This window comes from Amphiprion ocellaris, chromosome 9, assembly GCF_022539595.1.
Source record: "Amphiprion ocellaris isolate individual 3 ecotype Okinawa chromosome 9, ASM2253959v1, whole genome shotgun sequence".
NCBI lineage: Eukaryota > Metazoa > Chordata > Actinopteri > Pomacentridae > Amphiprion > Amphiprion ocellaris.
The window spans coordinates 12113625-12185713 of NC_072774.1; the positions used below are offsets into that span (position 1 = coordinate 12113625).

General features: G+C 37.3%; 1 protein-coding gene across 2 annotated transcripts; it reads left to right on the top strand.

The window, feature by feature from the left end:
- Window positions 1–1073: 1073 nt before the first annotated feature.
- si:dkey-199f5.8 (beta-1,4-galactosyltransferase 3) lies at window positions 1074–33637 on the top strand. 2 transcript variants are annotated; one of them, XR_008602728.1, is made up of 8 exons: window positions 1074–1388; window positions 17460–18683; window positions 23164–23399; window positions 26725–26912; window positions 26993–27115; window positions 27473–27577; window positions 30496–31213; window positions 32973–33637. XR_008602728.1 is itself a non-coding variant. In XM_055013549.1 (7 exons), exons 2-7 carry the CDS (start codon window positions 18410–18412, stop codon window positions 30764–30766), a joined length of 1197 nt encoding a protein of 398 aa, XP_054869524.1. In that variant the 5' UTR covers window positions 1074–1388; window positions 17460–18409; the 3' UTR covers window positions 30767–33637. The 2 variants fall into 2 exon arrangements, 1 of the variants encoding a protein (XP_054869524.1); XM_055013549.1 differs by having other exon boundaries at window positions 30496–33637.
- The last annotated feature ends 38452 nt before the right edge of the window (window positions 33638–72089 follow it).

A 72089-nucleotide genomic window follows, 5' to 3' on the forward strand; every position in this document is an offset into this window, starting at 1 on the left:
TGCATTTCTCTGACTGAATTGTCTAAAATGACAAAACAATGCCCCATAACACTCAAAATGAATTCAAGGTGGTTCAAATATCGTCCAAAATAACTCAGAATTTGTCCGCAGTGACGAAGAACTTGTCCAGAATAAATCAAGAATTGTATAAAAGGACGAGCATTTTCTAAACGTCTCAAATGTCCTAACATTTGTCCAAAATTAAATAGCCAAAATCAAATGGCTCTGACAGTCTAAAATGACAAGATGTCCACAGTTACTTAAAAGTTGAAAATTTCCTAAAAGTAAATTAAATTTGTCCAAAATTGTTTTAAAACTGTCAAAAATTACCCAAAATGGTCTAAAATGAAACTTTCCAAATATGTCTCAAATGCCCAAAAATGTGTCAAAATGATGTAAATTTGGCAAAAATAACTTAAAATATCCAAAACACCTCAAAAGTTATCAGAAATGACTTGAAATTTGCACAGCGATTCAAAAATTGGACAAATTACACACACTTGTCCAAAACAACAAAACAAACACACAAACAAATTACTAAATTGAGTCCAAAATATTCAGCGTATCTCAAAATGTGTTCCAAACATGTCTCAAACGTCCTAATATTTATTTAAAATAAGTCAAGCTGCCTAATTAACTCAAACGTTAAATCACTCGAAACCTATCTTACATTAAATTTGTCCTAAAAATCATCAAAAACGGCCCAATGGTTTAAAATGACATTCACTAAAATGACTCAAACTGATCCAAGATAGTTTCAAAATTGGCTAAAATGACATTTGTGTAAAATATGTCTCAAATGCCCTAAAATTTGTCCAAAATGATCTAAATTGGCTAAAATGACTTAAACTATCCAAAAAGAATCTAAAGTTATGGGAAATTACTTGAAATTTGCCCAGAGTGATTCAAAACGTGGCCAAGTTGACACACAGTTGTCCAAAGTAACAAAAACGTGGCCAAAACGACTAAAGTTAGTGTAAAATAACGTGAATATTGTCCAGTCTGGAGGAGGGTCCCACTCCACGGAGAACCGAAACCGACGCCCAGTCCCTAAACTTCACCCAGAGTTACCTCAGACCTGGTAGCTACACCGCAGACATACAGCCGAGCTGCTGCTACAACAGAATTAATCATTAAAGTGTCATTATTAGCACTGTGATAACTGCTGTGAGAGTAAAAAGACAGACTGTTTTTTTTTTCTACGCAGTTCGGTGTGACTCCAGTGAAGGGGAGGAGGAGCGCTGCTGCTCATTCGCTCTCCGAGGCTCTCCGCCGCACAGCAGCAACTTCAAAACACGGAGGAAACCCGGCAGAGAGGACGTGTTGGTGGGAAAGCGACCACCGACGGACACCTCACCTGCCCAGGGACATATCAAACACACCGACAGGTAAGAAGAGAGAGGGAAATTTTATTGTGACCGCAGCGAACGCAGCTCCGTGTGCGACCGTTAGCTAGCTAGCCAGCCAGCCGGCTAACTAACTAGTTCCCCGCAGCGGTTAGCTGGGCTCGGCTCGGCTTTACCGTCACAGCTGGCGGGGATCAGCGAATCGGAGTTTGGCCGAGGAGAGCCTCCTCTGTGGTGTTTACAGGATTACGGGTTTAAAAGTGAGCTCGTTAAACGTGGCTTCGTGTAGCCGTGCTAACGTGTGTCTGAAGGTGTTAGCTCCGTGTCACCAAAACAGTTTAAAACGGGACAACACGCGTCTCAAAGTGCGCTGACCTCGTCTACACACCTTCACAGTAAAAGAGGCCAGTGCTCAGTATTGTCGGCTACGTTCACATTTCTGCCCCCCGAACTTTTGTTTAGCTAACAAACCAGCTGAAAGTTTGCTGGCCTCCCTGGAGAAATAAGTTGCTTTGTGTCGCTGCTATCAACACAAAGAAGCTCGAACAGAAGTTGTGATGAGTCAGCCTGGGGAGAAAGTGGGTCGGTAGCGGCTAACTAGTTTCGGAGGGGGGCTTGTGGTAACCAAAGCTGGGCTGCTGTTGGCGCTTCAGGAAGTGTTAAAACCAACTGATTTCGCCACTTCAGGCGACATTTTTCCTCGGTTTCCAGCTGAAACAGGTTTTGTTCTCCGTCGCTGTTTGACTTTCTTCTCATGTGAGGAACAGAAGGCCGAGCACCGAGCCTCCTCCTCCCCCAGCTGTCACCCACACCGGCTGCTCCTTTATCCTGCACATGGAGCAGCAGTTCAACCTGCTGGGATGTTGTAATGTCACCCTGATGCTGCAGGCACACCCACAGCTGCTGTGGAAGTGTAGTGTCTGTCAGAGGAAACCTGTAACACCCCTTCAAGTATTCAAGGTTCTTTATTGTCATACCAGCACAGGTATCCACATGAGATGGCACCGAAGTATGTACTCAGGTTGTAAGCCAATAGAAATAAACTAAAACAGAAATGTAGAGCAATAGTAGAATAGAGATAAACGGTAACATTTACATATTTTAAGATGTGTCCACAATGACTCAAAATTGCCTAAAATGACTCAAAATAGTCTGAAACGGCTCAGAATTTGTCCAAAATAACCTAAGGGTTGTGTATCAGTCTGACTGAATTGTCTAAAATGACAACAAAAAAACCCCCCTCCAAAACACTCAACATGAATCCAAGATTGGTCCAACATTGTCCAAAATAACCAAAAATTTGTCCGTAGTGACTAAGAACTTGTCCAGAATAAATCAAGAATTGTGTAAAATGACAAGCATTTTCCAAACATGTCTCAAATGTTGTAATATTTGTCCAAATTTACTTCAAATAGCCAAAATCGAATGGCTCAAATAGTCTACAGTGACAAAAGATGTCCACAATAACTTAAAAGTTGTCTGAAATTGCTTGAAAATGGCCTATAATTACTTTAAAACTGGGAAAAATGTCCAAAAATAATCTAAAATGACTCAAGAATTGTCCAATTGTCCAAGAGCACTTGAAAAAGAAGGGAAATGACAAAAGCACTATGAAAACAATAGAAACAAGAGTTTTAACGTGCTAAACCGTGATAAATAAGCATGTGGCAGATGTTGAACAACCATTAGGTTTATAGCTGTCAGGATGGGACTCAGCAGGAAAGAGAACAGGAGCTGTAACTAACCACCATTTTTGTTGGTGATTATTTCCTCAGTCGATTAGTTTCGAGCCCTTCTCAGGACTGTTCTGCTCCCACTGGAGTTGTCCAAAATGACTCAGACGTTGTCCAAAATGTGCAGGATTTTGGTTAAAAAAATGCCTGAAATTTGTCCAGAAGGACTCAGAAATTGTTCTAAGTGACTGACATTGTCTGGAATAACTACAGTGGTCCAAACTGACCAGAATATTATTCAAAATGACTCTGAAATAGTCGTAAAAATAACGTTATTTTACCTTAATGAGTCTGACAATCTTCCAAATAACTAAAATGGTCCAAACTGACCAGAACATTGTTCAAAATTACACATATAATTACCAAAAAAATGACTCTGTGTCCAAAATACCACTTGTGGTATTTCGTCCAAAATTACTCTAGGATGGGCCTAAAATGACTCCAAAAACCTGCTTTAATCTTGGTTAAACTCACTAACTCGTGTGAGATTTCTATTACACAGGACCCTAATCCCAATGCAAGCTTTTAGTTTAGTGTATGAAATGTTAGAAAATTTTTAAAAATATCAGTCAGTGTTTCCCAAGATGAAGAATGGTTTGTTCACAACAAAAAATATTTAGTTTCCTGTCATAGAGGAGGAACGAAAACAGGACATATTGACATTAAAGAAGCTGCAATCCCAGATTTTATTTATAAACAAAATGATTATTTTAACTAAAACAGTCATCCGAATAGTTTAATGTAATAGCTGACAACTGATCGATTTTTGGTTGCACCTCTACTGAAAGCAGAGAACCATAATGACAAACTAGTTTTTAACTAAACAGTTTCTTTAAATGCAAACAAATTCAAGTTAGAATTGCTTTGGTGTAAAAGCAAATATACATGTCCAGAAATAACAGGTACTACATTTATAAAGCACTTAAATTAGCTTTTATTTATCATTATTCTTGTTTTTAAAAGAATATGAACAGTAGCTGCTGATGCCTGCTTTCTGCACCACAGAGGGTTTAGTTGGTTTTTTTTTTTTTTGTCTGATGGTTGTTGGCATTAGAAAGTTTGGATTATTGCACCATATTAATTGGTTATTCACTACTATTATAAAGACATGCGAACACTGTAAATAATGTCCACATCAAAAATGACTGTTTTTACAAATACATTGTTGTGTATTCTATACTGGAATGATAAGAGCAGACTGGGAGCAGACCAGCTGGCCATACTCATATGATTTCTGAAAATATATCAACCGGGGATTTCAGCACAAGGGCTATTGATGACTAAAGTGCAGACAAGTCAGCTGCTGCTTTCAGATTATCCGCCTCGTGCCAAGTGAAAAATGCTTTTTAGAAAGTTTGTACTCGACAATTTGGACATCTGCTTTAAAAACCCCCTCTGGTGAAAATCTTTTTTTTTTTTTTTTTTTTACCTTGTTAACATGCACATATACTTTTGGGAGCTTCATTTGAAAACAACTGGATTCTCTTTTACGTTAAGGTTTAAAAAAAAACCAAAAAAAAACCAAAAAAACTTTTGAATGAAGCTCCTTGGATTGCCATGACCTGGATGACTGAGAATCTACATGGACACTTGTCTATCTGGTGCTCTTATGTGCTAGAAGACACAGAGAAATAAGCAGCCAACGCCAGTCATTTCCACACTAAAACTGCAGTGTACTGATGACCGTCTCCAAAACACAGATTCAGACTTTAGGGGATCTTCCTGGCTTTCTCCAGATCATGAAACAATAAATTATCAGTCTTTTCCCTCACAGTCTACAGTCTCCAGTCTTGATTACAAGCCGTATAAAATCCCTATTAGTCAACCTCAGAATGTGGTGCAGCATAAAGCCTGTTTCCAGACTGAATGTTGTCAGTATCCGCTGCCAGACTTGGCTCATCTTTCTGCTCGGAGCAGCTGTTTGCAGTCGCCTCGGCCTGCTCACTGTCAGTCTTCCACAGCTTTATTTTGTTTGCTTCGGCTAAATGTTACAGGAGCTGTGCTGTTGTTTCTTGTGGAAGTTGCTCCTCCAGTTTTGTTGTGGGTTGTACGGCCCCATGGGGGTTTCCTCATTTCCATGGCTGTCTTCACCCAGTCTACAGCCTGCTGTGATTGGATAAAGGGCTTTCCCTGGTGGGATGGAGGTGAACGCTACTCTATGGAAACAGCATGAGCAGCCAAACGCAGACAGATGAGAAGAAGAAGTGGGAGGCAGGCAGAGGACGAAGTGTTTTTATTTTCCCCTCACTCTTCTGTCCCAGTGGAGTCAGGCTCTGGGGAACAGCCATGGAGACGTGAACCAGCTGCACCCGCCATGAATGGTCAGGGCTCAGGACGGGTTGCCATGACGAGAACGCTGGCACGTGTTGTTATGCAGACATGCCGCTTCTCAGGGCGTGTTTGCACATTATTTCATCGTCTTGTTGGTACTTGACAGAAAAAGCCTGCCTGCACATCCTGAATGTGAAAAACGTTTCGTATTAGGAATATTCTTTGTTGTTGGTGAATTTGTATGGGAAAGTAGTGCTGTTGTGTAACTGTTGTTTGCAGTGTGCTGCTGTTCATATCACATGTACAGTTGTTAAACCAGTTGAAGTACTCTGTTAGGTAGCATATACTCACAGGTGTCCAGCTGAAGAATTCAGGATCCAGTATTCTGTGGTTGAGCAGAGGAGGCTGCAGTTTCAGGACCGTATTTCTAGGACTCTTGTTTGTGGTGACGGCTAAAGTGGCTTCTTCTGTTTCATCTGAAATTATACTTTCTGTCCAAATACTTACCATTTTAAAGGTTTGTCCCACCCAAATAGTTCTTTATTTAATGTTGTTTATGTTTAATTGAGATTTTATTGAGATGTGTGCCAAATTTTTTACGCACTGTATATTTTTTACATGATAGAATTTTGACATTTTTGCACACTGCATACTAAACATATTTTATTTTTTATTTATTCCAAAAGATCAATATAGTATCCACCCTCCCACCCAAACAGTACTTTTCTAACGAGCGACTTATAGTTTTGAAAGTTTGAGTAAAATAATACTTTATGTCCAAGTACTTAAGGACTTGGAGGATTTTAAAGGTTGATTTTACAGGTTGACAAGTCATCTGTATATATACTGTAGGTATAATGTAATGTCATTTTTGCATCCATCTATCTTATTCCACCCAAATACACTTTTTGAGAGATAATTTATGGTTTTAAAGGATTTTTCTCATCCAAAATTGTACTTTCTGTCTCAGTACTTTAAAGGTTTATTCCACACAAATGGTACTTTCCTGCTGACATGCTATGGTTTTAAGCTTTATTTCACCCCTAACTGTACATAGTTTTGCTTTTTGTCAGAGAGCTAGAAAAAACAGCTCCCATTTGGAGCTTTTACAGTTTCTTGCTCTGGTAAATGGTGTAATATTGGCGTTAAAAAAACATTATGCCATTCATTTTGGGGTTCAGATGGATAGAGTATGTAAACATATTCTTGTAGAAGCCAAAAATACAACATAAATCTTTAAATGAGCGTAGCATGGGCCCTTTAATCCTGTTGTCTGGAATGGAGGTGTGGTGTCCTTACTTCAGTCTCTCCAAATGAGGAGAAGATGACGTAACACAGTCATTAATTCCTGTTAATGCTGCTTGCTGAATAAAGGGATCAACTGATGAGGCTTACTGTGGCAGGTTTGGTGCCCTGACCTCTCTGCCACGGTGAACTGTTCTTTTCTGTGCACCTTTTGTAATCGTGGTGCTGTTTAGGGTTTGTTGTGCAGATGTGCAGATGCCGGGCTGCCAGTGAAAAAGCACCCAGGTTAAATCTCTAGGGGACATTCATCGACACGTTCACTCCAGGCTTTGCACCACAGCTCTGCTCTAATGAGCAAACGGGAGGCCGAGGTCGATCCTGACAGCACCTGTTGCTGGTGGTGATGTTGCCTGACACAGAGTTTTTATCAGGTGACGGAAAGAGGCGCAACTTACAGGGTGGGAGATGTTTTGTGTAAAAATTGCACACCACTAAGCACTAACAAAATAACCTCAGCGTGTTCTTTTAAGATGCTTTTAGGATGATTGAATATCATGATCATGTCTTTACAAATTACATAATTATTTATTATGGAAACAATCACTTATTAATAAAAAATGACTGGTTATCACTAAAATATCAACTTAATAACTGTCTGAATTTAAAATGACAACCACCTTCTAATTAGTTAAACAATAATAAAATGAGTTTATTCAAAAATAGTTTTGATTGTGTTCTTTTTATTAAATTGAGATAATCATGACAGATATTTCTTTTTTGGCAATGTATCAGATTTTATATGGAAAATATACTGTATCTGTGTCTGAGAAATCACTTTCAACTAAGTTACCCATTACAAAAACACCTCTCAAGGAAGTGTGTTAATTCCAGATCACATGACCTGCTCCACATGATGTCATTTCCTCCTGAAGAAAAGACTGGCAATACTCCAAGGCTTTCTTAGTTATTTAATATAAAGTAGTGTGTGAGTTAAGTGTGGATTTATGGCATGCCAACAGGTTTACTACAATATCTTTATAAATAACTTTCAAATTTACTCAATTGTGTATATATAATATTTAGAAGAATCGTTCTCTAAAATGCCATGTGGTGTTTGGTTATAGGCGGCCATGTTGATTTTAGGCCTGAAAACAGCAAAAATGTCAACTATGATACCTGTCAACTATGTTACAAAATGTACCGCAGTTATTTATTGACCCATATATGTACTTTTACTCGTTATTATCTGGCACATGAAAGTAAATACTTTGTTTGATGCTGATTTAAGGTCCTGTTGCTTTGCTGAGGTGTGTTGGCTGCAGAGAGAATCAAGTATTTGATTAAAAAATATAAGATAGTTTTGATCCTGAAATAAAAACATCCCTCAAATGTGGCATTGAAAGCTTCAAGCTGTTTACATCCGGTTCTTCCTACCAGAACACACTGTGTGCTCTTGAGGCTGAGTGTTTTCTGCCTTTGTAATATTATTTGCATATAGTAGGAATGTTTTTAACCAAATTTCGCAGCTGTACTGTATGTAAGATGTTTTTTAAACTTAGCTAAATTTTCCCTTTAATTTTTATAATATTCTAGTATATCTTCTGAGCATTTTCTGAATATTCAGCTTTCATCACCTCTCTGTTCGTCTTTCTTCACCATTTGTCCATTTACAGATAATTAACATGTTGTCTTCTCTCATCTGTGTATAGCTGGAGTGGACAAAATATAAAAATAATGAATTCTAATATGCCAGAATCTTAACTGAATCCTAGAGGAATTAACCAACCAACCTTGGTGGAGCTCCTCTCTGACGGTGTGAATGTTTAATTCCTCCTAAATGTCTCAGCATGCCTGGTTCATTATGTTACCCAGCAAATTTATCCACGACTCTGTGTGCTTTAAATTGTGTGGCATTATCACAGTTAACTCACTGATTTCTGTATCATCTAACCGTCCCTTTTCACTGATCACTGATGCATGTTAATGAAGTCAGTTCCAGCTATCTGAGTGCGGGGTACAGTGTGTGCAACCGTTTGTTTGAGCTAAACTCTCTGAACTCCAACCAGTTTTCCTCCTGTCATATTTTTACTCACTGTGGGCTCATTTTCAATGCAATAAAAAGTCCTGCGCCTCTATAGAAACAGAGCAACCATGACTTGAAGTAAAGAGAACCCTGTAAGAATCACATAAATCATACAAAAAAGAAAAAATCTGAACTTCTTTGATTATTCATATTACAAAAATCCAACAATTGCTCCAGTTTTTCACATTTTCCTGCTCTGATAAATTGATGTGACTTTTCTGGGGTTCAGAGGGTAAATCACAACACATTACTGACCGCTGTAGCAATCTGAATAATAACTTTTTTTTTTAACATTGCGCTGAAATGTTACATCATTTTAGTGACTTGCCTTTTTTTTGTACAAGTACTTATTTTTCTGCCATGCAATTTGCTGTTATATAAAAAGAGACCCAGGAGAGTGTACAGTTAAGAACTGGCTGTCCTTTCAAATGCCACACCCTCTGATATTTTATCGTTAGGTGTGTACAAAAGCAGTAGTGTCATGTTTCCCACACTTGGATACATGATCCGTAGTCGGCGTTTAGCAGACTTAAGGAGACTTTAACACTGTGCTGATGACACATGCAGGCAGATGTGAAGCTTCATCCTTTGTGCTTCAGAGGGTTGAAGAGCTTAAGGCCTTTAACGAACACTGCTGTCTAGTCGAGGTTTTGTGGCAAGATTTTCTGCCCTCTGTTTTTCTGCACTCTTAGTGAAAATACATGAACACAATTGTTGAGCTTTTCTATGTTTTTGTCAATATTTACTGAGTAAATTATGGCCTCTTAGCTTTACAGCTGCTTGCTAGAACACATATTGACTCTGAGGACTAAAAATTCAATAGCCGATAGCTTCTGTTTCCTTTCTTGCTTGCAGAAATGCTGTTTTGTGGCCTGTTTTCATCAGATAAAAAGTGTTGTACTGCCATGGGGACGGTGTTCAGTTTGTTTGGTTTGAACCAGCTGCTGCTGGAATTTCTGGATCATATAACCAACAACCGTAAAATAACCTGCAACCAGTTGCTGTTGAAAACAGGATGATTTGTGCGTAAAAACATCTGATCAGTTCCAGTCCAGGGAATGAGCTGCTCTGCCTGTTAAAGAGGAGTAAACAACATGGAAGAAAGGATAAAAATGATTTGGTGCTAAGACCAGTGGGGAGCTGGTAGAATATGTGGCTAGATAAACCTCTTCTGGGGTCAACCCCGCTGTGCTCTCATTTACCTCCCTTGTGTGTCCATCTTACACTGAGACGTCACGTGATTTATCCCCATCTTCCTCACGGCCCAAACAGCCACAATATAAAGAAGTAGAATTCTTTTTATTTACACGATTTACAACATATACAAGGACAAGGGTGGACACAGGCCAAACCAACTAGAAGGACATGTTCTGCAGAATAAATAAACCAGGATAGCCTCAGCAAAAACACCAAACTGAAGTAACATACAGAACAAAAATGGCTGTCCACCCCATGAACTTCCTCAAATAATTAGAAGTATTTACCATATACCAGAGTTATATTCTCAAAGCAGCGTGCCAGTGTGTCTGGTTGTGAGGTGAGGTAGGGGGGCAGCTTTTCCCAATCACACAGCACCATATTGGCTCTCATGTAGTTTACCGTCACCTGACCGAGGACCAATCTCCCGTCAGCTGAAAGGCAATAGAGGGCTAGCAACGGCACACTTCAATTTGCATTCATGCGCTCACACCTGGCATCACCTGCTGTCTCACAGTGGGACATTACAGACTACAACTAAATAAATACACATCGTCTGTTGATATTAAGAGTTGACCAACATGTGTTTGTCAGGGCTGATGCTGATTAATAGTGCTGAAGGAGATTCATAACCAGTATTTGTAGTACTAGAGGGAGGGTTAGAGGGAGTCAGCTGCATCAGAGCAAAAGAAAAACTTTACTTTTTGATTACCGTAAATGGGTTTTTTAGAAGTAACAATTCAGATAATTAGAAAAATGCTCAATATCCTGTCTGATAGTCAGTTGAACCCTATTTGATAGTAAATATGCTCACATCAGACTAAATTCTTATCAGTCATACAACCTCAAATGTTACTTTTATTAGGAGAAAAGCTCTACATCAGCAGCCCTCCAGGATTAATCCGTTGCTTTTGGTGGCTTGAGGAACAGACTACATGTGACCTTTAAGCTGGTTCAACCTAAAGGAGTCTGCTCGGTCTAATTTATTTAACGGGTGAAAGAGCCATCGGTTAGGCTGCGTTTAGCTTCTACAGATGTACAAAGCATTACAAAACTTATATCGCATAATAAACATGGCCACTGTAAAAATACAATAAAATAAATAAATCTGTAATTTTACAGATTGTTTTCTTCTTTATTTTACAGCATTTTTCTTCCATATTTCAAAATACAATGCAAACAAAATTAGCAAAACTGAATATACATGTCTAATAAAAATGTGAATAACATTTTTCCAGAAAATGTAATGTTTTTGACTACAGTCTTAAATTTATCAGGATTTTGCAAATATTTCCTTTGCATTTAATGTAATAAACTGTTCAGTTTGAGTTTCGTACTGCATAAATATATCTAAAATTAACAATTAACATGAGACCTATTGCTTCTGTAATTTTACACAGATTGAAATGAGTTTTCAGCACAAAAATGTTAATTGAATGTGTCATCAGTGTAAAGTATCTATAAGCTTTGCTAGTCTGTCAAAATACAGTACATAATCTACAATAAAAATACATTTATCATTTGTATTAATCATTCTATCTGAATGGTCATCTATGTCTATACATAGATTAAATGAATGATACTGACTTGACGTGATTCATCGGTTAAGAACTCTTCACTTTTATGGTTAAGTTTCTTTGGGCGTCTGATTTTCTGTTTTTCTTATGACCTCTCTTGAACAACTGCAGGGAACTTTGTTCAAATTTTGCACAAATGGTCACTTGTGCTCCATAATAAACTAATTAGGATGTGGGAGTCAAACATCACTGGGATCTTTTGCACATAACTCAACACTTCATACACTCATAGTGTCTGCTAGGTTAAAATAATTACATTTAATATGCAAAAGATCAGAGGCCAGCTGCACTGAGACACCATAATGTTCTGCAGAAACACTTTTCTCAGGAGCAGAAGGAGAGATGGATGAAAACTTCTGCTTGAGTAGTTGGAGGAGATGTACATTTATATTCCATTTTATACCACAGTAATCTGAATACCTTTGGGTTTGGGACAATAACAGTCCAGGTATTATCCAGTATATGTTTTCTCTTTCTCCCAACAAGTTTAAAAAGATCCCCTTTATCACAATGCAAGCTCAGAGGTCTTTTCCACACACACACACACACACACACACACACACACACACACACACACACACACACACACACACACACACACACACACACACACACACACACACACACACATACATACATACATACATACATTCACACTCACACATATATATAGACTGTGTATATATATATTTATATATTAGGAATTTTAGCTGAGAAGTTAGGCAAATTATATATGTTCATTTGGACAGAATTCATTCAAAATGAGAATTAAACTCTTCAGTTTCATTTTGAGAAGGGCAAAATTTGAGGAATTTGGGAAGCGCTACAACATCACATTTCTACTCAAGAGCACGTAGCAAGGTAAAGAAGAAGAAATGGATAAAAGGCTTGAATTTATACAAGGCAGAGAGATGGGCAGATGATATGGCTCTCTGTGGCATGTGCATTCCTACTGACAGTAAGAGAAAATGTACGAAGTTCAAGAGAGGGTTAGAGAAAAGACCATCAGATACGTGGGAACATAGTGAATGAATTGTTTAAGCAGGAAGGAAGCTAAAGTAATAGTGCAAGACTACGTTACAGGTTAAGGGAGGGGCAAATGTCAAAAATAGACATTTGAAGACATTAGAATAGTCATTTTTTAAAAAAATTTTTCTTGTTCTTTTTTTAAAGCTAATTGGAGAGCAAAATTTAGTCTTTGAAGCCAATTTGCTTTCATTTAGAGATGAGTGACAGATTTTTTCCCTGCAATCTATCAGTTGGTCGGTACCATTTCAGTGCATCGAGGTTTTCTTTGGTTCACTGCAGCTCTGCGTCCTCTGTGGCTGCTACGACAGCAGTGCTGTTCAAATCCTACAGGGACACCGACTGTAACGTACAATCCCTGGATGACGGTCTAAATATATAACTTTCATCCCACTGTACCCTTCCCCCTTTTATTTTCCTGTTCCTTCTTCATTCTAACCCCATCTTGGCCCTCTCGGCTTCTCTTGAACTCATTCATGTGTGCAAGCATGCATGCGGACGTACCATGCATATATATTTATGTAATATTAATGCCCCATGGGCAGAAAAGAAAATGTCCCTTTTGTCAGCTGTTGTGTGCCAAGGCTGTTTAAAGCACACATTGCACAGTCAAGTTTAAAAAAAAAAAAAAAAAAAAAAAAAAAGAATGCTGGGAACAAGACCAGAAAATGCTCGCTTTGCAGGGCCAGACTATGTTATGTCACGCCAAACTGGCCTCTCTTTAAACTCTAAATGTAGAGAGGAAGGATGTCCATGCAGGAGATACAATGAAAAGCACGAAGTGAAAACCAGACAGTCACTCTTCCTCTCCTCTCCAGCTCCACTAGCTTTGCTTTGTCCTTCTCTGTTTTCGGTTTAGTTTCTCAGAGTTTCAGCCAAAACTGAAAGATTGATCCACATACGGGCTTGTTTTCTGCTCACAGTGAGCCTTCAGAGCGTTGAACTAGCATGACAGTAAACATGATCTGTGTACAGTGAAGGCAGTTAGTCTGTGTTGCTGTATTTAACAGAAATTTTTCCTTTTCCTGTCATTTCTGACCGTTTGATAAACAAAAATGTCCATTATTCTAGAGTAAATGAAACCCCAGTAAACCCACTGAACTCCTGTCATATTTTTACTTGTAAGTTGTAGTGATACAGTTCAGATATTTGTCATCTTGTGATCTTGGAACTACTGATTGACATTTTTGACAATTTTCAAAGAAGAGGAAAAACTCTGGGCCTGTTTTATATGCGTGTTAAATCTCAGGACCCATCTCAGGTCCATTACATCCCTCCAGCAATAAAGTAGACTACTGCATCTAATGTGGGAAAATAGAACAGGGGTGTTGAATGACGTTTACAATGACTCCCTGGTTCTTGGTCGTGTGGTGAATGAAGTTTACACACCGCATCAATGTAATCAGCCATGTTTGGTTCTTAAAAACCTGAGATGTTAAATCTAGTGAGCTGGAAAGAGCATTTAGTAAGCATTAGTGATTACTTCAAGGAAGATTATGGTTTTCCCAGTTGCTTGTTTCAGTGCTCCGGATCACATCTGAGTGCGGGAGATGAATTCCCCTCCGGTGGGATTAGCCAGAGTCTTGATGGCAGGATCTTTGTAAACCATATCTATAATCTATAGGGTTATTAGAGGCGGCAGACAAACTGAGAGAGGTCAATCTCCCATCTGCTCCCAGTTGTACAGATGAAAATCATCTGCAGCAGCAGGCAGAGGCTTTCCTCTCCGTTTGATCCACATCCCCTCAGAGAAAAATCCTTGAGTTGAAAGTCCACACAGTCAGCTGCCAAAGCGAAACGCAAGAAACGCAAAAACGCTGCAGCTACGGAATGAGTTTGTCAGATATCATCAGTATGTTTGTTGAGTTGATCTGCGTTTTTTGCATTTGACATTTATTCACCATTGTCAGGAGGAAACACAGGAAAGTGTTGACACTGTGAGACTTCAGTTCATGATCTGTGTGATTATTAGGGCTGCAGCTAATGATTGTTTTCATTGTCGATTAACATTCAGGAACAAAGTGATTGCCAGACTGACACTATTTATCAGCTAGAAACTGTAAAATTGTGAAAAAAAAAAAAAAAACAGGAGCAAACTGTCCAATTTTCATCTTCCTGTCAGTCTCTGACCTACTCACTTGTGTGCCATTTTGTTGGAAAACTTAACCAAAGTGTAATATTTCACTATATATAAATCACTATATTTTTTGTAATTTTTAAAATGACACGTGTAGAATAAACTATTTGCAGTAGCGAGATTTTTTTTAAAAAAATTACATGAACCTCTGTGCAACCGTCACGAGACAAAAATGCAAAGACTTTTCAAATGAGCTGCAGGAAGTGTTTCCACAGAGATGAGAGGAGATGAGCATGGAAACAAATAAAAATGTAAACCATTACATCTCTATACAATGTGAGTTTCATTTTTTTCCAGTGTTGGTAGCATCTGTGGGCACCTGGAAAAATGTTGTACATGTTGATTTCAGGTTATTTTCATATTTAGTAAAAAAAACAGAAGGAATTAAACTTTCATTTTTTTCCAGTTGTCATTCTGGGTCTTACTGCACAGAAGACATTTCTGAGTTCTCTCTCCTTCTAGTCATGGTCGTACAGAGGTACAGGATTTTCTACTGCAGTAAAAAAATGAGCCTGCTCTGCACACCAGAGTGCTCATTATGCATTGTTTTCCCCTGTGTGATTAGCATGACATGCTCTAAGTGCTGAAGATGTAAACACAATGCTGATGATTCAGTCGGGATGAACTGGAGAGGCATTACAGCTGCAGCTCGATGGGCTTTCATTGATTTCTGACTTCTCTTGAAATCATTCTTTGTAGCCAGCCAAACTAATAAAAGGAGAAACATTTCTGCCTGCAGATGTTGTGCATCATTATGACTGAAAGCATTTGTTAAGAGATCTCAATGCCAGAAATTTGAGAACAATCCCAAAAAAGAGCAAGTTGATGATAACGACTTACCGTTGACTGAATTATTCATGTTAATAATTTAACAGATTAAATACACTACCAGTGAAAAGTTTGGACACACTTTCTCATTCAGTGATTTTTATTTAATTATTTTCTACAATGTAGATTAATACTGAAGGCATCAAAACTATAAAAAAAAATACATATGGAATTATGTTGTAAACAATTAAGTGTGAATCTTCAGTATTAATCTACAATGTAGAAAGTAATACAAATAAATAGGAAGCATGGAATGAGAAAGTGTGTCCAAACTTTTGACTGGTAGTGTATATATTAACCGATAAGGCAGAAGAAGAAGGATGTGTGTGCCAGAAAACGTTGTAGATTAGCTGTAGTACCTGGTTGTTACACCAGGTAGAGCCTCTTGGTTTTAAATGAAATGGAAAACGGCAATTTGCTTATGGTGGTCACTTGGCCTACAGGCGGCTCATTTTGACAACCAGAGAGCATTGTGGGTGTTAAACATGCTAGGGGCCACCATAACAAAGTCTTCTGTGGTGGTTAATGGTTTTTGAACAGAGCTCACATTGATTAGTTGACTTGGACAGTATATTTGTGATCAGGTGGCTGACATAACTAATCTGCTCTTGGGGCAAATGTCTTGTCTCCGTGGTTAAAAATACCTATTGTAACACATGGAGTGACAGAATTTTTTTCAACAGTCATTCGAATATATATTGATAACACTACCCATAGTTTGCATCCCAAATTGTGACAACAGATGCAATTTACAAACAACAAGAACATGTCAGGATGAGAATATTTTGACAACATATTCTGCATCTGTCATTTTTTGGCATCATTCCATACTAAGCTTTGAGCATTTTAAATGAAGTCTTATGAGAGGAGTCTAGACTTTTGTGTCTTCTATTAGATCCAGGTTTTATGCTTCAGAAAGTCTTATCTGTGATGGGAGACTTTAGTCAATCACCAGTCTTTTCACACAGAGCAGGTGAGATACTATAAAGAGCAGCAAAGTCTGCGGTTGTAAAGTGAAGAACTGAAACTGTCTTGCCTTAAATTCTGAATACGGGTCACATTTTATAGACACAAATTATAAATGTATATTTAAATATCTATTGGAGATGGAGCCTCCAGTTTTCTCCTGTGTTGGTAACAACTATAGACACTTGGAAACATTTTGAACATGTAGTTTCTGCATTTTTGTAGTGTTTTTTTGTAAAATAAATGATTTTAGCTTGCCATAACTATATCTTCCTGCACCAAAGACATTTCGGTGTTCTCTGTCCTTCTAGCCACGTTTGTGCTGTCTTTACAAAAGCACAGGACTTTGTTACAGTGAAAAATGAGGTGCTAACAAACACAAAGAAACTTCTCAGAGATCAGAGGGTTTAACACGCAAACATGGCTGTTGCTGCTCTGTTTGCATTCAATGATACAGAGGTTTTAAAGACCCAGATTCTGAAACTGTAAAATCAGTGCTGGTCCAGTTGAAGGTGTAGGGGCTGCTTTCACTGTTTAAAACAATTGTCTTTCTGCCCGTCTCTCTCCAGCAATCTTGCAGCATTCAGTGGGATTAGGATTAGCGGTCTGGCTACTTTAATGAGCACTAATTGATTTGGAGCTAAGGATGTGTTGGATACTGCAGCAGACAGCAGCAGAGCGGGGCTCGGGGTTACGCGAGGTTGGCAACACAACATTGCAGCAGCCTGCAGCAGCGTTGGAAGTTTCGTCCACACTGCAGTGCGTGACTTCCCGTCTGCCATCCGCTGTAGGCAGCACGCCTCTCTTTGGGGAGGCCTCTTCTAAGGAGCCCTTGCTGGGCCTGATTAGTCAGGGCTGTCCAGCTCTGCTGTTGGCTCTCATGTAAACAAACACAATCCATTTGTTTGGCCTGCACTGCGCACAATAGATCATTGTTTACATGGGGAAAAAACAGCACTGTAAGCACAAAATCGCTGATTTCAACAGTTTAAGCCAAAGAGGACCAGCCAGCCTAACTGCCCCCCCTCCCTCCTCTGTGTTGTCTTTCAGAGCCTGCTGGTCCAGTTCCCATCTGTCCACTGGCTGTGGAGCTGCTCAAAGAGTCTCAGAGCTGTGGATTGCATCATGATGGGACAATAGTGGTGGGAATCAAAGCTCGCCCTCCTTCTCTTTCTCCATCTCCTCCCCCATTTCTTTTTCTCTCACAGAAACCCTTCCCCCTGACAAATACACAAACTCTGACCACTCCTCCCACGCTGGTCATGCTCCACTCCCCCCATCGCTTCAGCCAGTCAGGCAGAGAGTCGATGGAGGCTGTGTAATCCTCTGTAAAGTAAAGGCCCTATACGGCTGCATATGCTGCCTTTTGTCATGGCGGCTGTTGTTGTTGCGGAGGCCTCCCTCAGGAGAGAGCATGAGGGAGAACAGGAGGCAGCGTAAAGCTCACAAAGGGAGGACGGGAGAGTGAGAGAGGCTGCCGTTTGTTTGACTGCAGGAGAATGAGCTTCACGTGGCAGCCGCTGGAATTCAGTGGAGGTGAAACTACATGATGTGGCATCATCTCCCCACGCTAAACACACACTGGACCAACGGTCAACTCTGGAGATATTTGCCACCTGCTGACCAGCAGCAAGGAATGCAGTGAAGCACACAAGTTGACAAGACTTTCTTTTTCTCACGTAGAATATTTTTCTAGTGTTCCTCTTCTTGGTGGTCTTTTCAGTTTCAGCCTACCAAAAGTGCCTTTTTTCTATGGTTTTTTATTATTACCCGTTTTGCTCCATATTCCCAGATTATTAAATTGATGAACACATTGTGGATTACTGTTTATCTGACGGTGTGTGGGTAGTATCAGCCACGACACCAGCCTCCATTAGACTTGACAATCATCACCTGCATGGGGAGCTCTCACTGAAGCCCAGCAGAATATCACTGAGGTTTCAGGCTGCTTCACATCACTGCCTCCGCCGGACCGCTCCTGTTCTGACAACGCCGTCACCATGGTGAGCTTCCAGTCCAGATGGCGCTACCTCTTCATGTTCCTGGGCATCCAGCTGGTGGTTATGGCGCTGCTGTCCCGAGAGGGCTACCAGAAGAGGGTCACCTATTTCATCCGCATCTTCCGCAAACCCGACGCCTCCGTCTTCTCGGGCCGCAACCACTCCGCAGCTGGCATCAGCGGAGGTGACGTGTATGCCAACCTCTCCCACCTTTCCAAAAATCACATCCATGCAGATGAGATACACTACTGCCCCAAGACGTCCCCTTTAATCGGTGAGTGATTTTTGATTTTAAACTTATGTGTAATTTATTAGGTGAACTACCAATGTACAAAGGTGCGAGGTGGCGCCAACATTTATCGGTACGGGCTCACAATCTGCAACTTCAGCCTCTGTTTCCAGTCCGGGGTACAGTTCAACAGTTTCGATTGCCATGTTAACTCCCAATGCACCAAAAGAGCAACAGTTACTTCTGTGTAGGAATTGGAGCAATGGAGGTTTAGTGGATATGGTGAATCTTACGTTGTTGATGCTGATGTTGGAGAGGAGAAGACTGGACGAAGAAACTAAAAGAGCAGAAAAATAGTGTTTGTTGTCTTCTACGAGTTTAAGCTTTTGAACCCCGAATCTCAGCGGGCAGTTTTCAGAAGCAAGTTGTCTTTTAAAATGAAACCATTAATCAGGCAAAACTGTAAAAAACAGAAAGAACTGGCGGTCTTTCAACCTTCCAGCAATCCTTGAACTAATCACTTGACATGTGGTTTTGTTGGGAAAATTAGCCAAACCTCAGCTGGAAACTGTTTCTTTCATCAAAGTCATTTTATTCTAAATGTCTTTTTTTAATAAAATTGCCAAAAACAGACCCTTTGCTCTAGCCAGATTCTGTAAAAAAAAAAAAAAAAAAAAAAAAAAAAATTCTGAGCTGTTCTGAAGGTGTGAAGCCACGACTGACTCAGCTGTGACCAACAGTCATGTGACAAAATGGATATGTAACATTTGCTTGCAAAAGAAAAATAAATGAACTTTTTATTCAAATTTCGAACAGCACTGACTGGTGTTGTGAGATTAATCCTCTGAATCCCAGAAGGGATGTTACTTTCAAACAAGAAAATAGCCAAAAATATACCATTTATCAGCGCAAGAAAATGTTAAAACAGGAATAATAGTTACATTTTTTATTTTCTGTCAGTTCTTGAACTAATTGTGGGTGACGTTTGTTTTGGCCGGAAAAAACAACCAAATCTAATTTAAAATTGGGATGTTCATTAAAAATAACTTCTTTTGCTCATCTCATTAAAAAAAAAAAAACACGCCAAAATTAAATGATTTGATAAAATATACATATTTTGTGGTCCTAAGTGTAACCATGAAGCCTGCAGTGATTCAGCAGTCACTTTACAAAACTTCAAGGACATCTCGACTGAACTGCAGGTTGTGTTTACACGGAGCAGAGAGGTGGTGAGTATGGACATATTGAAAAAGTAGACAAATATCTATACTATGTGGTGCCACTATTTTTGCCCAGCATCGGTAACACCTGTGGACACTTGAAAAAATCTTGTATATGTTCATTCCATTTTTTTTCCCCCATTTTTTGTAATAATAATAATACTTATAGTGCTTTTCAAAGATGCTTTGCAAAGCAGACAAGACATTAAAATCAATATTTGAAGAAATTCTCTTCATTCTACATGTCTTATTTGATAATGTGCCAAAATGAAAGCATTACCAGATTCTGTTAAAAAGAAACTGATACAGCTGATTCTCTGAAAAATTTAGATTTTTCAGGTGAACTGCAGGCAGTGTTTCCACAGAGCAGAGAAAAGATGATGAAAGAGAGTAAGGGGAAAATAAAACATACTGGATCTATAAAATTAATGCAGCATGACTCAAAAAGGTATACAGAGGAGCAAGTTGTTGAAAGATACATTTAGCGTGGTGAAACTTCACAAATATTAATGACATCCTAAAGGTATCTCTTTCCTTCATATATCTGTCTGGAAATACGACAATCACTGCGGTGCAATGATTAATCAAGTGATCGTTACACGGCCAATTATCTGCTAAGGAAAAAGTTTCAAATTGGCATTCCTAGTTGAAACTGAGTGGTTTTATCTACATGGACTGTGAACTGTTAGCGGAGCATTTTAAAGTCAATATCACAGTCGATCATGTTGTTTTAAAGTCATTCATTTCAACACTTGGTGGATTGTCAGTTCAGGAAATTATGTAAAATTTGCATCCATCTGCAGCTGAAGAGAGTAAAGCGCTGTTGAGTGTTTGGAAGAAATACAGTCTCCCTCAGTGTTTTCACGCTATCACGCTCTTGTTACTCATTACCTGGACTCTGCTTAATGTTTTCTGTGAATCGGTCTCTGCCCTCCTCTGTTCTCACATTACTGCCAATGAATTCAGACTAGATCCTGATGGTTTAGCCAGGAGACATCAACAGCTTTTCCAAACAGGTGTGAGGGTGTTGGTGAACAGGAAGCACCTGGAGGGTCTCTGAAACCGGTTTGAAGCCGCCTGTGTTCTGAAGCAGTCTAAACAGGTCAGGGTGGATTGCCAGAAGCACATTTTTTTTAGAGTGGTTGAATTTTTCCATCATGACAGGAACAGGTTGCTTCACCTGCATTTGCATTAAACACCTAAGTACGCAACTAGCAATTATTTATACCATGAGGGTTTTTTTCTCACTCGATAACTGCACCTATGAAATGTTTGTTCCATAAACATGAACCCCCAGAGCTAGTACTGGTTCATCCTGCTTTGTGCTGCCTTTTTTTTTCCCAGGAACACCTTCTTATCTGGTGCTGTAGCCAGAAGTTATTTACACCGTTAGTATTGGCCACGTTTACATGAAGTTTTTTAATTCGGAATTATTAATTCGGAATTAACTCATTCAGAATTAAAGTTTTGTGCTTCGCATTTACATGGAAATAGTAATTCCGAATTAAGGTTTACATGGACCGCACATTTATTCCCCTTCTTTAATTCCGCTTTAACACTTGGGCGTTGGAAAGGATTCTGATTGGACAGGGAGTGGACGTGACGTATTCCTGTTTACCGGAAGAAAATAAACTCCATTTGCCGCGGCATTTCCTTTCCCCAACAACATGGAGGAACAACTAATAAGCGCGCTTTTCGCTTTGCTTTTTATTGTCGTTTTGAAACGGCAACTTGACAATGGTGTACTGCTTCTGTTGCGTCACTTGAGAAGGAGAAGAGAGATAGATTACCGGAGAAGAATGTGCTCGCGCCAGTAAGGTCGCAGATCGTGTACGCCGCTACTTGAGGAGCCAAGCATGCGCAGAATGACTGGAATTAACTAAAGCGGAATTAACTGTATACATGAATAGAACGTACACAGGAATTAGTTTATTCAGAATTAACATCGGAATAAACCAGGTAGTTTATTCAGAAATAAGTTTATTCGGAATTAACTTTTTAATTCGGAATTAAGTGTTTACAAGGAGATTTTAAAGCAAAATTAACTTTAATTCTGAATTAAAGAGGAATTAAAGGTCTCATGCAAACGTGGCCATTATCTGCATCTATATAATGTGTTTCTTTGTTAAAGGTCATCAGATTGCTTGTTTGTACGAGCCAAAGGCCAAACATCAACTATATTTAGATTTCAGTCAAACTGAGGAAAACATTAAATAATCATGTGAACGTTCTCACTAATAACACTGAATTTTTACCAGTCAGTCACTTAGATCAGCATCTTAAAGTCAGTGGATCATCATCAGATAGAGAGAGTGTCTTTGTGTACGGACTGTGATCCAAACTAGAATCAAAAGGCTTCTGTTTTCTTGTTTGTGCACATGTAAAAAAAATCTATATATACTTTTTGTTCCACACAAAGGGAATTTGTCACACCTAGTACTGGTCCAAATATAACCAGCTCTGTGTTGGTATCAAGATTTTTCTTTTCAGGAACATGTTCTGACCTGGGGGCTGTAGTTATTTACAGCATCAGTTACTTTACTTTTTTTTAATATAGATAAATAACTCTTCAGGGAAGCTGCAGTGTTGAAGCAGGGATTTCCATATGCACAAAACTCAGATAAAATATACCATTTTTTAACAATTCTAAACTTGAAAAACACAAAACCTGTGCAAAATAAACTGCAGCTATGACACTGATTTTATACTTGTTGGACACTCCAATCATTATCTAAGAGTCAGGGGATCAGAGCTACTTTTTATTTACAAAAAATAAAGACGCTCAAATGAACTTTGCCAGAGCTGGTACCGCTCCAAACACATCCACATTTTTGTCAGGATCAAAATTCTTTCCAGGAACAGGTTCTGGCCAGGGGCTGCAGCCAGCAGATATTTACACCATCGGTTAGTTGACTTTTTTAAATACATGGATTACTTTGATTGTGAATTTACATATTCACAAAACACTGATTTTATTCTTGTTGCTACCTTAAAGTAAGATAGAACAGAAGTCACACTGTTGAAAATGTGTACAGACTATGATCCAACATGTAACTGAAACGTGTCTGTTTTCCTGTTTGTAGACATGTGAACAAGTTATTTTTTTACTCTTTGTTCCACACACGTGAACTTTGTCTGAGCTGGTACCTCTCCAACCGGCGTTGTGCCAGAATTTTCTCTCCAGGAATACGTTCACTTCAACATGATGCTGCATTCAAATCACTGCCTCTCGTTCCCTGACCTCATCATTTGCCTTTACTCCATTAAGCGTGCCGCTTCCTGACTGCAGTGATTTGTGTCCACAGGAGGGCCGATCCACGTCAGCTTCCCGTCAGGACTCACTCTGGCGCAGGTTCAGAGGAAGAACCCCCTGGTGGTGCGTGGAGGACACTACAGGCCGCCCGACTGCGAGGCGAGGCACCGGACCGCCATCATCATCCCCCACCGGCACCGAGAACACCACCTCAAGTTCCTGCTCTACTACCTGCATCCTTTCCTGCAGCGGCAACAGCTCAGCTATGGAATCTACATAATCCACCAGGTAAACCTGCGCCTCCAGTCTCACTGTGAAGAAGGATTCTCAGAGCCTCTGACAGATTTATTTTACTGTTTCAGGTTAATCCTCTTAACCTCGAGCTGTTTCTGGGTGTTTTTTTTAATCTCCTGTCACATTTTTCCTTTTTTTTTTTTTGCAACATAAATTCAATTCAATTTTATTTATATAGCGCCAGTTAAAGGTCAAATTGTCTCATGACGCTTTACAGAACCCATAAAGACATTATATAGTCCAAAAGTACAAAATAATTGATTGATGATTAGTCAATTCTGAAAACTATTATTAGTAGGAGTGACTATTTTGTTTAAAAATGTACCAATGTTTTTGCTTTTACATCTGATCTATTTCAAGACCCAAAATTGTGTATATTTGAATAAAGATATCTATACTGGCGTTGTTAAAATCTAATTGTCATTTTGGACATCTCCAACTGTTAAAATGATTAGTTGTTGACGATTAAAGTTATCTGCAACTATTTTGTTTGATCAACCAGTTTAAGTACTTTTTTAGTAAAAAAGAAAAAGCTTCCTACATGAATATTTTCAGTTTTTTCCTCCTCTTACAATAAACTGAATATCTTTGGACAAAACAAGACATTTGATGAAACACTGATCAACCCTTTTTTTCCCACCATTTTCAGATTGTTTTTTAGATCAAACAACATCAACTAATCCAGAAAATAATTGGGATATTAACCCAACCCGATCTCCTGTCACATTTTTCTTCATTGTGGATTCATTTTCCACTGCAGTATGATGAGATTTTATAGTTCAAGCAACAGCAGATGATTAATCCTCTCAACCCCAAGTTTTGTTGTGAATTTCTTATCCGACTACCACATTCCCTGAATTACTCCAACACCAAATAATCATTTTTACCAAAGAACAAATGAAGCAGAGTCGGTGAACTTTCGTCCTCTTGTAGATTAATTTACCATTTAGAGCAGCCTTCAACAACCAAACCGTTTTCAAGGTCGACTGAAGTTGCCACAGAAATAAGATTCTTTAATCTCAAATGTAGATCTACCTAAAGACCTTTGATGCCTTTTGTCCTGTTATGATCTCCATCACCGCTCTGTGTTTGATTGTATTTGCCTGATTTTATTTGCATCTGAACCCCATTCTTTGTTTTCAGTGCGTCTTGTAATTTGAACATTGAGAAGCTACCAAGTGCACAGAGCGTCCTTATCAAAGCATCTTTTCAGACTTTACATCCTGACAATCTGTTTTGTGAGATCTAACTCACCCAGGTGGGCTTTTCTTATACGCTTATATCATCATTACAGTTTATTAGCTTGGTTTTCACTCTCCCAGATAACTACATTTTAGCTTCTGTGATTTTATATAGAAGCATATCTATTAAATATATGTACACACAGGAAAATTGGCCTGCTTGGACATACATTAGATGAGAGTTTCCAGCAGTGTCGGAGCATTTTCACCGTGAACTCATTTTTCACTGCAACATAAATTGCTGCACCTCTGTGAGAACAGCACAACCATGAAGGAGAGAGAACTCAGAAATAATTTATGTGCAGTGTGACACAGTTACAAGGTCCACAGTCGTTAAACAAAAGAAAAAACAGGTTGAATATCAGTGATTGTTGTTTTACAGAAGTTTAAAAAAAACAAAACTGGAATCAACACATCTAACGTTTGTCCAAGTGTCCACAGGTGTAACCAATATGGGAAAAATGGAGGCTTCACATACTATATATGTTTAACTATTTCCATTTTTACAGCCTCTGCAAACTTCAGCTGTAGAAAGATGTTTCACCATGCTGAATGTGTCTTCCAGCAACTTGGAATTGTATTGATCCAGTATGTTTTGTTTTCCTCTCATTCCTTCTTGTCGTCTCCTCTCTGCTCTGTGGAAACACTGCCTGCAGTTCACCTAAAAAAAAACTCTAAAGTTTTCACTGCTGGTCACAGCTCAGTCAGTCATAGAGAATCAGTTGCACCAAGTAGCTCCGATTTATATATTTAACAGGATCTGGCATTTATTTTTGGCAAATGTTACAAATGAGATGTAGAATAAAGTGATTTGATGAAATATCATAATTTTAAGCTTATATTTGGTCAATTTTCCTGAGAGATGATGCCTGATACACCCACAAGCTGAAAATTCAATGATTTGTTCCATTTTTAATTTCTGGCTAATAAATGGTGTCTTGATGATGATGGAGGGTTTTTATTTATTTATTTATTTATTTTTTTAAAGAAAACATTCCATTTAAACATGCTGGCATTCATGTAGGTTCAAATATATTTTGTGTTGTTGTATATTTAGTCCCGTTAATTCATATTTGGTGTCTACAACAGCTGATGCTGGATGAAGAGCGCCCCCCGGTGTGTTGTCACTGTCTGTGCATGTTAGAGGACGAAGAGTCTCCAGGAGCTCACAGGGTTTACTCTCCTGAGCGGCTCATTCATGTTTACTCCTCAGTGCTTTATCTCCGTCACAGTGTTGAATCTTGCTTTCTATGGTTTGTCTCAAATAGAATAAAATGATTCTCATCAGCAGCAGATAGGAGAGTTTCACTTGGATGTATCAGATGCAAAAAAAAAATTTGCATTTGTGTGCACATTTATCTGTTTGTTTGTTATTATTGTGTTAACATTACAATTATCTGCTGCATACCTTGTCAGAGAGGCTAAGTTGCTTAAATTCACATTAGGCCTTTATTGTTTTTTTTATATTAAAACAGGTAAATAAAAATGTCAATATTTATAGATTATACTGACTGAACCAGCCCTGCTTTCATCTACAAACCTTCATGTTGTGCTGCATCATACAATGACAGTGTGTCAAAATGAAATGAGCCTAAGTAAAAAGGGTAATTTTGCTTTAATATGTTGGGAAATCTGACAGTTTTCTCTGCAAAATTCAAACAAAAGCACCAATGATTTCAGAAGTCCTGAAAATCAGAAAATGTGTTTCGATGTTTACATAAAAGACATTTTTTTTGTCATAAAGTTTGTTTTTGGCATCAGAAAGTCACTGGAATTTTAACGAGTTTGTGGTTTTTCAGGATATTATCAAGAAAAAATTGGACACAAATTACTAAGAAAATGGAGGTATGGAATATAATCCAACATACATGAGAAGTCACATTTCTGATGATAAAACAGTAATGGGTGAATATTCACGTGGTTCTAATTGTAGCACTTACTTCTGTTCAATTCTGAAGATTCATCCAGCACTACTTTTACCCAAATTACCTGCTTTTCACTTGTTCACAGACTGAACTCTCTTTGTGTTCGTGTTTTTTGTTGCACTCACTTGGACTCTGTGTGTTTTTGCTTTGCAGGCTGGAAACTACACTTTCAACAGAGCCAAGCTGATGAACGTTGGTTTCCGGGAGGCAATGAGGGAGGAAGACTGGGACTGCCTTTTCTTTCATGACGTGGACCTCATACCGGAGGACGACCGCAACACATACGTGTGCGACGCCAACCCGAAACACGCAGCCATCGCCATGGACAAGTTTGGCTACAAGTACGTCTGCCATCTGTTAAGAGGCAGGAATACGTTTTTAAAATACTTACCAGGTGTTTTGTGATCTCAATTGTCTCCAGGCTTCCGTACAAGATGTACTTTGGGGGAGTGTCAGCTCTGACGCCACTGCACTACCTCAAAATGAACGGTTTCCCCAACAACTACTGGGGCTGGGGCGGAGAGGACGACGATATTGGAGTCAGGTGAGAAAACATCTCCATTTTTCTTTCTGATTCATGACAGAATCCTGAATTCTTGGTGAAAATTGATGCTAGATTCTTGTAGTATTACATGAGGTTTTACTCGATTTGGTTCCAAGGCTCTCAAATGGTTTAAAAATGACTTAACAGGTAGAACTCAGCGTGTCCAATCAGAGAGCTACAAATCAGACTTTGTTGAGTTCTTGGTTCTCAAATTTTTTCTGTCAGGGACAAAAAATAATATATATATATATATATATATATATATATATATATATATATATATATATATATATATATATATATATATATATGTGTTTGATGTTTTCACACACTTACACTCATCTCTTGTGTTCTCAGAGTGTCTCTGGCTGGGATGTACATCAGCCGTCCATCACTGAAGGTCGGCCGTTACAAGATGATTAAACACAAGCTGGACAAAGGCAACGACGTGAACCCAAAGAGGTGCAGTAAACTAAGTGTTGTTCTCAGTGTATTACAATGCTCAGAAACATAAAGGAAAACACCTGGACCATTTGGAATGCTGCACTTTCTCAAAGAACTTTGAGAATTTCAAGAAACTAGGACAAAGTAGGGATGTTGTGATCAAGTTTGTTTTTCTCGCCCAAAATGCGAGTCATTTACTATTTACTATCTGCCAACACTGAGTCTTATTCTGGTACCATGTTCCTGGATAATACTCAGTTCAAGTACATTTATTAAAATCAATCCAATGTATATGCTTGACAGGAGGCATGTAGTTCTGCAACACATTAGGAAAACAAAAGGCATTCTCCATCCAAGCTTAATGGTCCATACGCAGTCAGAAACCTTGTTGTTGAGCTCTGGTAGGACACTGTCTGAAGTATGGTGCAGAGAGAAGCTTCAAAAGACAGAACATCTGTATTCTCTACATACATGTCAGAAAATGTATTGTAGATTAGTAGTGATGTCAGGGTGATCAAGGCAAATGATCTTTTGTTTAAGACAGCGGTTACACGTTACAAATTTAAGTAAGATGTGCAGCAATGTCAATCATTAATTAATAAAATAAATTCAGTGTACTTTTAACTGGTTGTCTGCTGGTATTGTTGGCAAAGTCACAAACACAATATGGGCTGTAAAAGTCGCTGTTATGCCACTGAGATAAAGGGATGATGTCCTAAGTACAGGGGGTCCTCGATTTATGACGTTCTCAACCTACGATGTTTTGTTGCTACATTGGAACTGGTTACGTGGAACTAGTTGGCGAGCGGATGAATACGTTGTCTCGTGGCGCTATAAGACGACTTTGTTTACATTCTCTGGTTGTACACCACCTTGGATTGCGCTACATTTGCTAACTTTTTGCCCTTCATTATAGCTCCCGAGCGTATGTCAGACTCTTCTGATAACAGTTGTACAGTGCAAATATGGAAACTGATTGATATCTTGATGCACTTTGTTTTCATTTCCGCCGGTATTTTCCTACCGAATTGTGTTTCGGTGTGAGCTAATGACTGTTTTCGTTACTGTAGTTGTACAAATATGTAAACTGATCGATATCGTGATGCACGTAATGGCTTTGTTTATACTTTCATCAGAGTTCCAACTTACGTCACAGCGTAGGAATGGAAATCCGACGTAAGTCGAGGACCCACTGTACTCCCAGCTTGATTTAATACATTAGCTCCAGTCGGAGGTCATTAAACAACACAAGTCTTTGTCATGGTGCTCCTTTGCTAGCTAAACCCCCACATTGTTCTCTGCTGGCCAACATGGAAGTCACTGTCTCCTCTGATCACTACAGTCAGAGGCTTCTCTTGGTGGAGCAACCAGGTACTACAGCTAATCTGCTCCACACAGAATATTATCCAGGAAAATTATATCAGCAGATGCTAAATATTAAATCACTGGATCAGAGGCAAAAAATTTGATCATGACGTCACTCTGAATGAGCTGTAGTACCTGGTTGTTCCACCAGATGGAGCCTGTTACTGTTCAATGTTGTAGCAACTAGAGGTGGTGGTCACTTCTGTCAGCAAGCAGAAAGTAATTTATGGATCAGCTGGTAAACTGGAACTCAACTGGGACGGAATTCTTATTTATTCCAGTGTTCTATACTAGTGCCCCTAGTTATGCTGCTATAGGCCCAGGCTGCTGGGGAACCTCTCTGGATGCACTGAGCCCTTCTCTAACTACCTATGTATTTACTACATATACCATTATTGCATTACACTCACTCTGTTTCTTTCTGTGTCCTTTCTCCGAGTGTCCCTGGTCCCAGAGCTGGATGCTGGATGCTTCAGATGTGTGGCTGTGTTTTATGGTCCTTGTGTCCCCCCCCACCTCTCTATCTCTGCCTCTACACCTCTATCTCTACCCCTCTACCTCTTCCCCTCTACCTCTATCCCTCCATCTCTATCCCTCTACCTCTTCCCCTCTACCTCTATCCCTCTACCTCTCTACCTCTTCCCCTCTACCTCTATCCCTCTATCTGTATCCCTCTACCTCTATCCCTCTATCTGTATCCCTCTATCTCTACCTCTACACCTCCATCTCTATCCCTCTACCTCTTCCCCTCTACCTCTATCTCTACCTCTCTACCTCTTCTGTCCCTCTCAACCCGCCCGGCCAGCAGCAGATGGGTCCCCCCACATAAAGAGCCGGGTTCTGCTCGAGGTTTTTTTCCCTGTTAAAAGGGTGTTTTCCTTGCCACTGTCACCTTTTGGCTTGCTCTGGGGGTCAGGCATATGGGTTCTGTAAAGCGTCTCGAGACAATTTGACTGTAATTGGCGCTATCTAAATAATATTGAATTGAATTGAATTATAAGTAACAGAGCTGGTTTTATGGCCCAAATCATGTCCTTTGACTAAAACAGCATCATCAGCGTAGGACAATGTCCACTGCGCTCAGTTCCTGTTATTGATTATTGATTGATGACATTGTAGATTATTCATTAAGAAAATTATTTTAAAATTCTACAAAATTTGCATCTTCAGCATCCTGTGTAAACAAGGATCAGGTTTTGATTAAAGCAGACACTGTTCACTTTAAAAAAAAAAAAAATCTATGATTGGCTCTAATCCTAATTTTGTGATCAAATCGGGATGAAGAACCTGTTGGTCAAAGAAAAATTTACTGTAAATCTAAGTTTGTCGTGGGGATGAATGATTTGTGGTTGAACTGGAGCTCATTAAGACCAACTGAGAAAGTGTTCTGGGGGCAAGTCTGACGTTTGAGAGTGTTTGGGTTAAACCAAAATAAACCAAAGGTATGAATACTTACAGCAGTTCGGTTGTTAAATTTGGATGCAGACTTAAAAAAATGAATCTTCTGTTGAGGGACAAACCGTTTTTACAGAACATGGAGTCGATAGTCACTGCAGTGTTTCTGTCTTCAGGTTCAACATGCTGGCGAAGACTCGTCAGACCTGGAAGCTGGACGGGATGAACACAGCTGAATACGAGATAATCTCACGGCAGTACTTGCCGCTCTACACCAACATCACCGTCTTCATTGGCACAGAGGCCGGTCTGCACTCAACACCACCTCCTCCTAAAGCTGCCGGCAAAGCTGAGGCCAAACCTGCAGCCGCAGCTCCTGCCAACGTCCAAGAAAAAGGCGCCGCCAAACCCGACGGCAAAGTCAAAGAGGACACCTCAGAGAAGTAGTGCTGAACTTCCATCAGAACATGCTGCATGATGGCGTCTTTTCTCCTCAGCAACCCAGAGTTTTTCCTCATTTTAAGCTTTTTTTGAACAGTAGTTTGTGGAGAATCGACATCATACTGCCTGCAGGCATCGTTCGGGTGGTTCAAACACCCGGTTTATTAAAAACAGAACTGACGGCTCTCCACTTTGGTTCTCTGATATTCTTCCACAGGAGCCACAGCAAAGAGAGACAGTAAAAGTTGGACTCTATGAGTTTCTATATCTACAGCACTGTGGTCGCTGGTTAAACCTTGTGAGGCCTTAGAATTTTATTTTTCTTGTCTTTTCACTCATACCTTACTTTATGTAGAGTCGTGGAGCAGCAGCTTCCAGCTTTCTCTGTGCCACAACAGAGTTGGACTTATTTTTTTTTCATCAAAACCAGTGAAGACAAGCTTGTGTTTGCAGGTGAAGCTGCTGCACCGAACACAGAGCTTTGTTTGTGCTGACATATCCCATTAGTCTGACGCTTTCCCACACAGATCTGCACAGTTTGAGTTTCAAACATTGACTCGATTTTAACCACGATATCGGAGGTCAGAGATAATTATGCCTCTCGTCATCTTCAATGGGAGTAGTTTAGTGCGGTTTGTCTGTGTAGCTTTCACATCATTTCCTTATAATTCAGCATATCTAACACCTACAGCATCTGACTGAAGTTATCGTTTGTGTATTTGTCATTAAGTTAGAGCAGCTGTTGGCGACGGCGTTCAGTCCGCTGCCTTCAGACAAGCTTGAGATTCACATCAAAATGGAGTCTGTTTATGCTTTTTTTCCCCCATAAATATGCTGATTATGTAGCGTAGCTACTTCTGTAAATGTACCTGAGGAGTGCTGGCTTTAAGCTACACAAAATAAATAGAAAAAGGAGCGTCTGCAGCGTCCTAATCACCAGCGGAGCAGCTACATGAGAGGTCTTTAGTCGATGGACACTAAAAATGGTTTTGATGTTGTCACGAGAAAACATTAGCCATGTTTCCATACACATTCAGAAAAAGTTAACACACTCACTTGAGGTGGTTTTTGACTTTTCCTAAAGCATTTAAGAGCTTCATGGGAGATGGACACACTTTTTCTGAATCAGTTATGAAACATGGCCGACACCAGCTGACAGGAAACAATAATCACAACTTTCCTGATTTAAAAACCATTCTAAAGCTTTATATCTCCCTCGTAGATGCACAAAGTTTAGTTTCTTGTTTGGAGTTTTTTAGAAGTTTGAAAACAACTGGTTTTGTCTTCTACTCTTTTTAGTACAGCAGATGTAGCCTACAGCGCCACCCTCTGGCAACATGACACCCCCCAGTGTATTCACTCCAAAGCAGTTAATGGAAACAAAACCGATTTTTTATTTATTTTTTTTAGATATTTCAAAAAGAGCTGCAACGATTGACTGATTAGTTGTCAAGTATTACATGTTTTATTTCTTTGATTACAGCTACTGAAATGTGAACATTGCCTGATGTCTTTCCTCCTCTATGGGAGTAAACTAAATATCTTTGGACAAAACATTTGTCATCTGAGGGGACTTTGGAAAACACTGACTGACATTTTTCATCATTTCCTTGGGTTTTTATTTTTTAGACCAAACAGTTGGAATAATGGAGTTAACAGTCATTAGTTGCAGCTCTAATTTGAAAAGTTTGCTTCAAATTCAATCCATGGCTACCTGGAAACATGGCTATTGTGATTTCTGCACGGTTTTATTTCAGTTTTGAGCATATCATCCTTTAGGAAAAATACTGATTTGATCATTCAAAAGAACAAAATGCTGTCAAACCGACTGTGTGATGTTTTGTCTCGACACCAACGCTTGGTCATTTTGTGAATTTAAACTGAAAATCGGAGGTCTGTTATGGATAATTTGAGCAGTATTTGTGAGGTAACCAGGAATTAAACTGACCGTGTTTAGTTAGTTCATTTCAAATGCTTAAAGGATTGTTAGTTTGACTTTATGTTGATTCGATGCCACTCTGAAAGCGTTTTTCTTTTGTTAGTGCCCGCATACTGCATGTAGTCTGCTACGGAGGGTGAAAAGTGACTCGAGTATAAATAAATGCAGCCTTGTAGAGAAAGTTAAATTAATTTTGGGAATTCTGCATTTCCACACATCAGCTCTGCATTTCTTTTTACACCCAAATCATTTTGTCCTCTTCAATTTTGACAGATGTGATTGTGAAAAAGTCCCTTTATCCGGCGAGGCAGAAACCAAAGACGACGGCACTGAAAGCTGTGACGAAAGGATTACAAAAAGAAGAATGTCTTGTGAATGATTTCCTGTAAATCTGTCTTCAGAAAATTCACAAACCACAGGTGAACCGTGTTTTGTGTTTGTCAAACTCTGTAGTGATTGATTTTTTTTTTTAATCCATGGAGGTGTGAGAGGTTAGCAGTGATTTTCATAAACACATCTGCATACTGTAATATCGTTTTGATGTAAAGCCACATTCAGCTCCTTCCGCCTTTTAGCAGCGCACACAATCTAACAGCAGCTGTATATCAGGAGTAGATCTGCATGGCAACAGGCCTCTTAGTAATGTTTGGATATGATGCACATCAGCGCTCATCTAAGCATGCTGAAGTGTGTGAGTGTGTGTGAGAGTTGTGAACTGGAAACTCTTATTGTGACTTTAAATCCAGAGTCCCCATGTTTGGGTCGTTTACCTGAAATGTTTGCTTTGATTCGACTCCATTCTGATGTGGATCATCGCGGGCCGGTAATGAAGCTGCACGGGGCAATGTGACTTTGTGAGTTATTTCTGCTCTCCTTATGAATTCTGCACAGTCCAGAGTGGCCTTAAATTCATCAATAAACTGATTATTCAAAATAAATTCTGTCTTTTTAAATGTTTTTTTTCCTAACCAAGGTCTGTGTATCCTATCAAACATCATGTTTTAACCCACTGTGGGCTAAAATCTTAAGTCGTGCACAACCATTTCTAAAAGTAGAGAGAACGGAGAAATCTTGAATCTTCTGTGGAATAGGACTCGGAATAACAAATCAGAAAAAAAGGAAATTCTTTGATACACTAGAGTAAGTCGTAAAACTCACAGTATGTAGCGAAAATAAGCAAAACCATAGGGAGGTGTTGAAAATTGCATAGCGTGTTTTTTAAAAAAAGTCATAGTATGTCAGAAAATGAGTCATAGTATAGTATGCTGTAAAAAAGCCTAATAGTATATCATGTTAAAAAAAGTCATAACATGCTGTAAAAAAATGTCATTTTGGACGATATACTAAACTATGATGTTTTTGTAAGTAGAGAGGAAGACAGGAAAGCAGGGAAGACCTGCAGTTAAGGGTGATGAGCTGGAATCAAACCTGCATCTCTGACACAGTCCAGTTTAGGAGTTGCCCTCTCAACCAGCTGAGCTACCTGGGTATCTTTTTTTTCCACTTGTTGGGTGTTATACTAAACTATGACATTTTTCCACATTTTGGACGACATACTAAACTATGACGTTTTTTCCACATTTTGGACGACATACTAAACTATGACGTTTTTTCCACATTTTGGTCGACATACTAAACTATGACGTTTTTTCCACATTTTGGTCGACATACTAAACTATGACTTTTTTTTCCATATTTTGGACGACATACTAAACAATGAGGTTTTTTTCCATATTTTGGACGACATACTAAACTATGAGGTTTTTTTCCATATTTTGGACGACATACTAAACTATGACGTTTTTGTGACTTTTTGGACGACATACTAAACTATGATGTTTTTTCCACATTTTGGACGACATACTAAACTATGTTTTTGTGACATTTTGGACGACATACTAAACTATGACTTTTTTTTCCATATTTTGGACGACATACTAAACTATGAGGTTTTTTTCCATATTTTGGACGACATACTAAACTATGACGTTTTTACCCCATTTTGGACGACATACTAAACTATGACATTTTGGACAACATACTAAACTATGACATTTTGGACAACATACTAAACTATGACGTTTTTGTGACATTTTGGACGACATACTAAACTATGACATTTTGGACAACATACTAAACTATGACGTTTTTGTGACATTTTGGACAACATACTAAACTATGACGTTTTTATGACGTTTTGGACGACATATGAAACTTGTTTTTTTTCATATTTTGGACGACATACTAAACTATGACGCTTTTGTGACATTTTGGATGACATACTAAACTATGATGTTTTAAGGACATATTGGACGACTGACTAAACTATGACTTTTTTTTTCACATTTTGAACGACATACTTAACTATGACGTTTTTTCCACAATTTGAACGACATACTAAACTGACTTTTTTCAAATTTTGGATGACATACTAAACTATGACATATACTATGTCGAAAAAAAATGCGATTTTTCAACATGTTGTAAAAACGTGCCATATGATGAAATAATGTAAAGGAGGGTGTGAAAAACACTCCAGAAAGGTTTTCTTTGAAAAAAAAATCATCATGAATTTTGGCGCCAGAAAAAACGCCTTACTATACTATGTCGAAAAAAAATGCCATTTTTCAAACATGTTGTAAAAACGTGCCATATCATGAAATAATGTAAAGGAGGGTGTGAAAAACACTCCAGAAAGGTTTTCTTTGAAAAAAAAATCATCACGAATTTTGGCGCCAAAAAAACGCCTTACTATACTATGTCGAAAAAAAATGCCATTTTTCAAACATGTTGTAAAAATGTGCCATATCATGAAATAATGTAAAGGAGGGTGTGAAAAACACTCCAGAAAGGTTTTCTTTGAAAAAAAAATCATCATGAATTTTGGCGCCAAAAAAACGCCTTACTATACTATGTCGAAAAAAAATGCCATTTTTCAAACATGTTGTAAAAACGTGCCATATGATGAAATAATGTAAAGGAGGGTGTGAAAAACACTCCAGAAAGGTTTTCTTTGAAAAAAAAAACCATCATGAATTTTGGCGCCAAAAAAACGCCTTACTATACTATGTCGAAAAAAAAATGCCATTTTTCAAACATGTTGTAAAAACGTGCCATATCATGAAATAATGTAAAGGAGGGTGTGAAAAACACTCCAGAAAGGTTTTCTTTCGAAAAAAAAACATCATGAATTTTGGCGCCAAAAAAAACGCCTTACTATACTATGTCGAAAAAAAATGCCATTTTTCAAACATGTTGTAAAAACGGTGCCATATCATGAAATAATGTAAAGGAGGGTGTGAAAAACACTCCAGAAAGGTTTTCTTTGAAAAAAAAACCATCATGAATTTTGGCGCCAAAAAAACGCCTTACTATACTATGTCGAAAAAAAATGTGCATTTTTCAAACATGTTGTAAAAAGGTGCCATATGATGAAATAATGTAAAGGAGGGTGTGAAAAACACTCCAGAAAGGTTTTCTTTGAAAAAAAAATCATCATGAATTTTGGCGCCAAAAAAACGCCTTACTATACTATGTCGAAAAAAAATGCCATTTTTCAAACATGTTGTAAAAACGTGCCATATCATGAAATAATGTAAAGGAGGGTGTGAAAAACACTCCAGAAAGGTTTTCTTTGAAAAAAAAATCATCATGAATTTTGGCGCCAAAAAAAACGCCTTACTATACTATGTCGAAAAAAAATGCCATTTTTCAAACATGTTGTAAAAACGTGCCATATCATGAAATAATGTAAAGGAGGGTGTGAAAAACACTCCAGAAAGGTTTTCTTTGAAAAAAAAAACATCATGAATTTTGGCGCCAAAAAAACGCCTTACTATACTATGTCGAAAAAAAAATGCGATTTTTCAAACATGTTGTAAAAACGTGCCATATGATGAAATAATGTAAAGGAGGCTGTGAAAAACACTCCAGAAAGGTTTTCTTTCGAAAAAAAAATCATCATGAATTTTGGCGCCAAAAAAAACGCCTTACTATACTATGTCGAAAAAAAATGCCATTTTTCAAACATGTTGTAAAAAGGTGCCATATCATGAAATAATGTAAAGGAGGGTGTGAAAAACACTCCAGAAAGGTTTTCTTTGAAAAAAAAACCATCATGAATTTTGGCGCCAAAAAAACGCCTTACTATACTATGTCGAAAAAAAAATGCGATTTTTCAAACATGTTGTAAAAACGTGCCATATGATGAAATAATGTAAAGGAGGGTGTGAAAAACACTCCAGAAAGGTTTTCTTTGAAAAAAAAATCCTCATGAATTTTGGCGCCAAAAAAAACGCCTTACTATACTATGTCGAAAAAAAATGCCATTTTTCAAACATGTTGTAAAAACGTGCCATATCATGAAATAATGTAAAGGAGGGTGTGAAAAACACTCCAGAAAGGTTTTCTTTGAAAAAAAAATCATCACGAATTTTGGCGCCAAAAAAACGCCTTACTATACTATGTCGAAAAAAAATGCCATTTTTCAAACATGTTGTAAAAACGTGCCATATGATGAAATAATGTAAAGGAGGCTGTGAAAAACACTCCAGAAAGGTTTTCTTTGAAAAAAAAAAACATCATGAATTTTGGCGCCAAAAAAACGCCTTACTATACTATGTCGAAAAAAAATGCCATTTTTCAAACATGTTGTAAAAAGGTGCCATATCATGAAATAATGTAAAGGAGGGTGTGTAAAAACACTCCAGAAAGGTTTTCTTTGAAAAAAAAATCATCATGAATTTTGGCGCCAAAAAAACGCCTTACTATACTATGTCGAAAAAAAATGCCATTTTTCAAACATGTTGTAAAAACGTGCCATATCATGAAATAATGTAAAGGAGGGGTGTGAAAAACACTCCAGAAAGGTTTTCTTTGAAAAAAAAACCATCATGAATTTTGGCGCCAAAAAAACGCCTTACTATACTATGTCGAAAAAAAATGCCATTTTTCAAACATGTTGTAAAAACGTGCCATATCATGAAATAATGTAAAGGAGGGTGTGAAAAACACTCCAGAAAGGTTTTCTTTGAAAAAAAAATCATCATGAATTTTGGTGCCAAAAAAACGCCTTACTATACTATGTCGAAAAAAAATGCCATTTTTCAAACATGTTGTAAAAACGTGCCATATGATGAAATAATGTAAAGGAGGGTGTGGAAAAACACTCCAGAAAGGTTTTCTTTGAAAAAAAAACCATCATGAATTTTGGCGCCAAAAAAACGCCTTACTATACTATGTCGAAAAAAAATGCCATTTTTCAAACATGTTGTAAAAAGGTGCCATATCATGAAATAATGTAAAGGAGGGTGTGAAAAACACTCCAGAAAGGTTTTCTTTGAAAAAAAAACCATCATGAATTTTGGCGCCAAAAAAAACGCCTTACTATACTATGTCGAAAAAAAAATGTGATTTTTCAAACATGTTGTAAAAAGGTGCCATATGATGAAATAATGTAAAGGAGGCTGTGAAAAAACACTCCAGAAAGGTTTTCTTTGAAAAAAAAATCATCATGAATTTTGGCGCCAAAAAAAACGCCTTACTATACTATGTCGAAAAAAAATGCCATTTTTCAAACATGTTGTAAAAAGGTGCCATATCATGAAATAATGTAAAGGAGGGTGTGAAAAACACTCCAGAAAGGTTTTCTTTGAAAAAAAAACCATCATGAATTTTGGCGCCAAAAAAACGCCTTACTATACTATGTCGAAAAAAAAATGTGATTTTTCAAACATGTTGTAAAAAGGTGCCATATGATGAAATAATGTAAAGGAGGCTGTGAAAAAACACTCCAGAAAGGTTTTCTTTGAAAAAAAAAACATCATGAATTTTGGCGCCAAAAAAAACGCCTTACTATACTATGTCGAAAAAAAATGCCATTTTTCAAACATGTTGTAAAAACGTGCCATATCATGAAATAATGTAAAGGAGGGTGTGAAAAACACTCCAGAAAGGTTTTCTTTGAAAAAAAAATCATCATGAATTTTGGCGCCAAAAAAACGCCTTACTATACTATGTCGAAAAAAAATGCCATTTTTCAAACATGTTGTAAAAACGTGCCATATCATGAAATAATGTAAAGGAGGGTGTGAAAAACACTCCAGAAAGGTTTTCTTTGAAAAAAAAATCATCATGAATTTTGGCGCCAAAAAAACGCCTTACTATACTATGTCGAAAAAAAAATGCCATTTTTCAAACATGTTGTAAAAAGGTGCCATATCATGAAATAATGTAAAGGAGGGTGTGAAAAACACTCCAGAAAGGTTTTCTTTGAAAAAAAAAACCATCATGAATTTTGGCGCCAAAAAAACGCCTTACTATACTATGTCGAAAAAAAAATGTGATTTTTCAAACATGTTGTAAAAAGGTGCCATATGATGAAATAATGTAAAGGAGGCTGTGAAAAACACTCCAGAAAGGTTTTCTTTGAAAAAAAAAACATCATGAATTTTGGCGCCAAAAAAAACGCCTTACTATACTATGTCGAAAAAAAATGCCATTTTTCAAACATGTTGTAAAAACGTGCCATATCATGAAATAATGTAAAGGAGGGTGTGAAAAACACTCCAGAAAGGTTTTCTTCGAAAAAAAAACCATCATGAATTTTGGCGCCAAAAAAAACGCCTTACTATACTATGTCGAAAAAAAATGCCATTTTTCAAACATGTTGTAAAAACGGTGCCATATGATGAAATAATGTAAAGGAGGGTGTGAAAAACACTCCAGAAAGGTTTTCTTTGAAAAAAAAATCATCATGAATTTTGGCGCCAAAAAAAACGCCTTACTATACTATGTCGAAAAAAAATGCCATTTTTCAAACATGTTGTAAAAACGTGCCATATCATGAAATAATGTAAAGGAGGGTGTGAAAAACACTCCAGAAAGGTTTTCTTTGAAAAAAAAACCATCATGAATTTTGGCGCCAAAAAAACGCCTTACTATACTATGTTGAAAAAAAATGCCATTTTTCAAACATGTTGTAAAAAGGTGCCATATGATGAAATAATGTAAAGGAGGCTGTGAAAAACACTCCAGAAAGGTTTTCTTTGAAAAAAAAAAACATTATGAATTTTGGCGCCAAAAAAACGCCTTACTATACTATGTCGAAAAAAAATGCCATTTTTCAAACATGTTGTAAAAACGTGCCATATCATGAAATAATGTAAAGGAGGGTGTGAAAAACACTCCAGAAAGGTTTTCTTTGAAAAAAAAATCATCATGAATTTTGGCGCCAAAAAAAAGCCTTACTATACTATGTCGAAAAAAAATGCCATTTTTCAAACATGTTGTAAAAACGTGCCATATCATGAAATAATGTAAAGGAGGGTGTGAAAAACACTCCAGAAAGGTTTTCTTTGAAAAAAAAACATCATGAATTTTGGCGCCAAAAAAACGCCTTACTATACTATGTCGAAAAAAAAAGCCATTTTTCAAACATGTTGTAAAAAGGTGCCATATCATGAAATAATGTAAAGGAGGGTGTGAAAAACACTCCAGAAAGGTTTTCTTTGAAAAAAAAATCATCATGAATTTTGGTGCCAAAAAAACGCCTTACTATACTATGTCGAAAAAAAAATGCCATTTTTCAAACATGTTGTAAAAACGTGCCATATCATGAAATAATGTAAAGGAGGGTGTGAAAAACACTCCAGAAAGGTTTTCTTTGAAAAAAAAACCATCATGAATTTTGGCGCCAAAAAAACGCCTTACTATACTATGTCGAAAAAAAAATGCCATTTTTCAAACATGTTGTAAAAACGTGCCATATCATGAAATAATGTAAAGGAGGGTGTGAAAAACACTCCAGAAAGGTTTTCTTTGAAAAAAAAAACCATCATGAATTTTGGCGCCAAAAAAACGCCTTACTATACTATGTCGAAAAAAAATGCCATTTTTCAAACATGTTGTAAAAAGGTGCCATATCATGAAATAATGTAAAGGAGGGTGTGAAAAACACTCCAGAAAGGTTTTCTTTGAAAAAAAAAACCATCATGAATTTTGGCGCCAAAAAAACGCCTTACTATACTATGTCGAAAAAAAAATGCCATTTTTCAAACATGTTGTAAAAAGGTGCCATATGATGAAATAATGTAAAGGAGGGTGTGAAAAACACTCCAGAAAGGTTTTCTTCGAAAAAAAAACCGTCATGAATTTTGGCGCCAAAAAAAACGCCTTACTATACTATGTTGAAAAAAAATGCCATTTTTCAAACATGTTGTAAAAAGGTGCCATATGATGAAATAATGTAAAGGAGGGTGTGAAAAACACTCCAGAAAGGTTTTCTTTGAAAAAAAAACCATCATGAATTTTGGCGCCAAAAAAACGCCTTACTATACTATGTCGAAAAAAAAATGTGATTTTTCAAACATGTTGTAAAAACGTGCCATATCATGAAATAATGTAAAGGAGGCCGTGAAAAACACTCCAGAAAGGTTTTCTTTGAAAAAAAAACCATCATGAATTTTGGCGCCAAAAAAACGCCTTACTATACTATGTCGAAAAAAAATGCCATTTTTCAAACATGTTGTAAAAACGTGCCATATGATGAAATAATGTAAAGGAGGGTTTGAAAAACACTCCAGAAAGGTTTTCTTTGAAAAAAAAATCATCATGAATTTTGGCGCCAAAAAAACGCCTTACTATACTATGTCGAAAAAAAAATGCCATTTTTCAAACATGTTGTAAAAAGGTGCCATATCATGAAATAATGTAAAGGAGGGTGTGAAAAACACTCCAGAAAGGTTTTCTTTGAAAAAAAAATCATCATGAAATTTGATCCCCCAAAAAAACGCCATAGTATAGTATGTGGTCAAAAGTGTCACAAAAACGTCATAGTTTAGTATGTGGTCAAAAACGGTGAAAAAACATGTATGACATGATATGTCATATTTTCAACAAAAAAATAAAATGTCATAATATAGTTTGGAGTTGTCTGTGAAAAAAAGTCATAACATGTCATAAAATTGTTGTCTTAACTTATAGAAATATCAAAGTGTAATACATTCGTAAAATGATCATAATATGGCATGTCAAAAGCCGACATAGGAAGGTATTTTATGTCATCATGTAGTGTTGCTAAAAAAATGACATCAATACCAGTTGAAATCAAGTTTTTTTATGCATTTCACATATGCATTTCACATGCTAAACAATCAATTTTGACCAAAGTCCTTTACATGTTGTAAAATCAATTTTCACAGGAAACAAATATCTCATTGTATATTAGGCCATAGTAAAAAAAAGTCATAGTAAAGTATGTACAAAATTCACAGTATAGTATGTAAAAGCATCATAGTGAAAAATGTAATCAAACATGTCACTGTTACGCCCAGCCTAGGGGTTACTGAACGCAACATGAAGTGCCTGGCTACATGGGTCTGAAGCAGCACACACAGCGTTTTCTCAAAGAATTTATTTAGATTAAATGTGTATCGAAAAAGCAAAGGTAGAGGTTAACAAAAACAAGTCAAAGGTAAGGTGTAAATGAATTAGGGATGAGCTTTATGCCAAAAATAATAAACAAAACCACACTAGTCCTTAGGAGGTCGACTTACCTATCAAAATAAAAGGACAAAATTAAATACAAAGTCTTCCCTCCCTCTCTAACTCAAACCGGTGAACATGAATAAAACAAAAAGTAGCAGCTCACTACAGTACCTTGTTCTGCGATACAACAAACAAATTATGCTGGCTATGTGTCGGTCTGGACAGCACGGAGGATGGCCCGCTTATCTGACCCTCTCTGACCCAGAGGCAACGTCATCCTGGTTTTCATCAGCAACCCGACCAATCCTGCGCCAACCCGACCTCCTGTCGTCCAATCCTGGCGGTGGTGCAGCGCAGCTCTATTTGAATATTCGACACACACACATCACAGAAAACAACACTATACACACGATAGCAATGATAACAGTCACAAAAACGTCATTGTACTACTGTACAATGACGTGGTTTTTAAAAATAACGTCAGAAATGTTACACTTTAGTATGTCGTCAAAAATGTCATCAAAAAAGTCATAGTATATTATGTCAACAAAAGTATCACAAAAACGTCATAGTATGTCGACAAAAATATCACAAAAACTTCAAAGTATACTATGTTGACAAAAATGTCTTTAAAAATGTCAAAGTCATAGTATAGTATGTCGGCAAAAAATGTCATAGTATAGTATGTCGGCAAAAAACGTCATAGTATAGTATGTTGACAAAAACATCACAAAAATGTCATAGTTGTAGTATGTCGACAAAAATGTTGTCAAAAAAGTCACAGTATAGTATGTCGTCAAAAATATCAAAAAAATCATAGTATAGTATGTCGTAAAAAATATCACAGAAACATCATAGTATAGTATGTCAACAAAAAATATCAAAAAAACATAGTATAGTATGTCGTAAAAAATATCACAGAAACATCATAGTATAGTATGTCAACAAAAAATATCAAAAAACATAGTATAGTATGTCAACAAAAATATCACCAAAAACGTCATAGTAGAGTATGTCGTCAAAAATGTCCAAAAAAGTCATAGTATACAGACCCTTTCCAAAAAAATTAGAATACCATGGAAAAGTTGATTTATTTCCATAATTCCATTCAAAAAGTTAAAATTTCATAGATTATAGATTCAGGGCCCACAATTCAAACGATTTATTTGTTTAGTTTTTACATAATTTGGGCTTCCAGCTCATAAAACCCACAAAAACAGGAATTCAAAAAATTAGAATACTGTGAAGAAATCAGCCCAAATTTTGCAGGGCATGAATGTTTTAAACTGAGTGTCACACAGTAATCATCTACTAAACTCAGAGCACCTGCACAGGTTTCCCCAGGTGTCATTAAATTGTTTCAGTTTGGTTCAATATGGGGAAGACTGCAGACTTGACAACTGGCCAGAAGACCATCATTGATACCCTCCATAGGATGGGTAAGCCACAAAAGTTCATAGCTAAGGAGGCTGGCTGTTCAGAGTGCTGGGTCCAAGCATATCAATGGAAAGTCTAGCGGTAGGGCAAAATGTGGCAGGAGAAGATGCACCAGCAAAAGAGATGACTGTGGGCTTCAGCGGGTTATTAAACAGAGAAGATTCAAGAATCTGGCAGAGATCCAGAGAGAGTGGAATGAGGCAGGAGTCACAGGTTCAAAAACCACCACATTCAGACGCATCCGGGAGATGGGCTACAACTGTCGGGTTCTTCGGGTCAAGCCACTTCTGAGCCTGAGCCAACGTAGGAAGCGTCTCAACTGGGCCAAGGAGAAGAAGGACTGGACTGTTGGCCAGTGCTCCAAGGTTCTCTTTTCCAATGAAAGTAAAGTGTGCCTTTCATTGGGGAATCAAGGTCCAAGGGTTTGGAGGAAGACGGGTGAGGAACAGAACCCAAGCTGCTTGAGGTCAAGTGTGAAATATCCAGTCAGTCACGATTTGGGGTGCATGTCCGGTGCAGGTGATGGCAAACTCCGCTTTCTTAAATCCAAGGTCACCGCAACAGTCTAGCAGAATGTTTTAGAGGACTTCATGGTTCCTTCTGCTGAGGATCTGTATGGAGATGCAGATTTCATCTTCCAGCAGGACCTGGCCCCTGCCCATACCGCCAGAAGCACCAAAACCTGGTTTGATGCCCATGCCATCACAGTGCTTGACTGGCTAGCCAACTCGCCAGACCTAAACCCCATTGAGAATCTATGGGGCATTATCAAGAGGAAAATGAGGGGCACCAGACCCAAAAACAAAGAAGAGCTGACGGCAAGCATCAAGGAGATCTGGGCTTCCATAACTCCCAGGCAATGCCACAGGCTGATTGCTTCAATGCCACGGCGCATCGAGGCAGTGATTAAGGCAAAGGGATTCCCAACCAAGTATTGAAGATTGACATATCGTTTTGAAAAGTACCATATTTTGATTGATTTGATGTGATCCTAATTTCTTTCTTTTTTTTCTGCAAAAACTGAGAAGTAAATGGTGATTTCTTCACAGTATTCTAATTTTTTGAATTCCTGTTTTCATGGGTTTTATGAGCTGGAAGCCCAAATTATGTAAAAATAAACAAATTAATTCTTGAAATCATTTAAATTGGGGGCCCTGAATCTATAATCTATGAAAGTTTAATTTTTTAAATGGAATTATGGAAATAAATAAACTTTTCCATGGTATTCTAATTTTTTGGAAAGGGTCTGTAGTATATCGACAAAAATGTTGTCAAAAAATGTCACAAAAAATCATCATATAGTATGTTGTAAAAAGTATCACAAAAACATCATAGTATAGTACATCGTCAAAAAATATAAAAAAAACAGTATAGTATGTCAACAAAAAATATTAAAAAAACATAGTATAGTATGTTGACAGTATAGTATGCCATCAAAATGTGATAATTATTATTGCTTCTGTAGTTGTCTACAAGTATGTGACAAATAAATGTTAACTTTTTAAAACAGTCTTCGTAGAAAGAAGTTTTCAAACCTTTACTCTCGAGTATTTTACTAGTCTGGTTGTTCCTCGGCTCTCGTCATATTTGCTCTGGCTCTCTATGTGTTTTACCAGATTTGGAAAAGGCTCCAGCAGAGTTGGCAGCGAGCAGAAAACCCAAATCAAGGCTTCACAACTTCTCTTTACTAAGTAATGGCTCTGCTAGCCAAAAGCTGCGTTCATGTTTTTCTGCAGTTTGCTGGTTGAGCGCCAAGCAGAAGCATTTGTCAAATATGAACGAAGTCTGAAATGAGAGGTTCTGAGAGCTTTTTAAAGATTGTCTGTGCTGGAATATATGTGAACATCTCTGTTTTATGTCTGTCTTATTACAGATCTCACTGAGAAATGTTTGTGACATTTTATGTAAATATAATGCATGTTATAAAAAAATTATCATATTATGTAATGAAATGCCATAGTATTGTATATTATAAAACGAACATAGCATTGTATAAAAATATATATATATATTTTGTAAAAATGCCATAGTATATTATGCTATAAAAAATCCTGTGTTATTATATGCTTTTTTAAAAAATATACAAAAATAAAGTATGCAATAAAAATCATAGAATGGTATATAAATAAATGGTAACATCTAGTAAATGAAATATAAAATAAAAAGTTAATAAATTAAAAATTTGAAAATGTATAAATTTCAATTAAAAATGGTCAAAAATAGTGTAATTTTGTACAAAAATCATAGCATACTATGTTATAAACATGTCATAGTATGTTAGGAAAAGTAGATGGTGTAGTATCTAACAAAAACAAATAAATGTTAACTTTACAACATACTAAACTATGACGTTTTTTCCACATTTTGGACGTCATATTAAACTGTTACATTTTGGACAACATACTAAACTAAGATTTTTTTTTCATATTTTGGACGACATACTAAATTATGACGTTTTTGTGGCGTTTTGGACAACATACTAAACTATGATGTTTTTTTTTCATATTTTGGACGACATACTAAACTATGACGTTTTTGTGACATTTTGGACGACATACTAACAATGTTCCCTCTAGTTTTTCATGAGTCTGAGCAAACACACAAACTCCCTGAGCGTCCCTTGGACCACTGTGAGCAACATCAGACGTGTGCACTGTGGTCACACCAGCATCACATCCATTCAAGTTACATGGTTCATTCAAAGAATCAAATTACAGCATTTACATTTCTGTTAAAACACTTTGTCAACAGGAGCCAGTTGAAGGCTGCAGTGATTTTAGTGACACTACAATGTATAAGAGTGAAGTTATTGAATATTTGTCTCTCTTTACTGTTGCAGCGGTTTTGCAAATTGCAGACGGACCCTGTTCACTCCATAGACACCAATGTTATTCCTGTAGCTTGAAAGACAGCTACTTTTGATCAAACTGGGCTTGTAGCACATTGTCTGCCTTGCAACAATGGGAAAGAGGCACCGTTTATGTTTTGACAACCTATATCTAATGAGTTATTGATGCTGGAAGTCCGAATCTGTGAATATCTTTCCAGCTTTACTGAACTTGGGGCCACTACCACATAAGGAGTGATATATTTAATTTTGAAAAAAGCATTTAGCCATACTTAAAGCTTTAAGTGCTTTATTAACACGGAACTAAAAATTTTGTATTGTTTTATTATCACAGGTTCTGTCTGAAAAGAGGTGGCATCATTTTAAACAGTGAAATCAAACTAATAAAATGTAATGACCAACCAGTGAGCAATACTGGATTCTGCAAAAACATAAACAACTTTTTAAAAAATCTAAATCTTATCTTAACACAGTTAATGTATTAACTTATTTTTGTGTGTATGCATGTATTTATTGATTTATTTTGTACTGTTAACATATCAGAGTTCTGAGTGAATTTTTCTTAAGATAGGCAAAGGCCACTTATTGATTACATATAGGCCATTAAATGTTTATTAAAAACTAAAACGCATTTTAAAAAAAACAATTTAGGCATTTATTGAGTCACTAAAATACTGTAGAGTACAGACCACATCAGCATGATTATAAGCATCCTCTGGTAAATGAACAACCAGATACTGATGTCTCTCACCATATGGACTTCAGGAGATGACTGGGGGATGATAAACTGTGACCTACTGGTTGGATTCTCTCTGTTCTCATGTTTCTTACATGTTTGTCCCCTGACAGCCGGGTCCTAATGTTTTTTGAGCAACACACCATACTATGACGTTTTTACAATGATGGTTCTACTATGGAACCAGTTTGACATGTTCAGGTGTTCTTTGTGTGAAAACTCAGAGATTTCAGGGATCAGAAGGTGGTTTTCAACTTTCTTTGTTAACTTTCTGCTTCAACTTTAAATTAAATTTCCTTCACTAACCCCGCCCTCTGGACTTCCAGTAAACTGTGTTCCTATTGGCTGTCCAGGTGGCTGCTTGGTGTTATCAGGAACACCTGAGCAGCTCAGTGTCTTCCTGCTTTATTGGGCTGCAGACAAACATTTCCTCTGTTTCTCTTCACCACAGAACTGGGTTTGGCTCCATTGCTTCAGTTTGTTCTTTAGGCGTTGGCTTGCAGCTTCCAGCAGTAAAATCGTCTTTAATGTGTTTCTTGGTGTGTTTCAGGGCTTTGTACTGGATAGTTGTCTTGGTAAATGTGGTTCTTTAGCCACAGTGAGCACATGGTGCTGATGTGTGCAGTGATTAGTGGATTTGGTGCACCTGAGTTGTGTCTTTATCTTGGCTGTAGTGAGTCTTCAGAGGTTTTTGGTCAGACACATTCTGTATTCTTGTTTGTGAACCATCGTTGGTTGTCCAGAAGGTAAGAGTTCCTGTCCTGATTCTCTGTTCTCAGAGGTTCTCTGGTAGGCTGCAGGAGACTTTAGCGTTTGGGTTGTGCTAGTTTGGTTTTTGTATGGTTTCATTTGGACGACTATCTTGAGGCTCCTCCATGTGGTTTAGTGAGGTTTTCTGCAACAGTTCTACAAAGCAACCTGCAGCAGAAGAGACTTTGAGAGTTTTTAGGAAGTTCTGGAGACCAGACTTTAGAGCAGCAGAAACATTTGTCAGCAGTTTGAGCAGGAGAAGGTGAGCTTCAGAGTAGAAATGAGACAGAAACCTTCTTGACCCGTGTGGTGAGGTCCTGTACCAAGAGTTTGAGCAGGTTGTGAAGAGTTTGTAGTTCTTTGGTCTGAAAGCACAAGAAGAGTCGACTCATTAAAGGAGAAAACAGGAGATATTGTTGGTTCTTCTGTTGCTCTGCAGTTTCCTTAGACTGAATATCAAGTTTATATTTTAAATGATTTCCCATGTGAGCCCAAGAAGACTTCAATAAACTCCCTCCATCCCCTGGACACAACATATTTTATTACCATATTAAATCTTTTTTTTTTTTTTATGTTTTTGAGTTTTAATCATAGTTTTAGCATAGTTTTTTTCTCTTTGCTTGTTTAGTTTTGTCATCTGTGTAAAAGGTGCTAAACAAATAAAGTTGAATTGATAAACTGAATAATTGACTAACTCATGATTGTGACAACAGAAGTATTTTCATTGTGATTTAAGGGTTTATTTCATTTTTAAGGTTGGGGTTAAAATCTTGACAGAAAAAGAAGATTAAAGAAATAAACTACATAACAAAAAGCAATTAAATCAAAGGGAAAAAATGTAATACAATAAAATTTTTAAAAAGTTTTATTATTAAAAAGTATTTTTTAAATGTTTAATATTCTTCTTGTTTAATTGTATTTTTTAAATGTGTAATTATCGAAAATATTTTATCTGTAATTTTTAATATTTGTATTTTAAATTTTTTTTTAAATTTCCTACTTACATGTATTGTATCTTGTTTAATTATGTAATTCAATATTTTGTCTGTTTAATATCATTTAATTGTATTTAATGTTTAACTATATTAAACAGACAAAATATTGAATTACATAATTAAATTAAATAAAAATTACAGATAAAATATTTTTGATAATTACACATTTAAAAAATACAATTAAACAAGAAGTATATTAAACATTAAAAAAAATACAAAACATTTAATTAGATTAAATCTTTAAAAAGACAAAACATTTAATTAAAAAATGTAATGTTTAATTAGAAAATTACATCTTAAAGACAATAAAACTTCAAATAGGAATTAAACAGAAAATACAATGACGCATTTAAAAAGAAAATTAAACATTAAAAGGTGGTAAAGCATTTAAAAAGAAAAACCTTAAAGATTCAATCGAAAAATTAAATATTGGGAAAAAAAAAAATTCAAACAAGCCAATAAAACATTTGAAAAAACAATTAAACATTAAAAAGACAAAACATTTCGAAATCAAATCAGATATTAGAAAAGATTAAAAGGTGAGAAAAGAGCAAAACTAAACGTTTAAGAAGAATCAAACTAAAGACAAAACATTTGAAAAGACACCAGTTAGACTTTAGAAGATCAAATTAAACAGAAGAGACAATAAAACGATGAAAAAGAGCAAAAACAGATAAAAGTCTTGAAGTGTTTTCTAGTCTGAAATGAAAACATCAAGTTGTTTGTTCAAACATTTCCTCTTTCTATGTTCTTGGTTTGATTGTGGACAGATTTACTAAGTGCTCATTTCAGAAAACTGCTTTCCAGATAAAGTCTACTAGTAGTTGAAGGCATTGATCAAACTAATGTTACCTTCTGATCTCCACAAACTTTACTGTTCAGTGAAGAGAATCAAAGTTTGTTGAGGATTTCTAAAAAACCCACAGGTGAAAGTCTGAGAAGAACTCAGATGGATGGTCTAAATGTGAAATCAAGACTCATGGTCACAAGTTTTAAGGCTTCTGTTAACCAGAAAGTTCAAACTAACAGAGAAGTACTGAGAAACTTTTAAGATTTCAGTCCTCAGACTGTCTAAAGGTTCAAACTAACAGAGAACTACTCAAGAAGTTTTAGGTTTTCAGTCCTCAGACTGTCTAAAGGTTCAAACGAACAGAGAAGTACTGAGAAACTTTTAAAACTTCAGCCCTCAGACTGTCTGAAGGTTCAAACTAACAGAGAACTACTCAGGAACTTAGAGGATATCAGTCCTTGGACTGTCTGAAGGTTCAAACTAACAGAGAACTACTGTGGGACTTAGAAAATTTCAGCCCTCAGACTGTGTGAAAGCTCAGGTCCTGAGGACTCGGGAGGTGTGGAGGCTTTGGAAAGTCTTGGAACTGAAGGTTCCACCCTCCAGCACAAAGGCTGAAGTCCAGCCTCCTGAGAAAAACGGTCGAGTCGAGACTCGAGTTAAAAAAAAAACTCGAAAACGACAAAAAATAGATGATAAATGCGCAAAAAAAAGAAGAATTAGTATCTGAGCGAGTAGCTCAGGAGGATAAGAAGAGGACTACCAACTGGAAGGTTGTGGGTTCAAGACCCACCACCGGTAGTTTTCTTTCTTTGTCTTTGTCAGGATTTTGAGAAAATTTAAGAAGTGTCTGGTCTTGAACCAGCGACCTGCAGCTCCATAGGCAAATCCTTAACTCACTGAGCTACAGATCAGATAAAAAGAAATAAATTCGTCGTCCCTTTGACATCGTAGTTCCCGAAGTGACCACATGGGTGGAGCTCGGGTGGAGTCTGGGTGGAGTCAGGGCGGAGAGTAGGCGGGGAGGTGGGTGGCGGCCTCCCCCCTCTACTCCCCCACCGCCCACCACACCTTCCCCCGCCCGACGAGTTCTTCGAGTCTCCACGAGTTCTTCGAGTCTCGACAGGTTTTCCCGAGTTTCTGGAGTTTCCACCAGGTCGGAGGCAGAACAAGTTGTCATGAAGAGGTGTTGAAGTCAGCCAGGATGGACTGACTTTTTACAGCGACTAGAAGGAAGATGACTAGAAGAGCAGGTCTTTAACCACCATCCATAAAATCCATGGAGTCGCTCCAGAGAAATGAAGGGACGTCAACTTTTATCAACCTCCATCTAGATGTTCAACTTGATATCTTTACTTGGAGATTTTTAGCACCACAAACCTTTAGTATCACACTTTATTATCAGTTATTAGGACTTTAATAGAATCCACCAGCAGATTTAGTTTTTGTTGACACACTTTATTCTTCTCGTTGTAGGACTGCAGTATTTAAAACTCTTCCTTCTATTTGACCTCATGTTTATTAGTTTTAGTTTAGAAAGTTATTTTAGTTGCCCATTAGTCTCTTAAAAACCAAATAATAAATTGGAATAGTCAAGAGGTTTTAATTTCTTACTTTGTCATATTATAGATATGACAAAAAAATAAAAATAAAGCGTCTTGAGACAATTTGACCTGTAATTGGCGTTATATAAATAAAATTGAATTAAAATTGTATATATCTTGTAATGTTGGAGAAATTCAGCCATATATGTTGGAAAACACATTTTTTTTGTCCATCAATCTGTTGATTGTTTTCTCCAGTAATTCATTTCTTGTTTTGGTTTATAAAATGTCAAACCCAAATATATTCAGTTTACTGTCACAAAAACCAAAAAGATTTACATTCATGATGCAGGAATCAGGCAGTTTTTCACTTTTTATCTTAGTTTAGTCAGAAAGATAGTTGATAATGTGTGAATTGTTGCAGCTTGTGAGCCATACAAGGTTTTAATCTTTGGGGCCGAGTGTCAAAAAAACATTTAGAAACCAACATCAACAAAACACTCAACAAAGATTTGAACATCATTTGCATGACAATGTCTAATTAAAGGACATTTATTTCCAACGTAAATGTGTGATATTCATCCTCTGGAGCTTTCTCTTCACATCGTCTTCCACCTGGACTGGTTTGGTCGGGAGAATGTGCAACAAACATTTGAAAAACTGCACTTTAACATCAATGAATGACACTGAAGTTTAATCTCTACATAAATGAGACTGAGTCTGGATGTGCTGCTCTGTCATTAACGCCTAAGTTTAGGGAAAGTTCAAACAAAAGAGGACAATTTAGATAAGACTTGAGAATGAGCTTATTTTGAACAAACATCTCAGACTTTCTGAGCTTCAGCACCTACAGCAAGATATTTTAACAACAAGCAACTCAAGAGATCCACAAGTTGGAGAGAGTTAGCTTTAGCTGAGCCAAAGAACATGTGGGGCGCTAACCTAGCAAACATTTCAGACTTTTCTCTGTGAATTCTGAGAAATAATTTCCTATTTAATGACAGAGCTACACATCTTAACTCAGTCTCATTAAAACAGACTCTAATTCAGTGTCATCCATCCATATTAAAGTGCAGTTACCCAAAATGTTTGTTGCATGAGCTCCAACAAAACCTGTCCAGGTAGAAGGCCACTTTGACAAACAGGAAGTGGAAGATTCCAAGCAGATTTATAGAAGGGGGAACCAGACTGTACTAAGTGTCGAGTATAGAGGGGTGTTTTGTGGGTTTTTAAGGCTGATAATGATTATTAGTGAGACATTTGGAGTAGATAATCATTTGCAGTAAATGAAAGTATTTAAAATCTTGAGTTAAACTTAGAAGAGCACAAACTCTAACAGAAAACTTTGTTGATACGTTTTTGTTTTGTTTACAGATGTTAAAGGAGTTTTATTCGTGACGTATAACCAATCAAATCACTCCAGAAGACAGAGCGACCACAGGTAGATAAAGGTTCAGAGCCAAAGTAGCACCATTTTAAAATGTATTTATTACCGTAAATCAGTAAAAAGTAAAATACTGATAATCAGTAAATCAGTCAGCCCACAATTACTACAATTCTACAATGTATGTCTCTTTGCTTTGACTTGTTATTTCTACAATATACGATGTATATGATGGCGTTTTTTTCATACCAAAGGCTATACTATGATGTTTTCTAAGAGACATACGATGCTACTCTGGTTGTTCTGGCTCTGGGCCCTGCACTCCTCCTCTGTTGTTTTCTGGATTGTACTCAGCTGCATGCCTTCGTCCACCTGGCCTCCGTTGACTCGTCCCGCCTGCCGTCTCTGGAGCTGAAGCTGGATTGGAACAGACCAAAGTACAGTCCAATCACGATGCCAGCTGCCTCTCAAAAGGCTCCTTCATCTGGCAGGTGGCGGCACTTCTTCTGAGGGGAAGCTGAACTGGCCCAGCAGAACTTTGGAGATGTGTTCCAGTGGTTGCTGGATGTGTGCGGAGATAGAGAGGGACCTTTGAATTGTTCAGAAAGGAAAACAGGGAACCCATTGGTAGTTTTAGTTTAGGGTGCTACTGCGGTGTGTTTTTGGGTTTTAAGAGGTGAACAGGAAGAGTTTTCTTTCGTATTGATCATCTTTTACTTTGTTCCTGGTTGGAATGCCCATCAATGTCAACATGAAGTTCACTTTTAGTTCTGTTTATTTATTTTTATTTTACTAACACCCATTTGTTTTTAACCCCCTCACATGTTGTGTTGTTGTAAACTTACTCTTTCAAATAAATTCTCGTCTAACCCTCTGGAAACCAGCGTTTGGACTGTTTTTGTGTTGCTCCTCACCTACTGACAGCTGTGGACTAAAGGCTATACTGTGACGTTTTTAGAGCGACATGCTATACTATGATGTTTGTTGGGCGACACGCTATACTATAGGCTTTTTTAATTGACATATTACTGTGGCTTTTTTTTGTTTTAGTTTAGTTTTTTTTTTTAGCAACATATAAGAATTCGAACAGTTTTAAAAGTTACTATACTTTTACTTGTGCAATGAAATTATTATTCTGTGGCATTTTTTAGATGACATATTATACTCTCATATTTTCTTGAATTACATACTATTTTGACAATATACTGCACTATGACATTTTTTGAACCACATTTCATACATGACAATTTTGATTGTTTTTATATCTATATTGTAAAACAATGAATGCTTTAAAACAATTTACTTTTATTTCATAAATTTATTTACATGTTGCACAGTCCAAAACTGTAAATAATGTCCACAATTATTGTTTCTCAAATTTCTACAGGTATTTTATAGGAACTTTGCTACCATTTCTGTACTCAAGGGATTCATGTGTTAGTTTGTTTTCCTATTTTTAATACAAAATCTTCAATCACGTGACTTACTATAAATGGGATCAATATTTGTGCAATCAATTAGTTTATGTTTCATTGGTTTATTTAACTGATATTCATTTGTAGGAATCTGTTTTCACTTTGACATAAAAGAGTCTTTTATTCTGTAAATTCTTGTCAAAAATGCCAAATTACATTGATGACGAGTCAATGTTGAAAAACAATAAAAGGAGAAAACATCTAAGGGGATAAAAACTTGTTTAGTTGCTGTAAATACAAAATGGTATAAAAGTAACAGACTACAGATTACAGGTGACTGTGATTGTACCTTGTGGCCACAGAAATCTGTGTCCAATTTGAATCATGCTGGTATATATTAGTAATAAAGCTATAATTAGTTATAAGTTTAACCGGACACACTGAAATTGCCACTGTCACCTTTTGGCTTGCTCTGGGGGTTAGGCATATGGGTTCTGTAAAGCGTCTCAAGACAATTTGACTGTAATTGGCACTATATAAATAAAATTGAATTGAATTGAATTGAATTGAATGTATCAGAGATAACCTGCAGTGAACAGTTGGTACTGTTGGTACTGCAGTTACTGTAGATGCAAAACCTGACTCAGTTTGTGAATTAATCATGTCACTGTAACAGACAGAATATTATACAATATTATTCATAATACAAATCAATCTGACTTCTTTAAATATAAGGTTAAGAAATCAGCACCAACCTTGGTCTGGATGTCTGGAGAAACGTCCTCCTCACCTTCCACCTGTGTCTCGGAGGAGCAGCTGTTCCAATGTCCTGTTGATCCACGGTGGCTGAAATGATCTCAGAAACATCCAGAATGTGCAGATCATCACAGAGGATCAAGGAGAATCTCACCAGCAGCTGAAAATCATCTCCTGCCATCACCAGCACTGCCGGCGGACGTCTGCCCACTGCCACCTCCACTTCATTAACACTGTTCTGTCTGCACATAAAACACAGATGTCCTGGTTGTTGCCTTGTGTGGGAAATCCGGGTGGGTGAATTTGGATTTCCCACCACAGTTGCAGCAGCAGAAAAAGACCAACATCAGTAGAATCTGATGTATGGCAAGTAAAGCAAGACAAGGTACCATTTTTAGAGGAACTTTCTAAGGGCGCAATACCAGCCTTTGGATGTGTCGCGGTTGTGATGCACTAATTTCCATTTTGTTGCAATTTTGTCCTTCCACTTCACTGTATCTCAAAGGGGAATATTGTACTCTCTAACCGCTTGTTAGGATGGAGATTTTTTTTAAATACAGCAAACCAGATTAAACCAGCTACTTCCAAAAAGCAGCGTGTGGTCTGGCTTCAGATGTCTTGTGCTTCGGCACAATAAAAACATGAACAACAGGTTGCATCAGTGATTTTCATTTATGACAACTTCATAGTTTTAAAGTTTTGAAGAATTTGCAATCCCAAACTTAGGATGGAGAAAAATTAGTTTGACGAGAAAATTTACTACAAGATTTGGTTGACTGTATGTAAAATTGTTCTTAAGTACTTGAGTAAATCTATGATTCTGGTTCACTGATGTTTGATCAATAACCACAGATGTGAGCCATATATGTGAAACTATTTATTGCACAATATAAACAAAAGTATAAACTGAATGTGTTGTCATGGAAACCGATAAGGCTCATTGATTAGAAGTCAGTCAATTGGTTGCTGCCGAACTGTCAGACGCTCTGAATGTTTCATGTAAAAAAGCAGGATGTGTTGCAGTAGGTTATTGATGATCGGTTAGTGATTGGCGGCTGCTGCTCTGGTCCTTCAGCTGATCTGAGGAGATAAAATAAATCTGCAGTCAGAGGCGATGCAGCGGTTTAGCAGGTGTGTCGACTCTAAAGTCAGTCTTGGAGGTCATGAAGGTGGTTTCTTTTAGACAGCAGATTACATCCATACATTATACAATATCACTAATAGAGAATTTAACTGAACCTCTGAGGTCAAATACAGATCTCAATAACACAAATAACTTACATACACAAATTCCTAATATATGTATACAACCGTTCAAACGTTCAGGGTCACCCAGACAATTTCATAGTTTCCATGAAAACTCACACTTTTATTCATGTGCTAACAATATTGCAAAAGGGTTTTCTAATCCTCATTTTCAGAAATCAGTAATTCCTTATTTTCCAATGTTTGACCATAAAATTTCATTGTTTTACTGTATTTAAATCTGCTAAAAATACAGATATGTACAAGAGTTTTTAAACATTACAGTTTTTGATATTTTTGTTTTATTTCTGTCTCTGTTGCTGCCAGATTTTCACTGTTTTTTTTTTTTTTTTTTTTTTTAAACAGATTTTTTCCCCCAGTGTAGCACAGCCAGCAGTCCAACAGATGGAATTGTTTAGTTTCCCACAGCTGTAAATGTGTGAAGGAGCTGAGCATGTTGCTGTGGGAGAAGAGCAGCAGCGCCCCCTCTCTGCTGTGAGGAGGAACTAAGAGCTCATAAAGACGAACAGCTTGTTTCAGGCAGGAACCAGAGCTGCTTTAACTGCAGCACTTTGCAGCTGTGAGTGATGTGTCGACTGAGCTGCTTCACCTTTAACCCGAAGGTCAAACTCCCCACTATTCAAAGTGTTTTAGGACTGATGAGGGAACCTCAGATTGTAGTTTTCCAGAGCAAATTTGCAGCTTGTAAAACCACAAACTCTCCTGGAAATTGTTGGTTGTAAAAGTTTTTGTTTTGTCCAGGATCAGAACAACTTCAGCTGAAAATCTCCCACCAAGACAAACCCTGGAAATGCTTCATGTGCTCATCTGACGACCACAAACACGTGACTGTAATCAGTGACTACAGATTTGGGTTTATCACAGTGATTGTGTGCAACATAACCAACATGAAATATATCATTCTTTTACTGTTATAAATGTGTTTGCTGTTGATACTGCACACCGAAAAGGTCACAGCAACACAATCTTAAAATGTTTTACAAGTGGGTCAGAATATCTACACATTCAATTAAGTGTTACACTGCTTTTCTGTGCAGTGAAAAGTAACATTTTTCTTTAACAGGAGACTGATTTTAACAGGATTGCTGTAATTTGTGCTACATTTTTGTATTATTCATAAATTATATATGGTTTTCAGCTACTAACAGTCCTAGATTTTAACATATTTTCACTTTCAAACTTTAAAGGAGGGTCAGACAGAGACATGAGGCTATGAAGCTACATCGAGTGAAAGGGACAAGTGCTCTGAAAACAACAGGAATCAGTAGCACTACCAGGGTTGGCAGGGTTACCTTAAAAATGTATTTTATTTTTATTTTATTTACTTATTACTCCGCCAAGGAACGGCAGAGTTCTGTGATGATCAGCGTACGTTTGTCTGTCTGTTTGCGACATTACTCGAAAACGGACTAACAGCTTTGAATGAAATTTTCCAGGAAGGTCAGAAATGACACAAGGACCACCTGATTAGATTTTGGCAGTGATGCAGCTTATAGTCTGGATCCACAGATTTGTTAAAGATGTCTGTATCATTGCCAGATAGCATCATGGCATCACTATAACTATGACTACAAGTGAATGTTATGTCAGCTGCCTGCTGACGATCACATGATTGTGGTCCTACTACAAATCCACTGCTGCAGACTTATCCGTCAGAAATGATACGAGGAACAACTGATTAAATTATTGGGGTGTTTCCAAGTCCCATCAATTCCTGCCGCCCGCTACATATTTAGGTCACGCAATTCGGTATCCGTACATAACATACACATGCACAACACACGCCTGTGCTCAGTGCAAGGTCATTTTGTTTGTGGGTACATCTATACTAAATGGCAACATTCTATAGGGCTGTGATTTTTACCAAAATTTTTTTCAAGATTTCAGCTGTCAGAAATGATACAACGACTGAGCAGCCTTGGTGTAGTACTTTGCTGTATTTTAATCAGCAAAAAATATTGCTATATTGCTGAACAGATACTAGCTTTTTACATTTGACATTTTCTTTCTTTTGAAAAATAAACTATGTATATTAAGGATTTAGAAAATAGCTATTTTACAGACTTTCCCTACTTTGTTAAATTACTGATAATATCTAGTAAAAATCAAGTAGCAATTTACAACTGTTAAAACTGTAAAATCACACATATTGTCCACATCAAAAATCACTATTTCTACAAATAATCACGTTCTGTTATGACCGACAGTAAAATCACACTGTTTTACTGTATTTAAATTCCAGAAAATCTTTTGGGAACTGATATTTGCAGTTATGTTCACAGGTTTTGTCCATAACAGTATTCTCACCTTTTCTTTGTGCTCCAACAAAGTTTTACTTTTTATGACAGATTTTGCAACAGATTAGTGCACATTATTCATTATTTATTGCCCCCTCTGGTGTGTGTTGTCATCACTCTGATCTCTGGTCTCACCTGTCGGCAGGTGGTCCTTGGTCCCGCCTCCTTCCTCATCAGTGCCAGATCAGAAGAACAGCCAGTCCCAGCAGGAGTACCGGACTCGACCGACCAATCCCTGAGGCCTGAGAGAGGTCATGCAGAGTTCAGGGAGGGAATCAACCTACTTTGTTTGATTATTAACACCCAAGTGTAATTTTTTTGCATATATGAAATCTCTCACTCTTTATTATTTTTATATGAGGTGCATTCTAATTTAATTTAATTTAATTGAGAGCTGTGGATTTTCTCCAGCTGATGACGCTTGTATTTAAAATCACTGCTGCTTCTTTGTTTCTGAAGTCTGTTTGTTGTCTTTGTCGTATGAAAGCTCATTTCTGACACTTAAAAAAAAACCTGTTCTTTACTAACAGTGGAGTAGTGGGGTCTCAGTGGGTGGCGACAAAGAAGCTGGAACCATTAAATGTCTGTATCAAAACAGCGGCCAAATAATGTTCTTAAGGTTCTCTAAAGTGCTGTAATTTAAATTAAAGGCCATAATGATGAACTCTCGATTATGTTAAACATTTATTGTGATTGGCTATTGAGTGTCTTGATGACAGCTGGTGTGTAGAGAACAAAATGTGTTGTCAAACTAAACAAGTCCAGCATTTAAAACCTTAGTTGACACATTGAACTTTGAGCAGTTTTTCGGTGTGTTACTTGCATTTTTCTTCACTGTGGGCTCATTTTTCACTGCAATATAAAGTAATGCTTCTCAATGGGAACAACACAACCATGACTAGAAGGACAGAGAACTTTAAAATGTCTTCTGTACAGTATGATGCAGTTAGAATGACAGAAATCACAAAAAAAGAAAAAGAAAACCAAAACTAAAGTTGGAAAAACAGTTGAAATCAAAATGTTCCACTTTTTTTTTCAAGTGCCTACAGGAGTTACCAGTAACGACAAAAAAGTGCGTCAACACACTTTAGATATTGAACTAATTTTAAGCTATTTTCATGCTTGCCTCCTCTGCTGTGTAACACAGTTCATCTAATAACTTTGAATTTACGTGCTACGTGACAAGTGAGTAGTTCAAGGACAGTGAAACTACCAACGATTCTTTTTCTTTTCACAGTTTCTGGCTCTCATAAAAGTTCAGACTTTGGACATATTTGAAAGAAAACACCCCTTATAAACCATCCGGCCAGTTTTGGGATTGAGACAAGTTTACGTACTTAAGTGTTATCAACGAAATGTAAGTAGCGGAGCATTGATGTGCAAATTGTCTCTTACTGCTGTAGAAGTTGGGCTAATTTTAACTATTTTAAACTCTACTGAGCCAGTTGATTTAAAAATTTAGAGATGCATAAACTTGACAAGAACCTTGAATTTGTGCAGCTAAATGTACTTTAACTACATTCCATGACTTTAAACATCCTTGTTACAAAGGCCTTCCTTGTATTTTATGAACTTCCAACACTTAACATCATTTAATTCTACCCAATCAAATCACAGTAGCTGATTAAACATTTGATCTGCTGGCAAAAGTATTTTTGATGTGCACCAAAGTACAAATATATTGTGGTATAAAGTCTATTTTACTCATTTGGAAGAGGCTCATAAATAAAACTGTACTATAATGGACCAATATGGGGTTAAGTGTTTGTTCCCTCATAATGTATTATATTACTAGAAAGCATAATTTAATAAGTTATACTGGTGTTGGTGGTATAATCATACAATTCCTGTGTCAGAACAGTTCTGAAAGATTTTTCTGAATCTTTGAGCATACATTCATGCTGGAGTTTATCAGATTAACTATAATACACAATTAAGAGAAACACTTTTATAACTTCCATAAACTTTAGAAGAAAATGTGAAATTGGCAAAAGCAGTCTTTCATACTTTACAGAGGAGTGAAGTTGCATCTTGAGGGATCTGTCTATGGTCAGGATGAACTGCATCCGACAAATTTGGCCATTTTACTCTCGCTTTAAAATATGGGAAAAAAATGCATCTGAATACAGTTTAAAAAAAACAAAACAAAACAGAACGATTTCTCACCTTGCCGCTGACGCCAGAGATCTCATCCACTAAAGACACAGTAAAGCACAGATACTCCTGTTAGTACCATTGATACTTCTGATAATACCATCAAGTACTGACACCAATTTCCAACTGTTAAAACTGTAAAACCATTCACACTGTCCACATCAAAAATCACTATTTTTACAAATAGATGTTCTGAGTGACAGTAAAATCACACTGTTGTACTGTATATAAATCCCAGAAAAACTTTTTTGTACTGATACAGTGGTGGAAAAAAGTTTTGGGACAACCTTAAAATTTTACACAGTCTCAAATATTAGCATGAAATATTTGTGGAAAAATCTTTTTCTGTGTTTCAAAAGGTGTGGCTGCATTTGACAGACACAAACAAATACAAATGATATTTTTTTGGTTTATTGTTTACAAGAAAAACTAATAAAACTAAATTCTTGGTAGTTTCAATGTCAGTTCTCAACACTGGTGGTATCAAAGACAACATATAACAGAGAATGTGTTCAAAACTGAACAAAAAATAAACTATCACATCATCAAATTAATATTTAGTAGTCCTGCCAATAGCACACAGTAGAGCTCTAATCCTGGCTGACATGTTCCCCATGAGCCTTTCACACTGTTGAGGGGTAATCTGGTCCCATTATTCTTGAATTACTGTTTTTAATTCTTCTAAATTTTTGGTTTCCACTTTGAAACAGACCTTTTGATAATCCACCACAGATTTCCAATGGGGCTCATGTCCAGGGATTGATCTGGCCACTCTAAGAGCTGGATACTGTGCTCCTGCAGCCAAGTTCTACTGGTCCTGGATGTGTTCAATTAAGGGCATTATCTCGTTGAGACATCCAGTTTGGACCTAGATGGAACAGTGCACGTGCAGAAGTGAGCATGTGGGTTTGGAAAAAGGCACAATACTTGATAGAGTTCAGTGTGCCATCACAGACAGTGAGAGGACCAACACCAGCAGCACTCATGTGTAGTGCCTCCACCATGCTTGACAGTAGGTACTGTACATGTTGGAGATCGTGCTTCGCCTGGCCTTCTGCGTATCTTCACATTAGCAGGAGGAAGATAAAGCTGGAAACTGGACTCATCTGACCACAGAATCTTCTTCCAGTTCCTGGCTGTACAGTTCTTGTGTGCTTGAGCACAACGACGCCGGGCTAACCTCTGTCTCTCATTGATCTTGAGGGGCTTCTTGACAGCCTTGTAGGACTTTAAGCTAAAAGTCGGCCACGTACAGTGGAGGTGGAACACTGGACACCGATTTGGTTTGAGCACTGCTGCTGAGGCTCCTGTGATGTCAAGCGATCAATCGATCGATCGATACATCGATAGATAGATAGATTAAACCTTTATTGATCCCACAGCGGGGAAATTTACAATGTAACAGCAGCAGCAAATAGAACAGAATAAAAAGGAGAGCAGCACACAATGCACACAGTGCATAGATATAAATATTTTCTCCTTCTAGAAGAAAAAATACAATATTTACAGCAACATTCTTATGAAATTAGGTGGACTTCCCTGCACATGTGGATCAGGATGTGGTCATTATTTGCTAAAGAAACCCTTGGACGCCCAGATCTTGATTTGTCTTCCAAGCTGTTGGTTTGTCTGTATTTCTGCAGAGTGTATCCAACTGCTGAAGGACTGCATCTGCACTTCCTGGCTATCTGGTGACAGCTGTACCCTTCCTGGCTGAGAATCTGTATCTTCAGGCATGTTTCCTGCATTAGGTTCCTTGTTTTAGCCATTTTTGTCTCTGAAGAACTTTCAAATATGCTGGTTTTATATAGACACAAAGCATGGCTACAAAAAGTGTGTGTTCTAATAAAAAGCACAAACTTCATTAGTGGATCACTGGTACCAAAATGACCCAATACTCAAAATTTCTTATGTATTTTTACGGAATCAATCAATTTTAAGTTTATAATGGCTTTTTATGATTTGTTTAGTATTTTGGCTGTGACTGTACTAAAAGAAATTGCACTTGAAGACCTCAGAGTGCTTCTTAATGCAATATTTCACAAATGCAAGGCATGTCCGAAAACTTTTTTCCACCACTGTAGTTGCAGTTATGTTCACGGGTTTTGACTGTAGCAGCAATCTCACCTTTTGTTTGTGTTCAAATTTAAAAGTTTATTGGTTTTACCTCAACAAAGTTGTACTTTTGATGACAGTTTTTGCAGCAGATTAGTGCATCTTATTATTTTTTATTGCCCCCTCTGGTGTGTGTTGTTGTCACTCTGATTGCTCTGGTCTTACCTTTTGGCAGGTGGTCCTTAGTCTCCTCTCCTTCCTCATTAGCGCCCTTAACGCCATAGATCCCAGTCACTAAAGACACAGTAAAGCACAGATACTCCTGTCAGTACCACTGATACTGCTTAAAATACTATCGGTACTGACACCAATTTCCATCTGTTAAAACTGTAAAACCATTCACATTGTCCACAAAGCCAATGTACTATGTCGGTCATCGTTTATTACCAAATTCGTAGTCGAAGGTGGCAGTGTAGTCGTAGTCTGGTGTCGCTGTCACTGTTGAGTCATAGTAATAGTCAGTGGGTGGCTCTTCTGTTTCATCGCTTCCTATGTCTCCTGTGGAAGGAAAGAAGGAAACAACCAGAACAACATCAGGTCAATTAGTTTAAAGTGAAGCTTGGCTAAGAGCAAAACAGAACGTACAATATGCGACAGAAGGAAGTCCACCCCTGTGCAATATCACTTAAATGTCACATGATTCTAAACTGTATCACCTCTCAATAACTGCATTTTGTCTAAGTTGAACAGTAGACATTTATTCTGATGTCAATTTAAAAACTAACAGTTGAGATCCATCCACCCACCCATTATCTATACACTGCTGTGTCCTCAGTAGAGTCACGAGGGGGCTACAGCCTATCCTCAGTTTAGATTTACTATGATAATAATAATAATAATAATAATAATAATAATAATAATAATAATAATAATAATAACATTAATAATAATAATAATACAGGCCCCACCTTATTACTGACATTTTTTTTTCTTTTTCCAATACTTCATATGTCCACCTTCGTTTCTGATGACAGACTCAATCCTCCTAAGCATAGAGGATACCAGAGTCCACAAATTTCGGCACACGTTGTCACATTCTTCACAGACTATTGTTTCAGCTGTTCTTTGCTGAAAGGGTTCTAACTTTCTCTTTAAATACCCCAAAGGTATTCAAGTTAGGACACAGACTGTCCAAGTCGTAGCTTTGACTTTGTTCTCGTGTGACTTTGTGCTGTGGATGGTTCTCATACTGGAATAATTCTCTTATGAAGCTTCAACAGACTGGAAGTCATCTTGACAGGCAGGTTTATCCAGAGACATTCATGGTGCATCTCTAAATGTCATCCCCCGTCCCAACACCTTTTGCACTCTTGCAGCTCTGTATCATCACACTTCCACCTCCATGCTTCACTGTCAGGACCATGCACTGATTGTGGTATTCCTGGTACAATATTCATCTGAGCCAAATAAATTTTTCTTGGTCTCACCTGACCTAAGAATGTGCTCCAAAAATTCATCTGGCTACTTTTCATTTTCTTTAGCAGTTTTACCAAGTTTTATCTCTCAGTTTTGATCCAAAGAGCAATGCCTTCTGATTACTGTTGCAACTGTGTTTTCTCTGAATTTATACATGATTTCTACAAGCTTAACAAATACATTAACATTTTTACTATTCTGAAATAAAGCATGTTGGTGGAAGCTAATAACATTACAGCCTACTGGAAAATTGCAACACATTTTTTGCATTGCATACCCTTTTGTTTTAAGAACACACTACTTTGACATACCCCTGTTAGCTCTGCTAACATGACAAATATTCCTGTGAGAAACAGCGATCAGTTGCAGTGATTCTGTTATGAATTCCACAGTTAGCTCCACAGGTAGAGCTATGCATGTCCCAAAAAAATCAACTGACAGCATGATTTAAAAGGAGAAAAGCCCCTATTGCACAATCAATATTAGCACAAGGATCCAGGAGCAACTTAAAACCTGTGAAACACGGTTGCAGCTGTAATCAGGAGGCATTGCTCTTTGGATCAGAAGCTAGAGCTAAAAAGCATAAATAACAAACCAGAGGAATGTTGGGAGCACAATCTTAGGTCAGATGAGACCAAGATAAATGTGTTCAGCTCAGATGGAGTCCGGCACGTTTGGTGTGGCCAGGACTACCACAGTGAATGCATAGTCCTGACAGTGAAGCACAGAGGCAGGAATGTGATGATATGGAGCTGCATGAGTGCAAACAGTGTTGGGAAGATGATATTTATAGATGCACCATGAATGTCTGTGGATAAACCAAAATACTGTGTGACAAAATGACTGCCAGTCTGAAGCAGCTTGAAGAAGAGGAATATTTCATTATGAGAACCATCCACAGCAAAAATCAGACAAGAGTTTCTGAAGAACTGAACACTACGACCTGGACACGTATGTGTTCTGACAAGAATCCAAAACCCCTGGGGTATTATAAAGACACGTGTACAATCCTACATTGATTATAAACAGGAAACCCATCTATAAAGGTGACCAAAAAATGCACTAAAATAAACACCAGTATACAATAAAATTACTACATTAGTTTACACAAGTTCTCTTTGTTATTTTTCTCTCTCTTTCTTTTGTAACTGAATAACCAGGTTGAGTTGGATGTGTTTTCACTCCTCCTCCTCCTCCAGTAGAAGTCTGCACCAGCAGTCCTGCTGATTAACTGATGAGGGGCGTCAAAAAATGACTTAAAAGTGAATCAGCAGCAGCAGCAGCTCAGATTTCAGATGGTTATGAACAATCATTAGACCTGAGGGACTCTGTGGTAATACGATCTCCTTCCTGTGTTTTGCTTTTATAGCTGATGTGGATGAGTTTAGAAGACTGGAGGACGTTCACTAAAAAGTCTCCACTAAAAAGTCTCCACTGCAGGTTTGCATCAAAATGGTATGCTTTGCTTTAAATTGTAAATGCTCTTTGATAATTGGCTATCTAAAATTGTATTTCAAAATGACATCACGAAAGTCTTTTACTAATGCTGCCATGATATTTTTGAGTGCTAGCATTTATTATATTAACATATTAATATTAGCATTAAACACTAATAGTGCATTTATACTAATATTTGTAGACATCAAACATTATGGATGATAACTTTACCTGAAATTAAAATTATATAAAAGAAATATTTTTTAAAATGAAAATAAACTTTAGTTTTTTATGTAGTATTTGGAATGAAAGCCATAATTAAACCACATTTTTAAAAAGACAAGAGTACAAACTGAAAAAGTAAAAAGTAGAAAAGTAAAAACCCAGAGATGAAATTAGAACTGAAAGGTAAATGAAAAAATAAGGACATTTGGGCTACAAAATGACTTATTAAGAGTAAGACTAAGTTTTTGATAATCATCCTTCATAGACAGTTCAAGAAAATGAAAACTGACAATACATTTTTTTTATGCCATTGTCGGTAACATTGATATCTCGCAGTAACATGCTGAATGTAAGTAGAGACTTGAGGGACAGATAACATCTGAATGAAAGTTCACCTCAGGATCCAAATCAAAATAAGAAAGTGTTCTTAACTGGAAACTCATTCATCTGAAACAGTATGTCTTCATCAGACTTCAGGCTGTGGAAAAGCTGCTGCTGGTTTAATGAATGCTTTGCTTCATTTTCAATGAAGACAGAAGTTTGGCTCAGAGTTTGCTCTCTCTGAGCAGACTTGCCTGTTTGCATAACACTCTGGACTCAAACAATCGTCTCTCCTGAGGCTGCTTATGACGGTTACAAGATGGACTGAGACGTGTTCAGACTCGCCTGCAGTCTGAACTCAAAACCGTAAGACTTTAGAGTGAGCTGTCAACAGGTAAGATTAGAAACCTCAGACTGAGGATCAGACTGCTAATATTCTCTACTGTCCTTCATATCAATAAATCCGATTACAAAGTAAAGTACACACTCCTTTTCAACCTATCATAAAGGCAGCATTTAGTCTTGGGCCTCATTTTCCATTGGAATGTAAAGTCCTGCACCACTATGGAAACAGTACAACCATGGCTAGAAGGGGACAGAACTCAGAAATGTCTTCAATAGATTATATATAAAAAAGAAACAACTGAAGTTACCTTTCTTTGATTAATGCTTTACAAAAATTGAAAAAAAAAATGGGAGCAACACTGGAAAAATAGTGGCTTTGCATACTGTAGATATTTTGCTATTTTACATGTTTCATTAGTTTCTATATGAATTTCCTCTGTTTTGTGTACACAAACACTGCCTGCAGTTCAGCTAAAATGTCAGAATTATTGTCATCTGACTGTCATCAGCTCGGTCAGTCATGAATCATAGGTGTGCAATATTTTTTAATTTTTAAAAATACTTTATGGCTAGTACAAGTTGTTGATATTTGGCAAATATTTAAATGAGATATACAAAGTAAAGTGATTTAAGTAACCTTAGATTTGGTCTGTTTTCCAAAGGAACACCAACACACACAGATGATTAGTTCAAGGACCACCTGACGGGTTAAAATTCAGTAATTCTTTATGCTTCTACATTTTATGGCTATGGCGAATTCTATAATTTTTGCAACTTTATAAACATAACAATACTTACACATCTGCCTGCAAGTTTTTGGTTTTTTGCAAGCTAACATTAATGCATTTGGAAAGTCACAATTACATTGATACTGGCTGTATATTACAATGTAGAATGCATATTTTTCTACCAATATATTCAAGCTTGTACTATAATATAATCCAGCTACTAAAAAATATAAGACAGTTTTATGGTTCTTTGGTGCACTTTGCATGCCCTCCATCCAAACCCAGCAACAACTGCGGTGCTTCATTCATCAAGAAATTAAGATGTTGCCGGTGGCCATAATCTAGCCAGAAGATTACGAGTCACCATAACTTACATGGTTTAACCGTTAAATGCATGAGTAGACATCAAAGCAGTGGGTTAGGGTTTTCTAATTTTCTAACAGAGATAGCTTTAAAATTGAATTCTATTGTTCTGGTCAGAAAACTGCTTATTTCAGACAACTGTGCACAAAACACACCCACTAGTATGACCAGTGCACGTAATATATAAAAGGTCAGCTTCAAACCCAGCTTTGTTCAATTAAAACCAACATTACATACTGGATTTCTATTTTTGTTAAATAGAATTTTTATTGGTTATGCTAGTGTTCTTTGTGGTACAGTCAGTAAAAGGCACCAGACACACTTGACTTTAGAGTTCTTAAATGATGTGATTTGTGTGAGAACAACCCCACATCCTTCACACATGTCAGCCTAGATAGTTGCAACACTGAGCTGGTGTGATGAAAGAAAACTAATTATTCAGATCTTTTTGGAAACATGACTAATATCCATCTAACGTTTAAAGAAGTGCTTATTTTCCACTGGGAAGTTTTTAGTTTGATTTAGTCACACCGAGATTCCTGTGGTTTGTGGTTTAGGCAACAAAAGCACTTGGTTAAGACTGGGGGATGTTTCAGGTAATTAGTTCTTTTGTGTAAATTATCTAAAGCCATAACCATATCGATGTATTCTTCATCACCGTATTTCTTGGGTTTGTCATATATATCATATATAACAGGTATTTTCAGGCAACAAACCTTTATTGTCATTTTATTTTCCGTTTTGTTGCTTCTGTAACAAACATAGACAGAAACTTCCAATGCCCAACTATCCCCTTCATTAACAAGTTCGCAATAAAAAAAAGACTAAATGTGGAATCCATTTGTATTCAGATGATACAGTTCTGAACTAATCAGCAACAAAGACTGAGAAATGTCAACAGGCTTTAACAGAGGATGTGGAAGAGCAGTTTTGTGGTTCACAGTTAATAACCTGTGCTTAAACAGTTCAACAACTCTTTGGGTTCTCTTAAATCAACACAGTCTCACATTGTGTAACAGCTACGTTAGTCTACAATGCAAAAATGTATTAGTTTTACAATAAAGACTGCAAAATTGTGAGATGAATCAATTTTAAGTTTATATTGACTTAAATTGTGAGAATCACAAGTTTTATTTGCTTTACAATTAAAATGACTAATAAAGCCCACATGAGGAGACTGCAGGGGGGAGCAGTCATAAACCACTGGACTTTCACTTAGAAAACTGGGGTTTAAGTGTGAGTGAGACCATTGTTTCGCACTGTTTTCATTTTTTGTTTATTTTTGTTTCCTATTAGTTGTTTTCATTCCCTTTAGACTTTTGCTTCCACTCCAAAATTAGCATGTCAAGCTTAGGCACCAAAACTACTTGGTTGCATTTAGGAAAACACTTTCAGGTCACTGTTTACTTTCATTTTCAGTAGCTGTTTCCAGTTTCTTTTGCTTTTGCTTTACTACAAAACTACTCTGTCAAGTCTAGGAACCAAAATTATGCACTTAGATTTAGGAAAACGTCATGGTGGGTTAAATTACATCTTTGTCAATGCATTCCACATGCTGTTTTCAGGCGCTTTCAGTCGCTTTTTGCTTTTGTTGACATTATAAAACTACTAGCTTTAGGCTTAGATCTAGGTAATTGCATGGGTTAAAATACATTTATGCAACTGGTTTTCCATTGCTGTTTATTTTTATTTACAATCGCTGCATTCAGTTGCTGTTTTCAGTCACTTTTTGATTTAGCTTGCACTAAAAATTATTTAGTTAGGTTGAGGTACTAAAACTACTTGGTTACATTTAGGAAAAGTTCATTATTAGGATTAAAATACACCTGTGCAAACCCTTCTCAATTGCTGTTCACTTTCTACAATTTCACAACACTGAACCAATTGCAGCACTGTGTTCAGCTTTTACCAGTGTGCATTTTAACCTTGTCCTAAACCTAAGCCAAAACCTAGTAGTTTTGTAATGTAAACAATTACATTACATTTTCATTTACTTTACTTTCATTTTCAATCAATGTTTACTTGCATTATCAGTTGCTGTTTCAAGGTGCTTTAGACGCTATTGCTGTTGTCTGCATAACAAAACTACTTATTTAGGTTTAGGCATCAAAACTATGTGGTTACATTTAGGAATACGTCATGTTTGGGGTTAAAAACACGTGTCAACGCTTTTCAGTCACTGTTGACTTTTGTCTGCACGCACTGTTTACTTGCGTTCACATTATCGCTTCATGCTTTTGTTTGCGCGACATGCCTATTTAGTGACATTTATGCATCAAAACAACTGATTTAAGTTTAGGAAAACATTATGGTTTGAGTCAACATACACTTGTGCAAATTCTTTTCAGTTTCTGTTAATTTTTGATTTTAGTTGTCGTTTTCAGGCATTTTGTGTTGCTTTTGCTTATACTACAAAATTACCATGTCAAGTTTAGCCACCAAAACTACTCGGTTACATTAGGAAAAAGTCATAGAGTTAAAATACACCTGTACCAACATTTTTCGGTCTCTTTTTACTTTAATTTTCACTCAATGTTCATTTTCATTTTCAGTTGTTAGATGCTTTGATTTTCACCACAAAACTAAAATTCAACAGTTTCATTTAGCAGACGCTTTCTGAGAATAGATGCAACACAAGCAAGGATCTAGTCAGGAGAAAACAACCTGAATAAGTGCCATAAAACAAGTTCAAGTGTGATAATAGGACCTTGGTACCTACGGGCAGTGCGGGGGTAACTGGAATTTTTTTTGCCATCTGTCAAGTGCGAAGGTGTTCAGTGAAGAGCTGGGTTTTTAGATTTTTCTTAAAGACTGAGAGGGGTTCTGCAGATTGAACAGAGTTTGGTAATACAGTGGAGAAGAGTCTAGCTATCGATCAGCACTTTTGTGGTAGTTTTTGTTGGCCGAGCGCAGTGAGTAGGAGGGAGTGTGGACCTGAATGAGTAGGTTCAGGTAGGAAGGAGCTGTTTTTATTGTAGCTTTGAATGCAAGTGTCAGAGTTTTGAATTTTATGCGGGCAGCAACTGGAAGCCTGATATTATGAGAGCCTGTACCAGGAGTTGTGCTGCTTGTTCAGACAGGAAGGGTCTGATCTTCCTGATGTTGCACAGCGCATCTATTTGGTTACATTGAGGAAAAGGTCATAGTTGGCTTTAAAAAACAGCCATGCTAACTCTTCAGTTGCTGTTTTCAGGTGTCTTCAATCACTTTCAGGTGCTTTTTGCTTTTGTTTAAACTATAAAACTATTAGGTTTAGGCTTAGGTTTAGGAAAAGGTTAAAATACACTCAGGCAGAAGCTTAACACAAAACTGCAATTGGTTCAGTGTTGTTAAGACAAAAATACACAGGTATTTCACAATTTTATAGCCTTTTTGTGAAAGCAAAACATTTTGCATTGTGGACCAAAGTAGCTGCTATTCACTTTTTGTGAAACTGGAGTGTGTAAATACAAGACTAGTCATGTCATGAGTAAATGTGTCTGTGGTATACATCACATGTATAATACAGACAGAATAAGTATATATGGTACTGTTGGAAGAAGATATTTGCTAAGTAAAACTGGATAAGAGTGAATGAACATCAACACTGCAAAGCAAGACAGTGTTGTACCCTAATGAGGGGATATGCACTAACTTGCTTTTCTCTAGATACAACAGAAACAATGGCAATGAGAGATGGAGTTAACATGTATCAGCAGGAGTTCTAGTTTACATTTTTTCCACCTGTTCACACACAAACTCCAGTCCAGACCTTCATGAACTAAAACATCCCAAATGACTCTGTTCATTACTCCTTAAAAACTCAGAGACACTAAAGGCATGCACCGGTGTGACATGATAAAGTTAGGACTGATTCAACCTTTTTGAATGTCCTTTAATGCATGGCAGAGACAGCCTTCTCCGATGAAACAGCAGCATAGAGTCAGCACAATCCACCATTTCACATTTAGCTACAACAGAAACATAACAAGAAACCGGGACTTGGAAGAAAAACTAAGTGGCAAACACATCGCTGTAGACCTTAATGTGTGTCAGCAATGTGGGGACAAGCTTCATAACAGACCAAAAATAAAAAAAAATCACTTGAAAGGCCACAAATTTCTGCCAATGACTGAAACTCCCAGTAACTGTAACTTCATTAATGAATGAGCGACAGCAAGAAGCTCACATCTCTCTCCATTCCTGTAGAGTGTTTTAGCATCTTTTAGCTCCTAGTTTTGTTTTTGCTGCACATTTTCCATCAGTTCAGAAGCAGCAGGCAGCTGTTTCAGTGAGTGGTCATGGCTTGGCAAATAATCTCTATGATGGATGTCTTGCTGAAGTTGTCATCACTTCATGTCTTGATGGAGATGAAGGACGACAGAAAACTCCTGTGTCTCTACTCTGAATGACTAATTCACTCACTCCCGGTGTTAAAATGTTGGTCGTGATGCTGCTGAACTGAGAGGAATCTGTTTCGATTAACATGAAGACACATGTTGCAGGCGTTCTGCCTCTTTGTGTTCTGATTGTTTTGATGACAGAGAGTGAAAGCAGAGTAGCTAAGTCTCCGGTCTGATAGCATCTTGCAGATACAGTTTCA

Excerpts from the sequence above, each read along its gene's own strand:
- si:dkey-199f5.8 (XM_055013549.1), top strand. The coding sequence starts at position 18,410 with ATGGTGAGCTTCCAGTCCAGATGGCGCTACCTCTTCATGTTCCTGGGC. Across the intron at positions 18,684-23,163 it reads CAAGACGTCCCCTTTAATCG|GAGGGCCGATCCACGTCAGC; the intron begins GTGAGTGATTTT and ends TTGTGTCCACAG. Across the intron at positions 26,913-26,992 it reads ATGGACAAGTTTGGCTACAA|GCTTCCGTACAAGATGTACT; the intron begins GTACGTCTGCCA and ends AATTGTCTCCAG.